Genomic DNA, 72089 nt, shown 5'->3' with positions numbered 1-72089 from the left:
TTAGACTCCAGAAAACCAAACAACCCTATTAAAAAATGGGGTACAGAGTTAAACAAAGAATTCTCACCTGAAGAACTTCGGATGGCGGAGAAGCATCTTAAAAAATGCTCAACTTCATTAGTCATTAGGGAAATGCAAATCAAAACAACCCTAAGATTTCATCTTACACCAGTCAGAATGGCTAAGATTAAAAATTCAGGAGACAGCAGGTGTTGGAGAGGGTGTGGAGAAAGAGGAACACTCCTCCACTGCTGGTGGGGTTGCAAATTGGTACAACCACTCTGGAAATCAGTCTGGCGGTTCCTCCGAAAACTGGGCACCTTACTTCCAGAAGATCCTGCTATACCACTCCTGGGCATATACCCAGAAGACTCCCCACCATGTAATAAGGATACATGTTCTACTATGTTCATAGCAGCCCTATTTGTAATTGCCAGATGCTGGAAAGAACCCAGGTATCCCTCAACAGAAGAGTGGATGCAAAAAATGTAGTATATCTACACAATGGAGTACTATTCAGCCATTAGAAACAATGAATTCATGAAATTCTTAGGCAAATGGATGGAGCTAGAGAATATCATACTAAGTGAGGTAACCCAGACTCAAAAGGTGAATCATGGTATGCACTCACTAATAAGTGGATATTAACCTAGAAAACTGGAATACCCAAAACATAATCCACACATCAAATGAGGTACAAGAAGAAAGGAGGAGTGGCCCCTGGTTCTGGAAAGACTCAGTGAAACAGTATTCAGCAAAACCAGAACGGGGAAGTGGGAAGGGGTGGGTGGGAGGACAGGGGAAGAGAAGGGGGCTTGCGGGACTTTCGGGGAGTGGGGGGGCTAGAAAAGGGGAAATCATTTGAAATGTAAATAAATTATATGGAATAGAAAAAAAAAAGAGGGGAGAGGGGAAAGGGGAGTGAAGGGACAGAAGTTGGTCTGAGGAGAGACAGGAGATAGGATGAGAGGACCACAGGAATAAATGGAACTTTGCAGCTGCCAGGGGTGTGGGGTAGGTGTGGTAATCTCTATGAAGTCCCAGAGACCAGGGGCTGGAGAGGCAACCAGGACTAGATGCAGCAGACTTTAGCCAAGATGCCTAACAGTGGGGACATGGAACCTGAAGAGACTACCTCCTGTATACAGGCAAGACCCCCAGTGAATGGAAAAGGATATCATCCCACCTACAAAACTTTCAACCCCAAATTTATTCTTTCTTCAAAAACAAAAATGTAGAGACTAAGATGGAATAGAAACCGAAGGAATGGCCAACCAATAACTGATTCAACTTGAAACCCATCCCATGGGCAAGGACCAGTTCCTGACACTATTAATGATACTGTTATACTTACAGATTGAGTGTCTTAGTTAGTGTTTTGCTACTATAAACAGGCACCATGATCATGGCAAGTCTTATAAAGGGCATTTAATTGGGGCTGGCTTATAGGTTCATAGGTTCAGTCCATTATCATCAAGGCAAGAGCACGGCAACATCCAGGCAGGCATGGTGCACACAAACCAGAGAGTTCTACATCTTCATTTGAAGACTGCTAGTGGAAGACTAACTTCCAGGAATCTAGGAATAAGGTCATAAAGCCCATGCCCACAATGATACACCTACTCCAACAAGGCCACACCTCCAAATAGTGCCACTCCCTGGGCCAAGATATATAAACCATCACACTGGACCTACCATAACTATTTCCTGAGAGGCTCTACCCAGCATCTGACTATAACAGATGTAGATATGCACAGCCAGACACTGGATAGCGGTCAGGGACACTTACAGAAGAGTTAAAGGAAGGACTGAAGGCCCTAAAGCAGATATGAACTCCAGAGGAAGACCAACAGCATCAACTAAGTGGAACCCCTGTGACCTCTCAGAGACTGAGCACAGGCTGGATAGAAGCCCCACCTCAACCCATATGTAGCAGATGTGCAGCCCAGTCTCCATGTGTGTCCCCCAACAACCAGCTGAAGCAAGAGCTATCTTGCCCTTGTCTGGCCTCAGTGGGAGACAATGTGCCTAATCTTATAGAGAACTAATGTGCTGGGGAAAGGGGATATATAGGGGGGGGTACCTATCCTCTCAGAGGAGAAAGGAGGAGGGAGAAACAGATTTTGTGAGGGGAAATGGAGGGAACAGCATTTGGAATGTAAATAAATTAAATAAGCAAGGAAGTAAATAAAAAATAAATAAATAAGGGGCAAAAAGAGATACCACATGTCATTGTAGCAAAAGCATGATGGCAGTAGCTTTCTCATAACTGGGAGGATTAGAAAGCATAGTTTTAGAAACAATAGTAAGGAAACAAAGGAGGTAGATATTTTCTAGACATTTTAGGGTAAAAAAGTCAACAAAGTAATGTGACCAACTCCTTTCTTTTTTTATTGACTATATTCTTCATTTACACTTTAAATATTATACCCATGTCCAGCTTCACCCCTCCCTGAAAACCCCCAACCCCTCCTCCTACCCCCTGCCTCCAAGAATATGCCCTTCCACCTAACCCACTCCCAAGACCCCCCCCCCCCCCCGATTTCCCCACACTGGGGCATCTATGGAGCCTTCACAGGACCAAGGACCACTCCTCCCACTGTTGCCCTGCAAGGCATTCCTCTGCCACTCTTTTGACTGAACCATGTGTACCCCTTGGTTGATGGCTTAGTCCCCTGGAGCCCTGGGGCATATGGATGGCCAACATTGTTGTTCTTCCCATGGGGCTGCAAATCCTTCCCCCAGCTCCTCCAGTCCTCCTTCCAACTCCTTCATTGGGAACTCTGTGCTCAGTCCAATGGTTGGCTGCTAGCATTTGCTTCTGTATCTGTAAAGCTCTGGCAGACAACCATAACAGGAGCCTTTGGTAAGCACTTCTTGTCTTCCATAGTTTCAGGGTTTGTTGACTGTTTATAGGATGAATCCCCAGGTAGGACAGTCTCTGCTTCACACTTTGTCTCCATAATTGTTCCTGTGAGTATTTTGTTCCCTTTCTCAGAGGAACCAAAGCACCCCCACTTTGGTCTTCCTTCTTCTTGAGCTTCCTGTGGTCTGTGAATTGTAACTTGTTTATTGTGAGCTTTTAGACGAATAGCCACTTATCAGTGAGTACATATCATGTATGGGTGATTGGGTTACTTCACTCAGGATGACACTTTCTAGTTCCGTCCATTTGCCTAAGAGTTTCAGGAACTCAATTTTTTTAATAGATGAATAGCACTCCATTGTGTATATATACCACATTTTCTTGACTAAACACTGGGAATGACTTTTTTCAGACTTGTTGTTAAAAGGAACAGGATTTTGGGAAGTAATTAAATCTAAAGGCTTTGGGCATAGGCCAGAAGGGATATCTGGTTTTCCTATGTGTTTCCCCTAAAGGAATGCTGTTTTCCAGTAACTATACTGGGTGTGATCTAAATATCTCTAATGGATACTGGACTGATAAACTTAATCCTCTCTTCCTTACTCTGTCCAGTAAAAACCTTATGACTCCAAGGTAGGCGACAGAATGATACCCTGTGGCCAGAAATGACTGCTGCTTTCTAGAAGCTCTTTTCTTTTTCTCACATTCTCCTTAATGAAACATTTCTTTCTAAAACTCACATTCTATGGTCTGTAAGTTTCAGTCTTTGGATTTACAAAACAAAGATCTTAAAGCCACTGGCATAGGGTGGCTTTGGTGACCTAGAACGTTAAGGCACCCCAGATTTCTTAGCTGAAGCATGCAATAACAAAGAAGAGTCCTGCCACTCTCAAAGATACACAGGGATTTTTATATCCATAGGTCCTGGCTACAAATCTCTAGAATCAGCATGTAGTGGCCCACTTTCTCTGGCTATGCCTTATTTCCTGAAGGGTTCACAGCAAGTCATCTCTACCAGCTGGGAAATATTTCACATTCAAATCATGATACCTATGCAGTTTTCATGAGTCTCTCACAAACTGCCAAATCTTGGTTGCCCTGATTCTCAAAATGTGTAGGTCTTTGACAAACTAAGCCTCTGAAGTAATGACAGAAGAAACTCAGGACATCTCCAATAATTTTAAAGTGATTCATACTTTATGATTTGATTAACTGGAAATCAAGCAGGTATAGTATAAAATCATTCTCTCTCTTTTTTTTTTTTTTTAGAATTTAATGATTTTATTCACATTTTGAGGTTTTGAAGTCCAGTTTTTTAATCAATTATTTATTTGTTTGTTTATTTATTTATTTAAAACTCCAGACTTTATTCCCTTCCTGGTCCACCCTCCTACTGTTCTACATCCCATACCTCCTCCAACTCCGTTGTCTCCATGAGGATCAAAACCTCAGGTAACAGCACAAGTTGATGAGAAAGAGGAACATTCCTCCATTGCTGGTGCGATTGCAAACTGGAACAGCCACTTTGGAAATCAATCTGGAGGTTCCTCAAAACATTGGAAATAGATCTTCCTAAAGACCCAGCAATCTGACTCCTGGGAATATACCCAAAAGATGTCCCATCATGCCACAGGGGCATGTGTTCAACTATTCATAGCAGCCTCGTTTATGATAGCCAGAAGCAGGAAACAACCCAGAATTCCCACAAGAGGAGAATGGATACAGAAAATGTGGTTCATTTGCACAATGGAATACTATTCAGCTAAGAACAAGGGCATCCTGAGTGAGATAAATCAGACCCAAAAGGACATGCAGCTGAAAGAGTAAGATGCAGCTATTTGCACCCAAACAGTGGACAGAAGCTGCTGACCCCTGTGGTTGAATTAGGGGAAAGAGAGAAGTAGCTGAGCAGGACCAGCAGTTTCAATTAAACTTGGACCCCTGAGATTTCTCAGACACTGAACTACCAACCAGGCAGCATATACCAGTTGGTATGGTAGCAGAGGCCTGCCAGGTATGGGTTTAGTCAGAATTGCAACTAATCCTCAAGAGACTGTAGGCCCCAAAGAGTTTAGAGGTCTGATGAGGTGGAGGATGAGGGCTGGGAACATTCTCATGAAATCATTCATAAAGGCTGTAATCCAAATTAACCTTAGATTCAGAAACATTAAAATAAAATCGAATTTACCAGTATTTGAGAAAATGCCTGAAAAATATATTGAGAAGAAAATTGAAGAAGTGCTTAAAACAATTAAGGTCATAATTCATATTCACTTAAGAGGACCTTGTAATAAAAGAGAACATTTGCACAAAAATAATAAAATTGGAAAAAATTGAAATCAGTGGAAAATCATACACAAATTCAAAAATTTTTGAAAGCATGTTTTATAATTTAAGAGATGAAATACACTTAACCAGGTATGAAAGACAGAATTTGTCAGGAGAGTATTTGTTAATCTAGCAAGAAGAATGAAAAAAGAAAACACAAAGGAGAAAATGTTCTTATAAATATTATATTTTAAAAAAATCTTCCAAACATTGAAATGGTGGACCAGTGTCAGGAAAAATATAAAGAAGAAACCCAGATGAAGATGAGTGGAATCTCAGAAAACTAACAGAAAGTATTCTTAAATCCAACAGATTAACAAAAATTACAGTAGAAATTCAAAGTGGTAGTGAGATTTACTTTAGTTCACATGTAAAACAACAACAACAACAACAAACCTTTTGGAGGGTTTAGCATGGAAATTATTAGGCTAATTTGGAAGCAACTATCAGTAGCATTTCAAGAATTTCAGAGACATCCTAAGCAACTGTTACTAATATTCGGTAGCTGAATAGCTCTACAAAATCCTTGGCTGGTTGTCTCCGTGCCTTGCCTGCGGACTCAGGTCCAGGCTGGTTGCAAATAGAACATTGCGTGCTGTTTGCCATCCAGCTCCATCCCTTCGGACTTGGCATTTATTTCGGGTTATTTAGCAGGATCCTGGCTCCTCTCAAGGTCTTTGGCTCAGTCTTCCTTACTGACCTTCCCTACTGTGGATCACTTCTGAGAGCACATGGCCTCTCCTATCCTGCCAGCACAAGAACTAGCCAGGAAATTGAAGAAGAATAAAAATCTTATGTGTTTTGCTTAAAATGTCCATCCTTGTTTTACTATCTATTGAATGTCTTTTTTGTTTGTTGTTTGTTTGTTTGTTTGTTTTGGGGGTTGGGGAATAACTTATTGTATACAATTCTTGTTGGTTTGATTTTAGTGTATTCCTGTATGTATTAAACTGAAATATAACTCTCCCCATAGTATTTCTGTCGGCTTTTTTCCAAACATTCAAAGTTTGCACATTATTTAGTACATGTCTGAACTATCTGTAGCTACAATTCATAGCCCATTTATGTTCATATCAGCAAAACATATTTCAGTAGATATAAGTTGAATGACAATGGATTCCAAAGTGACATTAATGGAAATGCTCAAAATATGGGACTTGCTCCCTGTCATTTGGGCAAAAATTTACAGCCATATTGAAAATTAGATATGCACACTGTAGGAATTCACCAAGCCTAAGGAGATGATTTTTAATCCTTTGATATAGTTAAAAGAAAAGTGCCACAATTTCAAAATGCTGTAATTCAATTATCCAAGCAACAAGCTCACTGTGAAAAAGCATTTGGTGTGATTTGTGTGTTGCTATAGCACTCACATCTTGCCATAGGAAGGTGTCAGAATCCAATCCAAGATTAGTCCTGAATGGACCTGGAACTTAAAATCAATGTTTACCCATGTTTTTAATAACAGCTTGCTTTCAACATTAATTGCATCTATTGCAAACTCCCACTGGTCAGTTTTAAGCATTAGGCTACATGGAAACTTCCCAATGGTGTTATTGAAACCTACAACTAGCAGGCTCCCTCAGTTTTTCAGAACCAATGACCCTGACTATCATTGGCTACTTAAACTCTTGACAAGCAGCCACAGGACTGCTGAAATTAGTGCTCCTTTTCTGGAAGGTTTCCATGGAAGGTTTATGGTAAGCAAATACAATGTCTTTTTATGAATTCTACTAATCAATTGTGACTACAACTATTATTACTAAATAATTATTATTTATTTTATTATATGTATAATTTTATAAATAAAAATTTTATTATATTTATTTATTATATTTATAATATTGTAATTTCTGTAATTCTAGAATAAGGGAGACTATCACAAGATTTATGTCTAGTTGGGTCTGAATTATATTAATCAAATAAATGCAGAATTTACTAATATATTACAACTGAAAAATTAAAACTGATGATTTTTTATGTTTAAATTATTTTACTTATTTTTGTTCCAGTTGTTGACCCCTCTCAGTTCCCCCTCTCAAAGTTTCTCAACCCTTTCCTCCTCCCCTTTGCCTCTGAGAGGGTGTTCCCTCAGTACCAGGCATCCTCCTTCCCTGGACCTCAAGTCTCCCAAGAATTAGGCAAATCTTCTTCCACTAAGGATGAATATTAATATTTACTATTGTATTCAATCCATATTTTAGAAAAAAATAGCTAACAGGTATCTGTTCAACAACAGAAGTAGACTCTTGCCTTTGAGATCTAGTAGAAGCTGTAGGTTTGGGATAAAAGTCACAGAACATTCTTTCGTCGATCCAGAAGACTAGATATATAGATTGAACAGAAATGTTTTAGCATGATGGGAGGCACCTTTAAGTCTTTATTCAGAAGATGAAGATGCCCAAAGGAAAATTAGACTCTTGAGTTTGTGACTGATTTACGAACTGCCAATGTCTCTGGGAGTTCCCTGGAACCTGGGTTACTTGAGGCTGCTAGTCTTCCTCTGGGGACTCTTTCCCTTTCAGCTTCTTAATACTTGCCCTAATTTAATGATAGGGGTCCCCGACTTTATTCCAATGGCTGGGTGTAAGTATCTGGCTGTTTCAGGGAGCTGCTTGTTGGGCCTCTCAGAGGACAACCATGCCCGTTCCCAATCTGTAAGCACATCATCACATCAGTAATAGTGCCAAACCTTGGTGCTCCCCTCCCTACTCTATGAGATGGATCCCAAGTTAGGCTGGTCATTGGACCACCTTTCCTTCAGTCTCTTTTCAAGTTTTGCCCCTGCAGTTCTTTTAGATAGGATTTTTAAAGTTGTCAGACAGCAGTTAATTTGGTTAAATAATATTTGCATGGCAAATCAGCTTTCATAAATATGTTTGGAGCTACAGGAAATACTGGAAACATCAGGTGATGCATGTCTCTAATTCAAGATACTAGAGAGGCTATAAAAATATAGAAAAAGATCTAGGGATGTAATGTTCACTGGCAGAGTACTTACCTAGCATGGGTAAAGTTATGTTAAGTTCTCAGTACAATATAAGAGGAAAATAAAGCAGGTAATACACAGTCAATATCAAGCCAGCTTGGGATTGTCACATTTTTAAAATATGAACTCTTCTTTAACATGGACTGAAGAAGCATAACTCCCACAGCTACCGTTGCAAGGATAAGAAAGAAGCCAGAAAGTATGTGGTAGGATTATTGGGGCATTTTTAGATCAAAAGAGAGAGAGAGAGAAAAGAGAGAGAGAGAGAGAGAGAGAGAGAGAGAGAGAGAGAGAGAGAGAGAGAGAGAGAGAGGAGAGAGCATAATGAAATTCTGAGGTGTTCCAATTATCAATCAACAATCCAGTCATAGGGAATAACTTCAAAGATTTATTTTTTTGTGAAATTGAATAGTCTTATTTTTATGACTAATGTAATATTATAATAGACACATTGTATTACAAGATTAGTCACTTAGCCTAATCAGGGAGTCTGAATTCTAAAAATTCTAAGAATTCACAGTAAGTTCGTATAAGAAATGGGAAGTTGGGAGTAGCAACTAAAAGTATTTCTACTATCCATACTGAAAGTGATACCAATCATCTTTTCAAAGAGAATAATAAATCTCAGAAACATGTTTCGATTGGTGAAATTAATGACTTGTTAGTCATTATAAATGAACATTAGTGATGGGTACTTATTAAAATTTATAACTCTAGATTCAAGAAATGTAAATTGACTATAGGATGTAAGAATCACTCCTCATCTTTGCACAATCAGAGTGAAGATTCTTGCAAGTCTTTGTCATTACACAATCTTGTGTCCAGCTATTGGTTTCCTATGTACCTGACCTGACATTAGTCAAAAGGGGAAAAGAATCCTATATCCAAAATATAAGTGTCCTGTCTATATAAGATGAGGCTTCCTTTCAAGATTTAGTTGAGAGGGCAACAAGACACTGAGCTGCACAAATATCAAATTATTCTATGTCTGCTTGTGACTGTTTACCAAGTAAAATTTTCAATATATGGGGGATTTAGCCTAAAGTAATTGGACTTTAATGCTCATAGTAAGGCTTGAAGGTGTAGAACTAATCTTATCTAAAATGGTCTCTGGAGTTTATGATCATCCTATAATACTTTTGTTTGCCTATGGTCAAAATAATATAAATTATATTATACAACACATTTGCTGAAGCTATGTTTTTGAGTTTGACACTAGCTCATGTATACAATTAAGGATATAGGGTAAAATGTGGTGACATTGTTTTCCTCAAAACATGAATTATAATTCTCTGACAATTAAAAAAAATCTCATAATGGTTCTGTTCTGTTAGAGAAAGGAAATTAAGTGAACATTAGTCCAAAGACTGACTTTCCATTCCTCAAAGCTTTTCTTGCTTTTATAATATCTAATACATTTTTTTAAAAAAAATACTGTATCAATTTTACAAATTTATGTAATGAGTTTTACTGAGTTTTCCTCCATTCTCCTTCCTCATCCAGCTATCTTACTTGCTAAAATCCTCCTTTTCAATGAGTCTCTCTCTTCTAGTTTTCCAAGTGCAAGGGTGTGTTTGTGTGTGCATGTGTGTGTGTATGTGTGTGTGTTTGTGTGTGTGTGTTCCACTGAGTTTAGTTAGATTTTTCTTTCAGGACAAGTTTGGAAGTTTATTGAGAAATTGTAGCTTACTATTGACTAAATCACTAATACTTTTTATCTACAAGCACTCTCTATAGCCAATATTCTGTAAGGAAGGGATGGTGCATTATGGATCTCACTTTATCCATCCAATATTGGGCAAGTTATACAAGTAATTCAGTTGCACTGAGGTCACAAATGAAAATGTTGAGCCACATCATTTGATGAACACCCCCTACCCCTAGTTGTTATGCCTTTTTGTCTTTTCTTCCATGATGCTCCCTGGGGTTCAGCTGGGTTGTGTCGCTATCACATTCAGAGCTGAGCATTTTACCATCCCTTATTCATGGCACCTATTACCATTTCTGTGTTTTCTTCAATAAACAATCTTTTGCTACAGTAAGACACTTAATACATTTGGATTAAGAAAATTAATAATCAACCTATTGATATCAATGTGAATATTTAGAACACAGCATGGGAGAAAGAGCTTGTAATAAGTGCTCTAATCGATTCCTTCTAAGGGTCTGTGACTTCCTTCAATGTAGTGGTACAATGTGTGCCGTGGGGATAGCACTTGAGAATATACTAGCAGTACATTCTTGTCATTAATACAATTCACATTTGGGTAAGACTAAGACTATTGGTGGTTTTCTCTCCATCCTAGATTCTGAAAAGCACCTTCTGGCACTGTTGGAGTATTCTCAAGTGGGGAAGCTACCAGTTCAACTCCACTTAATTTCTCCTTGTCGAGTGACCAGTGTGTGCTGTCATTGGTATTCTGGATTTTTAGCCACATTCTCAACTGCTTCCAGATCTTCTCAACCTCTTCACCCACCCAGCCATCATGTCCTTTTTTTTCCCCCTTTCTTTTCAAAAATACAAATGGAAAAAGAAAAAAAAAACAGAAAAAAACCAAAAAATTCAAAAAGACTAATAAAACAAAAAGAAAAACAAAACAAAACACCTCAGTGTTAACAAAAACATTACTGAGTTCATTTTGTGGTGACATACTACGCATTGGCTGGCATTATGGTAGACGCATAGGCTACCCTAAAGTGTGGATGATGTATGCAGTGATACTGTGTTAGGTTGGAGAAAACTTAAAACTTATTCTCACCTTATCAGAGAGTACCAATTGCATTGGCTTCTTGGTTAACAGTGGAACACTGTGCCTACTTCTCTTAAAGCTGGGATTCTGTATTCCTTGGTCTAGTACAGGTCTTGTTCATGCTGACACAGTCTCTGAGACTTCCTCTGTGATTATCCTAAAAGTTAATATTTTAGGGACTTAATATTTGAACAATTCCCCCAGAAAAATGAAGTTTTACTTGAAAAAGGACATTATAATTATTGATTTCAATTATTTCTATGTCTTGGTCTCTTTTCTATCTTCTTAATATTGTATATGTTCTAGGTGGCCTGCAACTTTACAAATTCTGTGTGTGTGTCTGTTTGTGTCTATTTTCAGAAGTACATAACACTGGCAGAGAGGAAGAGACATAATAAAAGCAAACTATGTTTTCTAAGTAGTACTTACTTAACAAAGTGATGTACCTTATTCCAGTTTGCTGGTTTTAATTTTATTATTTTGAATGATATTTTTCTGCCATATTGCTTTACAGCGGTAATGATGATTAGAGCCTTGATGAAGCTTCTTACTGTTTTAACTTAGGAATATTTCTCCTACTGGAAACTTGAAGTTCAGGTCTTGTAAATTCTACTTGTAAAATCACAATACACTTTGTCACATTGTCCTAGAAGTTTGTCTTCCATCTTTTAGATTGAGAAGCTTGTTTGGTGTACTGACTTTCCTGCTGTTAGTACTTATAGTAACATGTTTGATTGTTTGTTAATCTTATGAATGTAATCAGTATCCTATTAATGTATTAATTGAAATTCCTATGGTTTAAAGTGTTTCATAAATATGCTAGTGATTGGAATTTCCTCTTCTGTGAACTTCCTGTGCATACTTTTAAATATGCAATATGTTCATAGATATTTATAATCACAGCTACAGGCATTTATAATTAGTAATGATTTCCAATTTCTTTGGTGTTTTGACATATTAATGCTTCAACTGTGTCACACAACAAAATAGTCTGCTTCTACACGTTATACTGGATTTAAGGTAAATTTTAAAGCATGAGTATTTGTGAATATTAATAAGTACTTTAAAATACACAGTGTATAAAGTAGGAACCACAACAAAAAAACCACTAGTATTCTTTTGTTTCTTAGCTTCTTTGTTTGATATTTGTAGTCCCACAAAGCAACATAAGTAACAAGGCATGGTATTACTCAGGGAATTAGAGATAAAATAGTTAAATATTTGAGTCCCAATTATTTATTATTGTGTGTTTGTTTATCTGCCTTTTAAATAAATGGCTTAACCTCTCTGGTCCTCATTAATTTCTTATGAAAAATGAGATAATATTTATTTCTGCTATTGTTGTTTTTTTCAATAACTTTTTAAAGGTTATCAAGATCTATACTTAGAGTGAGGGCAATGTAGACTCAAAACAAATAGTAATTTCATGGCTGAATATGTATGTAACAGCAATCAATCAGAGAAGGAGCCATAAATTTAGAAAACAGATGAGAGAGGTATATTGAAGTGTTGGGAAGGTGGGAGAGAAGGTGGAAAATAGTTTAACTATATTATAATCTCAAAATGATACAAAAATAATTTCAGTATACATGTTGCTCATGGTATCAAAATCCAAAGCATATTTCAAGTTATATTACAAATTTATAGAGATAAATACAACACAGTATATGTACAGTAAATACATAAATATGGACACATTGTACAGTCAGGATAATTCAAGATCCCCATGTAAGTGATAGCCTTACAACCATTTGAATTTTGAGAAAGAATATAAAAATATATACTAAAGCGAACATCATCAATAATGGTGAAGATCAAACTGAATTAAATGTATCTAACACAAAAATAGGCGTATTGAATCTATTACCATTTCAGTTTCCCAAAGGATTGCTTTCCTGTTTGCATTTACATTTACAATTTAAATATAAAAGAATAGGTGATTTCCTTGCTTGATTTAGTTTAGTTATGTTACTAATGTTAGTGTTAGTTTCATCTTTGCCATCACTAAATTTTTAGCAATTCTATAAATTTATGATTGTTAGAAGAAATGGTATCAATGAAGTTTTTGCGCACTTCATATACTCATAAATCACATAAGCATTTTATGATAATAAGGAAATTGATGAATAAGAGTGATATCCAATGAAGTACATTGTTGATAACTAAAATAAAATACTATCTATAAGTGAATATAACAAACTAATATTATCACTTGTTTGCAAAAAGGCCAGGTAATTGGTGAAAGTAATCAAAGCTATGCTTTTTTTCTCCATGAATTTTAGTTTATCTCTCAGTTCTATAAATGCATGAAATACTCTTGACATCTTGATTAAATGAGATAATAAGATATCAAGTATGGCCAGCCTTGATTAATATCAGATATCTTTTTTCATTCATGGTATACATCTTTAGATGACCTAAATATACTTTACATTAAATTATCAGTTATGATGGTATCTTATGAAAATTTCTTTTTTGTAATGTGTTTCATATTCCAGAAAGGATGACCCATAAAGTTTGGAGGCATGCATTATTGGCAGCTGAGCATTTGTAGATGATATATTATTCCGTCAAAACCTCTAGCTTCTTAGCAGGATATTTGTAGCATCCTTTCTGAGGCTCAGTTAACATTGGAAAATGAGATATAAAGACTGTAATATCCAGTTGACAAGGAGAAGAAATGTGAAATGTTATATATACAGCCATTGCTGTTAGGATCTAACTTTATAGGTTGCTACCACTGGGCCTAAGTATGGCTCTATTATTAATCAATCACAAACTGGGGAAGGAATCACAGAGCCATGTCTGCCTCAGTTAGACTATATGCTACTATATGCTACATTGTAAGGGAAGGTCAGTCATTGTCCATAAATGTAACTTTTATTTGTCAGATATAACTGTCTCATGGGATTACAGCTGAGTAAACTCACTCTTTCTAGCTTTTTCTCAATCTCTGGTTAACTGGTTCAATTCAGCTGTTTTGGCTGAAACTCCTCTCCTAGATGACTGATTCAACCTGGTCCTCTCAGTTTCTGACTCAATTGTTCTTGGCTACAAACTCTGAAAACCTGTTCTAATCATCATCTTCTTCTTCTTCTTCTTCTTCTTCTTCTTCTTCTTCTTCTTCTTCTTCTTCTTCTTCTTCTTCTTCTTCTTCTTCTTCTTCTTCTTCCCCTTCCCCTTCTTCTTCTTCTTCTTCTTCTTCTTCTTCTTCTTCTTCTTCTTCTTCTTCTTCTTCTTCTTCTTCTTCTTCTTCTTCTTCTTCTTCTTCTTCCTTCTTCTTCTTCTCTAGTTTCTTCTGTCTTCACCTGTGTCTAGCATGTTCTCTCTATTAAACTTTTCCAGTAAATAACTCTGTCTTTCTCTCTCTCCCTCTCCCCACCTCTCTCTCCCCTTCTCTGTTTCTCTCTCTCTCTCTCTCTCTCTCTCTCTCTCTCTCTCTCTCTCTCTCTCTCTCTCTCTCTCTCTCTCTCCATGGCTATACTGAATATTTACATGCATATATTATTTGAAATTACAGGGATTGGTACAAATGATATAATTAAGAATTATTTCTTTTGTTTGAATGCAGAAAGGTGATAATACAATTAAGACAGAGTAAGTCTAGAGCTAGAAGGGATTAACAAATCCAATTTTAAATGACACCTCTGTGATTGTAGTCAAATGATCCATCCATTAGCCCCTTAATGGTTATTTATGGAATGCCTAAGAGCTTTCATTTTATAACTATAATTTGTGGAATGCTACTGAAAAACTCAATATTTTTTTCTACAATACTTTCCTCTGCATTCCCTGGATTTAAGAAAAGTAAAAGATGCTTGAGCAAAAAAATATAATTCATTCCTCTACTAACTGTGTGACAGAAGTCCTAATTCAGATTTAAGGAAATAAGCCATGGTAATCTAATCAGAAACATACCAACAATTCAGTCCTTCAGATTGTAAGCATTCATGTATCCATCTTGCAAAAAATTAGCAGTAGTGGAATCAGAAAATGGTTGTCATTAGGACTATACTAAAATGATATCACCAGGAACTGATAAAAATGCAAAAATACAATTATCTTCAGATCGAAAATGAGTTCAGAGGCATTTATTTACAGTAACTTACAGGACTTAGACCATAGATTTATAGGGACAAAGAGATATAGTGAAAAGTCATGGTTGCATAAGGTTTGTATTTCTTGGTTTTCCTATTTTTCATTATAGATATTCTTTATTTACATTTCAAATGTTATCCCTTGTTATTCCTTGTTTTCCTACCAAAAACCCTCTATCCCATCTCCCATCCCTCTGCTCACTAACCCACCCACTCCCACTTCCCTGCCCTGGCATTCCCCTAAACCATGGCATCAAGCCTTCTCAGGAACAAGGGCCTCTCTTCTCATTGATGTACAACAAGGCCATCCTCTGCTACATATGCAGCTGGAGCCATGGGTCCTTCTATGTGTACTCTTTGGTTGGTGGTTAAGTCACTGGGAGGTCTGGGGGACCAAATGGTTCATATTGTTGTTCAAACCCCTTCAGTTCCTTCAGTTCTTTCTCTAGCTCCTCCATTGAGGACCCTGTGCTCAGTCCAATGGTTGGTTGGCTGAGAGAACCCACCTCTGTATTTCTCAGGCACTCTCAGGAGACAGCTTCATCAGGCATCTGTCAGAATGCACTTTTTGGCATCCACAATAGTATCTCCGTTTGATAGGATGGATCCCCGGGTAGGGCAGTCTCTGCATGGCATCTCCTTCCATCTCTGCTCCACACTTTGTCTCTGTATCTCTTCCTATGGGTATTTTGATAACCCTTCTAAGAAGGACCAAAGTATCCACGTTTTCCATCTTCTTGAGTTTCATATGATCTGTGAATTATATCTTGGGTATTCCAAGCTTCTGGGCTAATATCGACTTATCAATGAGTGCATACCATGTGTGTTCTTTTGTGATTGTGTTACATCACTCGGAATGATATTTTCTAGTCCCATCCATTTGCCTAAGAATTTCATGAATTCATGGTTTTTAATAGCTGAGTAGAACTCCATTATGTAAATGTAGGAAGTGCATGAATTATCATAGCCAAAGTACCAGTTCCAGAAATAGTGACCCTAGCAGTGAGAAGAAAACAGCACTCAGTTCATCTGTGCTGAATGTGAAGGTGGAGCCGCCCAGGTTAAGTCGAGAATATGAATCTGGAACTGACAAAATTATTTCCAAAAGAACCTTCGGATTACTGATTTAAATAACACTCGAAATGGATTAAAATTAAGCATGTAGGCTGAAATCTTAGAAAGTGACCAAAAGCCTGATCTCTTCCCTTCAGACACCAGATGTTCCCACAGCCCCAGCAGAGGAAACTGAAGATCTGTACCTCAATTATCTCATCTTTATAGCTACTCAGTGCTTGGATCTTCTGAGTTCTGCATCCCAATATGCACTATCCTTAAAGTACTGACTACCTAGATTTTCTTTTTATTCATTTCTCTGAAATGTCAGATGTATGAAACTCTGCTTCTTCTTATAATCCCACATATCCATTCATAGGGAGAGTCTTCTGAAGGAATCACATCATCAGGGAGTCACGGGTAGGATACTGAACTTATTCTTCATTTTCATGCACTTCAGTGACTTGCAATATTCACTTAGAAAAATATTATATTCTGACTCTATTTTTGCAGTGGTGGGAGAATTAGTCTCACACAAGTGCATCACAGGCAAATGTGAATGCCCCAGTAGTATCTTCAGTGTGCTTCCATTAAGGCACTAGTTTACTATGCCTTCATTAGTTATATATCTTCTTCCTCAATTAGATTTATGAACAGGGAAAATTTTTTATTTTCTTTTTTTGATCCTTAGGGCCTAGTATCTGCATCAGTAGTTGGTGTTTGGCTATGTAATGAGACATTAAAGGCTATGTGATTTTCTTCTGAGGCTATAAGAGAAAAAAATCATTTGTCCCTGAAGGGAAAAATAAATGTTCTTTATACTCCCCTTTCTGTAATATGTCTCAGTCCCTTGTACTCTACCTGCTCATCATTTTGCACTATTGATGGCTCTTAATATCTAATCCCAAGCTATTTTCTCCCTCCTTATTTTCTTTCTATTATTCATCAGCACACAATTATCTGTTTTCTGTTCTTTTATCGGTTTACTAAGAAATATCTAACCATTATTCAAAGCAGTTTCTCCTGCCTATACTACTTAAATATTTTGAATTTCCCATTGCACTTACCTGTTTATATTGGTCCTCATTGGGAAATAACTAAATATTTACTTCATAAGAAAACAATTTAAAACATATTGCAAAACACTGTAGTCATTTGATAAAGTCCAAAGAGGACTTCTAGGCTGGAGATAAGAGCTTTGCTTGAATTTCTGCCCATTAAACATTGCATACATTATATATATATATATATATATATATATATATATATATATATATGTGTGTGTGTGTGTGTGTGTGTGTGTGTGCGTTCACATGTGTTAAAATGTATATATGTATATTATATATGAAATATATATAATTTAATATATGTATGTAATAGAGATTATATGTGATGCTTAATTGATAAACTATACATGTATAATGCTTAATGAACATCAGAGAATTGTTGATATCCAGAAAGGTAAGATTTGATCCTAAGCTTCCCAGACTCAAAAATTATGAAACATATATTTCTATGGGATGTGTGTTTCATCTCTGGTATATAAATATGATTTCCTGCATTACTAAATCAAAAATAATAGAAAACAACTCAGTGGACCAATGTATTCTGAATGTCAATCTAAAATCTTGCTCTTAATTTCTCCTGATGTCACTGACATAGTAGTTACAGTATATTTTATAAAGTGCACTACATCATATTATTGTATTATGCTAGATTATGTTTTAAGAATATATGAGACATAATTATTTTATCATCAATTTTTTTCTGTATTAAATCATCATCCTGTAAATATCAGTCATCTTTAAATACTTTTGACACAATAGCAAAGAATGAGAAATGATTCTTCAAGAAAAATCAACCAGGACAGGATATGGAGGTCAAACATAGTTTGTGTGTGGCCGGATACTGTGATGCTCTGGGTTTGATTCCCAGCCTTCCTGCCCCCAACATGCCCAAATTCATACTTGTTAAAAGCTAAAATATTTTCACATGAAAGAGTTGATCTAGTAAGAGCATGTATTACTTAGTAAAATATTTTTGTTCCGCGATACGACAATCTCTAGAAAGGAAAGTTATTAAAAGACAGAATTTGCATTTCAGTTGAATAGTAATTATAAAGTAACAAAGGAGATGGATATTTTTGAAAGTGTATTTGTAGTTGAGAGACTGATGCCTTAACATTTCAAAAGATCAGCTGACTATTGCTGGACTTCAAGTCTGTAACAACTTACTAGTACATTACATTATGATCACTAAAGAAAATATTCAGTTGGGAATTCGATGATAATTTTGTTACTGGAAATCAGGCATCTAATTTAGGGTTTCTATAGTTGGGGCAAAACACCGTGGCCAAGAAAAACTTAGGGAAGAAAGTGCTAATTTTATATTCTGTCATTGATGAAGTCACAGAAAGAACTCAGGTCGGAACCTGGAAGCAGGAACTGGAACAGAAGCCATGAAGAAGCTCTAATTACTGAGTAGTTTCTCCTGGCTGGCTTGTCTTGTTTCTTAACCATTCAGCAACACGGGCTCAAGATGGCATTGCCACTAGTGCCTTAAGTCATTACACAAGAATTGCTAACCAAGAAAATGCCTCACAGGCTTATCCACAAGTCAATTTTGTGGACATATATTCTCAACGAAAATTTTTCTGTTTGAAAATGACTATGTCTTTTGTCAACTAGGAAAACAATACTAATCAGAACACTTAAACACTTATTGACATCACACACAGTTACAATACAAAAAATATAAAAAAAATCATTTCTTGTTATACCCAAGATATCATATTAATATAACTAACCCAATATAAAATATTCTAACTTTTAAAAGTCTCATAGATTTTAAAAGTTCATCTTTAACATGCCCACTTCTCTTTCTAAAGTTTAAAGCCTCTTAAAATACCTAATATGAGTCTTAAAAACACAAAATCTTTACAAAATTAATAAAAAACCTTCTTGAATACTCCTGCAAAATCACTAAATTAAACAGGTCCTTATTCCAAGAGGGAAAAACTAGGGTACAGTTACACTTTAAACAAATCCAAAATTCAATGGTATAAGAAGTTCAGAGCTTGATATCTGGAACTCACGGAGAGCCACAGTGTCTTTGTAGGCACATTCTCGGGCCGTTGAATTGATACTACTTGCAAACTGCCTCCCAGGCTCTGACTGCCTCCATTCCAAAAGCATTTCTGTTCTTGCTTTTCATCCCATGTTCCTGGATGCTCCTTCACGTTGAGGTTTTCACTACACATATCTTATTAGATTATTAGATTAACAATCTTCACCATTAGCCCTTCCTGTGCTCTGTTCAGGATTACTGGCACTTCTACTTCAACTAAGACTGCATATCCAAAAATGGACTTCCCTGGCCGTTCAAGATGCCCAGTCTCAGTTGTTCTCCACAACTCAATCCTGCCTTCAAAACCAGTACCACCTGGAAAACTGCTACACATTACCAAATTCAATTGTCAGCATGAGGTAGAATCAGCATTTCCATGTGCTGACTCTGAGGTAACACTTCCCAGGAGAATTCCACATAATGATGCTGGTCTCTTGTTTACAACAGCCAGTTCATTAGCCCTAGCTGACCAGTATCAATTGCCACGGAACAGCAGAAGTTTTAAATTACTGGATCTAAATTCAAAACATCACACAGATGCCATTATAGACTATTAAATGGATTCTCAACCCCCTCCTCTGAAATTTTACAAAAGTTCTCCTTCATCTGCTTTGCTCTAAGCATTATTGTACAAGGTCTAATAAATCATCAGATTGAGCTCTGAGCACACAACCTTTCAAGTTCAAGTTTCACATGACACTACAATCATCCTTAAACAAAAGGTAAGATCACAGCAATATTCCATAATCTGGTACCAAACTCTGCCGATTTACATCTTTTATTGCTGTGAGGCTTACAATCCTCAAGTTATACTTGAAGGATTCATGGTTGTTGACTTGGACACTGGCTTTAATTTCTTTTTGAACTTTGGATCTTCTGGATTGCTTTTAAAATAAAGGTATATACTTTCAATCTCAAAGAAAAAAAAAAGATGTCTTAAGTTTCCTTTGGCCATGCTGCTTCTTATAGCAACAGAAATCCTTATTATAGTACAATCCTTAAAAGCACTAACTAAACAGAAGCCATAGATGGGTGTTGCTTACTGTCTCAGTCTTCATGTCATGCTTACCTCTTTTATAACATCTACGAATGTTAGCCTATGCTTAGCCTATGTTAATCATTTAAAGAGACACCTTTGAGTGTCTCTTTAAATGATTAATATAGGCTAAAAAGCAGGCTTGCATCATAAAAAGGTAAGAAAATACAACTGTTTTAGAGATATTACGTACTACGCTGTCTGTGCCTTATAGCAGAATTATATACAGTGAAATTCCTTATGATAGGATTTTCAGCTGAGTTCAATAATTGATAGGCACACTGACAAAACCATAACCCAAAATTTAAGTAGAAAGAATCCCAAGTTAAATGTCAGTAGATTTTACTCTCCTGAATTATTAAAAATGGATTGTGTTGTGTAGAAATACTATTGTGTGGAAGAATTATGTTCAAATGAGTTGCATATATTTAGTGACAATAGCTAAAATGATTGTCCTAGAAGGTTAATATCATTATAAAATATAAAAGGGAAATAGTAGTACAAAAAGACCTCTATGCTGTTTGATAATTAAACACCTGGAGATAGAAAGAATAAAGTTATTTATAACATATTCATTAGACATTAAAATTACAGACTAGAAAAAGTGTTCAAGTTTAAAAATAAAGTAACAAAGCAAAGTAGATAGAAATTAAAGCTTCATGCAGTTTTTCTCCTTAGTTGCCAAACCTCCCTGTCTTAAAGAAAATTTAGGAAAATATAGATCTAATGCAACCTAGTAAGATTGGTAACAGTGTATGGAAAAAGTCCATATGCACAATACATACATACAATTTTATAATGGTTATTTCACAGTTCTGCATTAAATAGACTCTTAGACAGTACTTTATTTTGGAAGATTTATGTTTAAAATTCAGGTTCCCTTCATCATTTCTCAAAATCAAGACCATAAACAAGTTCCCTGAGTATCATTTTACAATTCATGAAAGATAATAAACATTTTAACAAGTGTACACAATTAGTGTAGTTTGATTTCTGTTGCTATAAGAAGCAGCATGGCCAAAGGAAACTTAAGACATCTTTTTTTTTCTTTGAGATTGAAAGTATATACCTTTATTTTAAAAGCAATCCAGAAGATCCAAAGTTCAAAAAGAAATTAAAGCCAGTGTCCAAGTCAACAACCATGAATCCTTCAAGTATAACTTCTCCATAGACCTCTCTTTTAAACAAACTTATACTGTCTTTTACTTATAAAATACTGTCTATAATACAATGATCTATGGAAAAATAAAGATTAAAAATTGAAAGACACTGTTTCACTGAATTATAAAAAGCATGTCCACACCTATGACTGAGACAATATTTTTTCTTTTTCTATTAGATATTTTCTTTATTTACAATTCAAATGTTATCCCCTTTCCCAGATTTTCCCCAGAAACCCCCTATCTCATCGCCCTCTTCCTGCTTCTATGATGGTGTCCCTTCCTCTCTCCTGACTCCATGCACTTGCATTCTCCTACACTGGGGCATCAAGACTTCACAGGAACAAGCACCTCTTCACCCATTGATGCTCAGTAAGGCCATCCTCTGCTACATATGTAACTGGAGCCGTGGGTTCCTCCATGTGTACTACTTGGTTGATGGTTTAGACCCTGGGAGCTCTGGTTGGTTGATATTGTTCTTCCTATGGGGTTGTAAACCCCTTCAGATCCTTCAGTCCTTTCTCTAACTCCTCCATTGGGTACCCATGCTCAGTCCAATGGTTGACTGGGAGCATCTGCCTTTGTATTTGTATAACTTAGGAGGCAGCTATATCAGGCTACTGTTTTCAAGCACTTTTTGGCATCCACAATAGTGTCTGGGTTTGGTGTCTATAAGCGCGATGGTTCCCCAGGTGGGGCAGTCTCTGGATGGGCTTTCCCTCAGTCTCTGCTCCACTCTTTGTCTCTGTATTTCCTCCCATGAGTATTTTGTTCCCCCTCCTAAGAAGGACCAGGAGTTTTATCATTTTATCACCTGAATCAAATCTTAAAAGCAAAGTTAAAATTCAATTTAATGTACTGTGATGATGAATAAATTAATTTTCTTCAACATTGATGTCATTAAAATAATTAAAATGTATAACTTTAAATCATGAAACAACTTACTTTCATTTAATTTAAAAGAGCATGACATAAACAATTCGTTGATTTCATTTCCTGAAGAATTTTGACTATATTTGAAATTCATATAATTAAAAAGTTCGTAGGACACTTTAATAACTTATACTGTGGTCAGGGTGGGATACAATAATAATTAAGGATTTAAAAAAGATATTAGTTTAAATAGGAAAAATCAACTAATCCTTACACAGAATAGAGTGACTACAAATAGAATTTGTAAACTTTGATAACAAGATTTACATTCTCAAACTTTTGAAATCTAAATTTATATTTTGAAATATAAATTTATATTTTCAGATTTAAAATTTTAGGTTTTTTTACTTTTTATACATTATTAGACATTCATATGCCAAGAAACCCTTTACAAGTTATGTGTACAATTTTTGTATTTATGTGTTATGAAAGCAAACATTGTAACTCCATATATATGTATACTCATGCTGTAGTTTGAAAATTACACATTAATTATATATGCAAGATATATGGAAAAACATCTCTGTTTTCAAGTTCAGGTGATCAAAGTACATCATACATATTTCATAAAAATGAACATAACTATGAATCCTGCATCCTCTACATCAATTACTGTGGAAAATTATTCTTTCTAACATACTATATTCAAAATATTAAACTGTCTGATCTATAAGTGATTGACTTTTCATTTTAGTATTACTTGTATTTTAAAATAATAAAATAATTATTCATATTGAAACATGCATTGTAACCTGGGTGGTTTCCTTTAATGATTAGAGATTGCTATTTTCCTAAATAAAATATGAGCTCCATGGCATATTTGAAGAATGCTATTTTCCCACCATGCTTCAAGCTGTTCTTTGAAAATAAATTGAATTTGAAAATGCCTTACAATTACATTCTAAAGTCAACATCAAGAATTCTGTCACCTTAACTTACACCTTTTGTTTACTCTAGGATTGCTGCACACTTGTATATAATAGCCTAAAAGATAGTATAAAACTTAATATTGTCCTCTTTCACATAAAACCCTTTGTTGGTTAAATTAAAATCTAAATGTGTTTAATGCAAAGTTTTAGCAGTTTTGTTATAATTTCATATAATTTGATTTATTGTTTTCATTGGGTATCATTTTAACTACTCTATAATTAAATTTTTAGCTGACTAAATGACATTAAAATGGTACCTTTTTCTAAGAAAATGAGAAATTATATGACCAGTGAATGCTTTTTATAATTTTTCTAAAGCTTTTTACTTCAGTAAGTTGACAGAATAAAACAAGTTCTATTATTCCTTTTCAATTAAAATTCCATTAGTATAAAGATATTTTCAATTGTGAGTATATTCATAAGGAATTATTTTAACAAAAAATTATAAATAAGATATGAGAATGCATAAGTGGATATTAGCAAAAATTGTGCAGAATACCCAGGATACAACCCACAGAACTCAAGGTTAACAAACAGAAGGGCCAACAGGAGAATGCTTTAATCCCTTTTGGCAGGAAGAAGAAAATAATCACAGGAGGCAGAGGGAGGGCGGAAGAGGAGAGGGCAACAAGGAAAGGGGAACATGATCAGGAATGGAAGGGACAGGAGAGAAATCCTGAGGGCCAGCAGAATGAATGAAAACATGCAAACTTGGAGCACAGGGGTACGGAGTGAGAAGTAGGGGGACCCTCTAGAATTATCAGAGACCTGGGGGGTGAAAAATCTCAGGACTCAAAGAGGAGAACCTTGGATCAAATGACCAACAGTAGGGAGAGGAAACTCATAGAGTTCACCTCCAGCAAAAAGACAGGGCATCACGTGGAGAGATGGGATTGCCCTCCTACAGTCAGATCCAGAATTGTTCCTGTCTGAAAGAACTGCAGAGACAAAAATGGAGAAGAGACTGAGGGAAAGGGAGTCCAGTGACTGGCCCAACGTGGGATCCATCTCAAGGGGAGGCTCCAAGATCTGACACTATTATTGATGCTGTGGTGTGCTTACAGACAGGAGTCTATCACAGCTGTCCTCTGAGAGGCCTAACAAGCAGCTGAGCGAGACAGATGCAGATACTTACACTCAATCATTGGACTGAAGTAGGGACCCCTGTGGTTCAATTAGAGAAAGGCTGGAAGAAGCTGAGGAGGAGGGTGACGCCATAGAAAGACCAGCAGTCTCAAGTAATCCAGACCCCTGAGATCTATCAGACACTGAACCACCAACCAGGCAGTATACACAAGCTGGTCCAAGGCCCCCAAAACATATACAACAAAGGACTGCCTAATCTGGCCTCAGTGGGACAAGACCTGCCTAAACCTCAAGAGACCAGAGGCTTCCGGGAGTAGGGAGGCCTGGTGTGGGTGGAGACAGGAGGGAGGTAGAGTGGGATGAGGAACTGTGGAAGGGGTAACTGGGAGTGGAGCAATGGCTAGACTGTAAAAAATAAAAGTATAAAAATTGATAAGAGAATATTTAATCTTTATGATTTGCCAGTAGTATTTAATTTTACCTATTTATTTTTATGATACTTCTTTTTTCCAGTACAACTGCTCAATAGTATGCCTTCCACAGCTCAGTCTTTGAACTGAATGATATGTGTGCTTTAAAATATGGAAAAGTATTGTGCTATTTTGTTCCCTGAACATCCCTATGGAGAACATCTTGTTCTTAAATTTAGTAGTATGTAGAAGCTGATGAGCTTCCCAAGTTCTGTGCTGAAATTTGTAAGAAATATCTTTTGCTTCTTGCTAAATAATAACATAACATACCTCTTATTTTTTAAACTACTGCTCATTCTTATACATATTGCATGTGGAGGAACTATGTGGACAAACAGCTACATTTCAAATAAATTTCTAGACAGTAAATAGTAGTTAGAAAATGAATTTCTTTAAATAACTGTGTCATTGCGACCAAAATTTCAAAATCTAGTGATTCAAATTCCAAAATGATGTAAGCCAGAGAAAAGCACCAGAACGACCAAGTCCAAATAGAAAATAGCATGCCAAGTTGCTCAGACTACAGCCAATGCAGATATTTCCCAGATTCCAAACCCTCCTCACTCCTAATCCTAAAATTTTGGAAAAAAATAAAGCTGGAAATTTATGTTCTTTACTTCTCTATTAATTATGATGGACTTATCTGATGCATGTATCAAAGAGCAGTCATTTCAAATACTTTGTAGAAAAGAATATTTCTTTAAAGGTACAATAGTACATAACGCTATGAAAGAGTCAGGAATCTCAGTTTATCTCTATGTTCCCATTGTTCTCTAAAGGATGAAGGGAAAACAGCCACTGGTATAATCAAAGGTTTTTCTGTTCACTTGAGTACTGAGGCTATTTGCTTTATTTTGTAAGCCATGTTTCACTAACGAAACTTTCAGTAAATGACTTTAAGCACTTGGGCAGTCCCCACCAAAAAAGGAATGTTCAAGCATTCCATAGTGAATTTAACAAATTGAAGGTGGCTATTGCTATTTAGAAGTATGGCAAAGATGCCCATTTCCAATACATCACACATAATATAATAAAAAGACATTAACTCTCCTCTGATTCTCTAGAGATTCAGGGTACATTTGCTACATCATTTTGGAATGATGTAGGGTGACACACATCCTGACAATCAACTAGTCAATGCCACAAAACACATAACTTCATCTTTGCATGATATTTTATTCTTTATAAAAATACTCAGATGAATTTGCCAGTCGGTATCACTAAGGAAGGGTGAAATTTTGGTCAGTGAGTTAGCTCAGTGGGTAAAAATATTTGTCCAAATCCACCTGTGTTCATTTCCCTAGAGCTATATGTTGGAAGGGTAAAACCACCTCTCATAAGTTGTCCTCTGATTTCCAAAAGGATACCATCATATGCATCCATTTATATACATACATGTACATGCATGCACATACACAATATGCAAAAAAGTCAATAATAATGGGGAAACTTAAAGTGAACATTAAGAGATAAATAATTAACCAGGCAAGGATTTCACAGAGCCAACTATTAATCAAAGATAAGAGAAGAATCTAATGGTAAATTAGGAACCATTGTTTTCGTCCATCAGCAACAGATAGGTAGATCAATAGAGTAGAATCAAAGACTTAGAAATAAAACATCTACACCTATGGACAATTAATATTTGACTAAGAAGCTAAATCCATACAGTTGAAAAAATAAAGCATCTTCAGCAAATGATATTGGTCAAACTGGCTGTCTGCATGTAGAAGAATGCAAATTGATTCTTATTAACACCTTTCACAAAGCTAATGTACAAGTGGATGAAAGAACTCAACATAAAAGCAGATACAGTAAATCTCATAGAAGAGAAAGTGGGAACAATCCTCGAACACATTGGCACAGGGGAAATTTTCCTGAACAGGACACCAATGGCTAAGGCTTTAAGATCAATAATTGACAAATGGGACCTCATGAAACTGAAAACCTTCAGTAAGGCAAAGGACACTGTCAATAGGACAAAATGGCAACATAATATCATTAGAATTAGGATATCTTCAGCTTATGTTCCAGTAAAAGAGTTGACTACTTCATTACCATATTTATATAAACTGGTTATCAACTCACTATCGACTTAAATTTTACCAAATCCTTTCCTCTTTCTTTCATGTTCATTATTCTAGAATGTTCACAATGTTTAGTATGCTAGCCTCATCCTTAGTTAAAAGTGCATTTTTTCCATGTTGTTATCTAGGTCATGAATGAGAATGTTAACTAGAAGTAGGCCAAGTCTCTATAGATCACATCTTATTATGTCTTCTCTTCTCACCCTGAACTACTGATAATGATGTTTCAGATAAGCCACTTAACATGTTCATTCTTCAATTAGTTTCAAATATTCAGTTGAACAGTTCACATTTTCTGAATGCATTAATAAATGTGTTATTGAGGGATAAACAAGCTGAATTTCTGGATAATATAGAGTGATTATATTTCTTACCTTATTGCATATTTCAAATACGTTGTTTAGTATCGTCTCAAACTTTTATCTTTTCAAAATTTCTCTACTAGAAGATATTTTATTGTTGTTTTTTAAATGAAAGCAAATTTATGAATATGGAATATTAAATAGTATTTTCGTGGGTTTCTCTCTTAGCCACAAAGGCCTTTTTTTGTATTATTTTTGACATTCTCAACCAAATATAAAAAAATGGGATGTACATAGTATATGTGAGAATTTAAATGTATTTTATAAACTATTTATTTACTATTTTAGATATTCCCTGAAATCATTAGTGCCAAGCAAGTTCAACAAATTCAGCATTGTTACATTTATAACCTCCTCTTTTCCTTGAATTTCCCTATTCCTGTTGCTTTGCAGTTGCTGTTGGCAGAATTGGAGCATTAGAGCAAGCTAGCAAACAGAATTCCTCCATCAACTCTGTTTCAGCTGGTGCCTCAAGATTCTTGATTCAAGTTTCTGGTCCAAATTCCTTAGAAGATGGCCTCTAATCTGTTTGTTAAATAAAACCATTTTCCTAATGTTGTTTTAGGTAAGTGTTTCATCATAGCTAAAAAGCAAAGTTCAGAGTGACTGGGTTACCTTGATTCCAAAGAAATAATCAACTTCGGGATTTTTGAGTATTATTAGAAACACTTGACTTCAGAGGAATTCTGAAGATAAAATAAATCATCCTGAATTTGAAATAGTCATGAATATTTTGGTGGGCTAGAGGTAGGATGTTTGGGATTTAAATGCTATAGATGGATGTCAAGTTTTCAATGTGAGACTTTTGATATTATATTCACTGGGAAATAGACTTGATTTCAAACTATGTGGCAGACTTTTGGAGATGTCTAAGTTATGTGTTTCTAGAGATTTTATCTAAAGAGAATACTCACACAGAATGTAGGTGGTATCTTCCCATCAGTGGATAACCCAGACTGAATACAAGAGGACAAAAATCATGACAATCCTTATTGTGCAAGGAATTTGCTTAACCATTACAGCTCTTTTTACCATGTCTACAGGTTAGTAGACTGTAATCATTTCTAAAATCACATGTCATGTGCCTAAACACAATATATTCCTTAAGTTTTAGGGGGAAGAAAAAAACAAATTCCTTTCAAAGAAAAGGGATAATGACAAATTTAGTAATAAGCATGAATTTTTGTTTGTTCAATATGGTATTCTCCATGAAATTGAATACTTATAAGATGGAAAAATAATACATTTCCTGCTATATAAAATTTCTTATAAATATAAACAATTTGATAAAAATATGTCTCATGACTTGTCTTTGACTAAGAGCACAGAGATTTCATGTATATTTTCAAAACTATCTACTAAAATCATAAATGTTAAAAGATGTTTAAAGATTACTATATATGTATGTATAAAACAGAAGTAATAATAAAGAATCATCATAAGTAATTATACAGAAGTAAATTAAACAATATACTTTAAATAGGTATATTTATAGAAGCATTCAAGTTAAAACTGGGTCATAAAAAGATAGATCAATATAAACAAATTAATGACAAACACTGACATGAGATGAAGTCATTAATAAGTAACTTAATTAATAGAAATTTGGGACCCCATGGCTTTAGACTAATTCTATAAAAGAAAATGAAGGGATTAGTAATATCTTTAAGGTTTCTAAAAATAGGCCAGAACTCCATTTGTAAGAATGTGTCTAGTTCATGATTGAAATTTACCCTTGAAATTGTGTTTGCATTTTTATTTCCTTAGAACATTAAACTGACAATCATTTAAGAAAAGAATTGTCTCCATTTTATAACAAACCTAGTTAGAGCCCCATAAGTAAAAGTAAAACATTTTTCTTCAGTAAATGTTCAATAGGATTATGTCTAACAAAATAATGTTCAAAACTTCATCAAAATTGTTTCATTGATAAAAGTGTCTACCACTCATCTCAGTCTTCATTAAGTCTTCATTAATCCTTTCTCCAATATAGGTTTTGCCTCAATATGATGGTATAAGGTGTTGATAAAGACAAATCCATTAGACAAAAACCATTAAATTGTGCTTTGTTGGTAAAGGAATGGTCAAAAATATGAGTCAATTAGTAAATGGGTGAATGAATAGATTCTAGATCACCTTTTCAAATCTATAATATTCAAAGATTAAATATTCATTTTTAATCATAGCAATAGTGAAGAGACACTATCACTTTTGAGACTGTATAAAATAAATTCTAAAATCTTTTAAGAGTAGTGCATGATGAATACAAATTAGAGAACAAATTTTTTGATGTGACATTAATATACAATGCACAAATAATATAAATAAATGAAAAATGAAATCAAAATCACTGAACACTGGCATAATAATAAAACAAAACAGCCTTAGTATTGATGTGGAATAGGTATTTGACCGGATAACAAAATTATTTTAGCCAAAACATTATTGTTTTAAGTTTTAGACAGATTGTAGGCAAGGTCCCAATCTAATCAATTCTATGACAATTAGAAGGAGTGAGGACAATACAGAAGAAAAGCCTGAAGCTAGCAGTGATTGGGTCAGGAGGTTCAATGTTTAAAAGTATATCCTGAAGCAATAATTGTTAATGAAGAAGTTAGATAAAATTCTGTAAAATACGTACCTAAGGTAATTAATGTGCCTGCCAATATACAACAGAGATATTGATGGAGAAGAGGAAGAAGGTGACACTGAGGACTTATACGTCTAGAGAATAATCAACATCTGCCTTCACACTTCTATAGGATAAAACTCTGTGTGTGTGTGTGTGTGTGTGTGTGTGTGTGTGTGTGTGCGTAATTTTTGAATTGGCATCTAGCTATTTTAACTATGAAGCCAGTTCTCATTTAGCATTCCTTAAATTGTGTAAATGTGGTATAAGAACTATATAAATCTACTCTGCCTATGTTCCATCTGTAATAAAATCTAACGTGAAACAGGTTTATTACATGGATGTAATATCTCCCCTCACCAAAAGTCCCATAAGCCCTCTTCCCTCCCCCTATTCCCCAATCCACCCCTTTCCATTTCCCTGTCTTGGTATTCCCCCAAAATGCTGCACTGAGCCTTTCCAGGACCAGGGGCCACTCCTTCCTTCTTCTTGGGCATCATTTGATTTGTGCATTGTATCTTGGGTATTCCAAGCTTCTAGGCTAATATCCATTTATCAGTGAGTGCATACCATGAGTGTTCTTTTGAGACTGGGTTTCCTCACTTAGGATGATGTTCTCCAGTTCCATCTATTTGTGTAAGAATTTTATGAATTCATTGTTTCTAATGGCTGAATTGTACTACATTGTGTATATATACCACATTTTCTGTATCCATTCCTCCGTTGAGGGACATCTGGGTTCTTTCCAGCTTCTGGCTATTATAAATAGGGTTACTATGAACATAGAGGAGCATGTTTCCATATTACATGCTGGAGAATCCTCTGGGTTTATGCCCAGCAGTAGTATAGCGGGAGCCTCCAGAAGTATCATTCCCAGTTTTCTGAGGAACCTCCAGAATGACTTCCAGAGTGCTAGTACCAGCTTGCAACCCCACCAGCAGTGGAGGAGTATTCCTCTTTCTCCACATCCTCGCCAGCACCTGTTTTCTCCTGAGTTTTTGATCATAGTCATTCTGACTGTTGTGAGGTAAAATCTCAGGGTTGTATTGATTTGCATTTCCCTGATAAATAAGGATGTTGAACATTTCTTTAGGTGCTTCTCAGCCATTCCATATTCCCCAGGTGAAAATTCTTTGTTTAGCTCTGTACCCCATTTTTAAGGGGGGATATTTGGCACTCTGGAGTCTACCTTCTTGAGTTCTTTGTATATCAACTATATAAGCCCTCTGTTGGATGTAGTGTTGGTAAAGATCTTTTCTCAATTTGTTAGTTGCAGACTTTTGACAATGTCCTTTGCCTTACAGAAGCTTTGTAGTTTTATGAGGTCCCATTTGTCAATTCGTGATCTTAGAGCATAAGCTATTGGTGTTCTGTTGAGGAAAATTTCCCCGGTGCCCATGTTCTCAAGGGTCTTCCCAGTTTCTTTTCTATTAGTTCCAGTGTGTCGGGTTTTATGTGGAGGTTCTTGATCTACTTGGACTTGAGCTTAGTACAAGGAGATAAGAATGGATCAATTTGCATTCTTCTGCATGCTGACCTCCAGTTGAACCAGCACCATTTGTTGAAGAGGCTATCTTTTTTCCACTGGATGCTTGTAGCTCCTTTGTCAAAGATCAAGTGACCATAATTCTGTGGGTCCATTTCCAGATCTTCAATTCTATTCCATTTATTTACTTGCCTGTCACTGTACCAATACCATGCAGTTTTTAACACAATTGCTCTGTAGTACTGCTTGAAGTCAGGGATACAGATTCCCCCAGAAGTTCTTTTACAGTTGAGAATAGTTTTAGCTATCCTGGGTTTTTTGTTATTCCAGATGAATTTGAGAATTTCTCTAAGGAAGTCTATGAAGAAATGAGATGGGAGTTTGATAGGGATTACATTGAATCTGTAGATTGCTTTAGGAAAGATGGCCATTTTTACTATATTAATCCTGCCAATCCAAGAGCAAGGAAAAATTTTCCATCTTCTGAGGTCTTCTTTGACTTCTTTCTTCGAAGACTTGAAGTTCCTGTCATACAGATATTTCACTTGTTTGGTTAGAGTCACACTAATACTTTATATTGTTTGTGACTATTGTAAAGGGTGTCATTTCCCTAATTTCTTTCTCAGCCTGTTTATCCTTTGAGTATAGGAAGACTACTGATTTGCTTGAGTTAATTTTATAACCAGCCACCTTGCTGAAATTGTTTATCAGCTGTAGGAGTTATCTTGTGGAGTTTTGGGGTCATTTACGTATACTATCATATAATCTGCAAATAGTGATAGTTGACTTCTTCCTTTCCAACTTGTATCCCTTTGAACACCTTTTCTTGTATAATTGCTCTGACTAGAACTTCAAGTACTATATTGAATAAATATGGAGAGAGAAGACAGCCTTGTCTAGTCTCTGATTTTAGTGGGATCGCTTCAAGTTTCTCTCCATTTAGTTTGATGTTTGCTACTGCTTTGCTGTATATTGCTTTTATTATGTTTAGGTATGGGCCTTGAATTCCTATTCTTTCCAAGACATTTAACATGAAAGGATGCTGAAATGTGTCAAATGCTTTTTAAGCATCTAATGAAATTACCATGTGGTTTTTTTTCTTTGAGTTTTTTTTTTTGTTTTGTTTTGTTTTGTTTTGTTTGTAGTGGATTACATTGATGGATTTCCTTATATTGAACCATCCCTGCATCCCTGGGATGAAGCCTACTTGATCATAGTGAATGACTGTTTTGATGTGTTCTTGGATTCAGTTGGCAAGAATTTTATTGAGTATTTTTGCCTCAATATTCATAAGGGAAATTCGTCTAAGGTTGTCTTTTTTGTTGGATCTTTGTGTGGTTTTGGTATCAGTGAAATTGTGGCTTCATAGAACGAGTTGGGTAATGTTCCTTCTGATTCTTTTTTGTGGAATAGTTTTAAGAGAATTGACATTAGGTCTCCTTTGAATGTCTAATAGAATTCTGAACTAAAGCCATCTGGTCCTGTCCTTTTTTTTTTGGTTGGGAGATTGTCAATGGCACTTCTGTTTTCTTAGGGGTTATGGGAACGTTTAGATGGTCTATCTGATGCTGATTAAATTTTGGTAATTGGTATCTGTCTAAGAAATTGTCCATTTCATCCAGAGTTTTCAGTTTTGTTGAGTATAAGCTTTTGTAGTAGGATATGATAATTTTTTGGATTTCCTCAGTTTCTGTTATTATTTCACCTTTTTCATTTCTGATTTTGTTAATGTGGGTACTATTTCTGTGCCCTTTAATTAGTCTTGCTAAAGGTTTATCTATCTTGTTGATTTTCTCAAAGAACCAGCTCCTGCTTTTCTTGATTCTTCGTATAGTTATTTTGTTTCAACTTGGTTGATTTCAGCCCTGAGTTTCATGATTTCTTGCCTTCTACTTCTCTTGGGTGTATTATCTTCTTTTTGTTCTAAAGCTTTCAGGTGTTCTGAACTGCGAGTGTATGCTCTCTCCAGCTTCTTTTTGTAGGTACTCAGAGCTATGAGTTTTCCTCTTAGCACTGCTTTCATTGTGTCCCATAAATTTTGGTATGCTGTGCCTCCATTTTCATTAAATTCTAAAAAGTTTTTGATTTCACTCCTTATTTCTTCTTGTTCGAAGGTATCATTGAGTAGAGAATTGTTCAGCTTCCATGTGTATGTCGGCTTTTTGTTGTATTTGTTGCTATTGAAGACCACCTTTATTCCATAGTGACCTGATAGGAAGCATGGAATTAGTTCAATCATCTTATATTTGTTGATGTCTGTTTTGTGACCAATTATATGGTCAATTTTGGCGAAGGTGCCATGAGGTACTGAGAAGAAGCTATATTCTTTTGATTTAGGATGAAATATTCTATAGATATCTATTAGGTCCATTTGGTCCAAAACTTCTGTTAGTTTCACTGTGACTCCCTGTAGTTTGTTTTTCCCTGATCTGTCCATTGAACAGAGTGGGGTGTTTAAGTCCCCCACAATTATTGTTTGGGGTGCGATGTGTGATATAAGGTTTAGTAAGGTTTCCTTTACGAATGCAGGTACCCTTGTATTTGGGCCATAGATGTTCAAAATTGAGAGTTCTTACTGGTAGATTCTTCCTTTGATGATTATAAAGTGGCCTTCTGTATCTTTGTTGATGACTTTTGGTTAAAAGTCTATTTTATCTGATATTAGAATGGCTACTCCAGCTTGTTTCCTGGGACCATTTGCTTGGATCATTAGAACTGTTTTCTAGCCTTTTACTCTCAGGTATTGTTTGTCTTTGACACTGAGTTGCATTTTTTGTATGCAGGAAAATGTTGGGTCTTATTTAAGAATCTAGTCTGTTAATCTATGTCTTTTTATTGGGAATTGAGTCCATTGATGTTAAGAGATATTAAGGAATAGTGATTGTTGCTGCCTGCTGTTTTTGATGTAATTTTTGTGTTTGCGTGGTTATCTTCTTTTGTGTTTGTTGAAAGATTACTTTCTTGCTTTTTCTTCTGTGTAGTTTCCCTCCCTTTGTTGGTGTTTTCCTTTCATTATCCTTTGAAGGTCTGGATTTGTGGAAAGATACTGTGTTAATTTGTTTTTGTCATGAAAAACCTCAGTTTCTCCATTTCTGGTAATTGAGAGATTTGCTGAATATAGCAGTTTGGGTTGGCTTTTGTGTTCCCATAGGGTCTGCATGACGTCTTCTGGCTTTCATAATCTCTAGTGAGAAATCCAGTGTAATTCTGATAGTTCTACTTTTATATGTTACTTGACATTTTTCCCTTACTGCTTTTAATATTCTTTCTTTGTTTAGTACATTTGGTGTTTTAATTATTATGTGATGTGATGAATTTCTTTTCTGGTCAAATCTATTTGAAGTTTTGTAGGCTTCTTGTATGTTTATGGGCATCTCTTTCTTTAGGTTAGGGAAGTTTTCTTCTATAATTTTGTTGAAGACGTTTACTGGCCCTTTAATTTGGAAATCTTCACTCTCTTCTATGACTATAATCCTTAGGTTTGGTCTTCTCATTTTGTCCTGGATTTCCTGGATATTTTGGGTCAGGAGATTTTTGCATTTTTCATTTTCTTTGACTATTGTATCAATGCTTTCTATGGTATCTTCTGCATCTGAGACTCTCTCTTCTATCTCTTGTATTCTGTTGTTGATGCTTAGATCCATGACTCCTACTTCGTTCCTAGGTTTTCTATGTCCTGAGTTGTCTACCTTTGTGATTTCTTTATTGTTTCTACCTCCTTCTTTAGATCCTGGATGGTTTTGTTTAATTCCTTCACCTGTTTTGTTGTGTTTTCCCTTAGTTCTTCAAGGGATTCTCCCTGTTTATTTGTGTTCTCTTGTATTTCTTTAAGGGAGTTATTTATGTCCTTCTTGAAGCTCTCCATGATGCCCTCCATCAGCATCATGACCTGTAATTTTAAATCGAAATCTTGCTTTCCTGGTGTGTTGGTGTATCCAGGACTTGCTGTTGAGGGAGAATTGGGTTGAGATCATATTGCCTTGATTTCTGTTAACACTGTTCCCACGTTTGCCTTTTGCCATCTGGTTATCTCTGGTGTTAGTTGGGCCTGCTCTCACTGGCTGGTATGTGCCCCTCCTGTGTGTGTGTCTGTAGGTTTATCTCAGCAACCCTGGGAGAACTGCTTTCTCCTCGCACAATTGCTGTGGTGCTGCAGAGTTCCTAGGTGCAGGTGGAGTCCTGGTGGGGTATGTCCCAAGTGATCCTCTACTCTGGTGAAACCTGCCTAGCAATCTGTTGCACAGTCACAGAAGCAAAGATGGCATCCAAGACCCCCTCTCTTGTAGTTGTATTTGGGTATATACCTCTGTGCCCCTGATCAGCTCTGGATGAAGGCTGTGCTCGCTGTCTCTTCCTCACTGGCTGCTGGGTGTATAGCTGGCTTCCTGCACTGCTTGGAGATGGTGAATTGTGGCTGAGGGTGTTCCTGATCCAGAGGCAGAGACTGGAAGGCTCTTGCCAGCATCCTTCAGACTGCATCCTCTTCTCTGCAGGGCCGGACTCACCTGTGCAGGCTGCCTCTTCCTAGCTGGCTGCTGGGTGTATAGCTGTCTTCCTGCACTGCTTGGAGATGGCGCACTGTGGCTGAGGATCTCTGTGACTCTTATTTTATTTCATTTTATTCTATTCGATATATTTTTTATTTACATTTCAATTAAGTTTCCCTTTCCTGGGTCCCCCCTCCCCAAAAGTCTCATAAGCCCTCTTCCCTCCCCCTGTTCCCCAATCCACCCCTTCCCATGTCCCTGTCCTAGTATTCCCCAACACTGCTTCACTGAGCTTTTCCAGGACGAGGGGCCACTCCTTCCTTCTTCTTGGGCATCATTTGAGATGTGCATTGGGTCTTGGGTATTCCAAGCTTCTAGGCTAGTATCTGTTTATCAGTGAGTGCATACAATTCTTTTGAGACTGGGTTTCCTCACTTAGGATGATGTTCTCCAGTTCCATCTATTTGTGTAAGAATTTTATGAATTCATTGTTTCTAATGGCTGAATTGTACTACATTGTGTATATATACCACATTTTCTGCATCCATTCCTCCATTGAGGGACATCTGGTTTCTTTCCAGCTTCTGGCTATTATAAATAGAGCTGCTATGAACATATTGGAGCATGTATCCATGTAGTACCAGCTTGCAACCCCACCAGCAGTGGAGGAGTACTCCTCTTTCTCCACATCCTCACCAGCACCCGTTTTCTCCTGAGTTTTTGATCTTTGCCATTCTGACTGGTGTGTGGTGAAATCTCAGGGGTTTTTTTTTTTTTGATTTGCATTTCCCTGATGACTAAGGATGTGACTCTTTTAAATGCATGGTATTCCATTAAATTCCTTCATTTTTATTTTTCCAAAGATGAAAATTTATTAATTCATTGATAATTTCTGGTAATATCTCAGATCCTATTACCTTCCCACTACTTCTCCAATACCCTCTAAATCCATCTCTGTCTCACTAAACCTATCCAAACTTCATATCTGTATTTATTTGTTAATATGTGTTCCATTGCTCCTGATTCATTTGTATTTTTTCACTATAATTAATTATTAAAAACTTCTTTTAGAAATGTCACTGGATCTACAGCTCATAAACTAGGTCAATGGAAATTTATCATACATTTGGATACTATATAATTCTTTTTGCTATTTTCATTTTATTTTATTATCCTTTTATTATTTAAAACAATTTAACATTAAATGTATTATGATCTACCCATCCTTACATACCTCTAAGGAAAAAAAAACTGAGAATAAGAGCAAAGTCCACCAAATGACCACACACACACACACACACACATACACACACACACACACACTGGAACTAAACTATAACCAAATAAAAGCACATACAGGAAAAAAGCTATGGTGTCCTTTATGTGTTTGTAAATACACTTGAACCTGAGCTCTTGTCCTGGAATGGTTGATATACCCAGTGTGACTCTATTGATAAAACTGATTTTCTTAATCCCATCAGGTATAAATAGTATTTACCCTAATAACTAGGTATTCATCATTCATTTATTCATTTATTCACTCATTCATTTACAAATATATCAAAATAAAATATAACAAGATAAAACAAAACCTATCACATTGAAGTTGGACAAGCCAAGCCAAGGGAAATGTTTAAAAGTCAAAAGAGAAAGCACAGGAATCAGAGCCCCACTTATTTGCACACACAGGAATACCATAAAGGCATGAACTAGAAACCATAATTTAGCTGGGTCTTCTGGTAGTACAATGTCCAATTTTCTGAGGAACTGCCAAACTGATTTCCAGAGTGGTGCACCAGCTTTCAATCCTACCAGCAGTGGATGAGTGTTCCTCTTTCTCCACATCCTCGCCAACACCTGCTACCAGATGACCCTGTATATACCACTCCTGGGCATATACCTAGAAGATTCTCCAATGTGTAATAAAGACACATGCTCCACTATGTTCATAGCAGCCTTATTTATAATAGCCATACACTGGAAAGAATCCAGATGTCCCTCAACATAGAAATGGATATGGAAAATTATACATTTATACAATGGAATAATACTCAGCTATTAAAAACAATATACTCATGAAATTGTTAGGCAAATGGATGGAACTAGAAAATATCATCCAGAGTGAGGTAATCACAAAAGAACACACATGGTATAAACTCACTGATAAGTGGATATTAGCCCAGACCTAACAAAGCTCAAGCAGAGAGGATGGCCTTGTTGGTCATCAAAGGGTCTTCTCAGAGCCTTTGGTCCTGAGAAAGCTGGATGCCCCATCATAGGAGAATGCCAAGACAGTGGGTGGGTAGGTGAGTAGGGGGAGGGGGGATTGTATAGGGTGTTTTTGTAGAGGAAACCAGGATAGGGGATAGCATTTGAAATGTAAATAAATAAATACCTAATTTTAAAAAAGAAAGAAAAAGAAACTATAATTTGAGCACAGATAGCCTGGTACAGACTGGTAAAGGCACTGTGCATGCTGCTTCAACTCTTTGAGTTTGTATGAGCTTTACTCAGTTGATTTGAAGAACTTTATTTTCTTTGTATCCTCCATTCCCTCTAGCTCTTACATTCTTTTCCCTTCCTCTTCTCTGGGATGTCCTGAGCTCTGTATGGAGGAATTTGATAGAGACATCCCATTTACTACTGTGTGTTTCTTTTTTTCTTTCTTTTTTTTAAGGGTTTCATATACATGTATATATATATATACACATATGTATATATCTCTATATATAGATAGATATAAATTATTATATTATATTCTTTGTTTACATTCTAAATGATTTCCCCTTTCCCAGTTCCCCCCCTCCCCATCTGTCCCAAAATCCGTCTTCTCTCCACCCATTGTCCAATCACCTCCCTCCTTTTTCTCTGTCCTGGTACTCCCCTACAATGCTAGATCAAGCCTTTCCAAGATCAAGACCACTCATTCTGGCCATGAAATAGTGTATAATTCTGATATGATCTATTATTCAGTTTTGTGACTTTTTGAAATTTTGGTGTAATTGTTGAGTTTTAATATTCATGTTTTAGTTTTATATGTGAATTTTGTGTGACTGTGTATGATGAATACTTCATTTTTTCATGTAGGCATATGTATGCTACAACTCTTTTCTGGAATCCACTTGACATCTTTTCAGCCAGTATTTTCCCCCTTTAAACCAGGTCTCTCTTGTTTCTGTCATAAAGAGTACTGCTGGTGAATAGTCCCATGAGCCTCTGGGCTATTCTTACTCTCTTTCCTGACTCACAAATAAAAGGACTGTTGATATTACTGAGGCATGCCACTGGTCTGACTTTCCTCCTCTTTCTTCTCCTCTCCTCTTTCTCCTCCATCTCCTTCATCTTCTTTGTATTGCTTGAGAGTATCAATAGGCATGAAGTATGTTTTAATTAAATCTTCATCTATCTTTCCCCTTCATTCCCTGCCCTTCCTAACACCACCACTTTCCTTCTGAATTTCATATGTACTTTTATTTTCAAATGTTCACAAAGTCCACTGGTACCCAGTAATTTGTGGATATAGAGTCATCTACTGAAGCACAAGAGCCACATCCCTGAATAAGCCTGATTCTCCTTTCCATGGCACTCATCATCAATAGCCTTTCAGGTAGAAGTACTATTTCCAGGTAGAAATGCTACTTCATGATGTTCTCATAAATTTCTGCTGCTTTTATTGTCAAGTATGATCTTGTACAGATTTTCTGCATGTAATCACATGTGAATCCATATGTCAGAATGCCCTATCATATGTGAACAATACTGCTTTTGCTATTGTGAAGATATATTATCATGTTCATATCTCATTATTTCATTCATTCTATCAAATGTATATAGATCTTTTGTTGAACAGCTTAGGAATTATATATGTCCAAAGAAGAAAGCACAAGTTTTAAGCCCTCAGAAATTAATAAAATATCCTTTATATCAAATAGATATACAGATAATATATATTATAGATATCCACATATTCATATCCATATATACAATGTGAATATAGATATCGATGATATGTAGGAAAACATAGATTATATATAGAGATAGATGATATAGATATATATACAGATATGGATATGGTACTGATATGCTTCTACATATAGATATGTGTATAGATTACATATATTTAGATAGAGATAGAGATAGGAATAGATAGATATATAGAGATAGATGATATATAGAATAGATGATAGATAGATAGATAGATAGATAGATAATGTATAGAGATAGGTAGACTGTAGATAAATAATAGATAAATGATATAAAGATAAAAAGAAAACAAATAAATATGGATAAATGATAGATAAAATGTACACACACATACACTCACATGTATATATTAAACAGGAAGGCAGGCAGGCAGATAGGTAGGTAGGTAGATAGAAAGATAGATAGATAGATAGATAGATAGATAGATAGATAGATCAAGTTAATTAGTAATGCATCAAGAGGATACTATAACTCAAAGTAAGGAAACTGAAAAATGACTATACATTCATTCATCTAAGATGGAAAAAATGATCATAGATTTCTAGGATGGTAATAGATGAAAAAGAATGGCAGACCAGGGGAAAGGCCCAGCAAATAACCTAAATTCTAATCCTCCTCCCTTTTTATGTAATTCATATCTGTGGATATGAGTTTACATACTGCTTTTAGATGTGCCTCTTCCTTCAGAAAGTGACTGTGGGATTTGTTGTTTCTGAAGACAATAAAGAAAAAGGAATATAAACTTGAGTTTTATGAACAATGATAAATATAGTTCTATTGACATTCTCCTACATGTATACTTCCAGTTAGACAAGCACCATTTATTAATGATACTTCCTTTTTTCAATTGGGTAGGTTGAATGTTTTGTCAAAATTCAAGTGTCCATAGGTGTGTGGGCTTAATTCTGGATCTTTGACTCAATTCCATTAATCAGCCTTTCTGGTTTTATGCCAATACCATGCAGTTTTTATTACTATTGCTCTGTAGTAGCACTGGAAATCATGGATGAAAATACCTCCAATTGTTCTTTCATTGTATAACATCCTTTTATCTATCCTGGTTTTATTGATTTTCCAGATAAATTTGATTATTGTACTTTAGAGTTCTGTAAAGAATTGCATTGGAATTTTGATAGGAATTGTATAGAATATGTAGATTGTTTTGGAGTAAGATGGCCATTTTTACTATGTTAATCCTACTATTTTGAGTATTTTCATTTTCTGATATCTTCTTCCAGTACTTTCTTCAAAGATTTGAAGTTGTCATACATGTCTTTTAGCTGCTTGGATAGAAGACAAAATCTGGAATTGTGTGTGTGTGTGTGTGTGTGTGTGTGTGTGTGTTTAGGGGGGTCATTTATGGAATGAATCTCCCAGGAATGCATGAAGGTGACCCTAGCTAAGGAACCTAGCAATAGGTAGGTATATGTACCTGAAACAGCCAACTCCTGTACCTGGCATGTCTTCCTTCCAACGGAGATACTGTGACACTAGCACCACCAAAAAACCTTTGGTGGACAAATTTTCCAACCTACAAGATGTGCAGAAATAAAGACAGCAGAAATTCAGGGAATTGCCAACCAATCACTGGACAAACGTAAGACCCATGTCATAAGAAAGAGCCTACCCCTCACATTATTAATGATATTTTGTTACACTTGAAGACAACATAACTGTCATCTGAGAACCTTCATCAACAGCTGATGGAAAACAGATGCAGTGACTCACAGGCAAAGATTAGGTGGAGATAGGGCAATCTTGTGGAAGGGAGGATGGGGAGGATTGAATGGACCAGAGGGGTCAAGGCCACCATAAGAAAACCTACAAAATCAGTTAGTGTGGACCCATAGGAGCACATTGAGATTGAATATCCAACCAGAGTCCATGCATGGGACAGGCCTAGAGGCCTACACATATGTGGCAGATGTACGGGTCTTCATGTATGATCCCTAACAGCCAAAGAATATGTTGTCTATGGTTCTGTTGTCTGCTTTTGGATCCCTCTGTCCTCCTAACTGAGATGCCTTGTGTAGACTAAATATAGGAAAATCTATCTAGTCCTACTGTCACTTGAAATCCCAAGGTGTGCTTATATCCATGGGAGACCTCGCCTTCTATGAGGAGAAAGGAATGGAGGGTTGGAGGAGGGGACATGAAAGGAAAGGTCTGGGAAAAGAGGAGAGAGGAGAAGCTGAAATCAGAATATAAAGTAAATAAATGAATGAAAAAGATAAAATAAACAGTTATAGCTTTAGAAAACTATTAAGCTAAGTAATGGCTGTAATATATGCACAGGTGGCATGGCACACACCTGTTTTGTCCCTGCATTTCCAGCTTCAAATGGCTGTGAGCTCATGGGCACCTTGCTCAGTTGATTCAAGGGGCTGTGTTCTCCTGGTATCCTCTTATGATCTTTCCACCTCTTCTTCCAAGGGATACCCTGAACTCTTAGGGGAACGATTTCATGGAGACCTTCAAATTAGACTCCCTTTCCCACTTAATAAATACCAGTTTCTTTTGGCATCAGTTTCAGTCTGCTGCTTGGGAGAGCTACTCTGATGAGGTTAAGCTCTGATCTATGCGTGGGCAGAATATGATTAGCAATTATTTTATTGATATATTTTTAGTTGTGTTTGGTTTTCTCCTAGATTTCTAGGCTAACTTGTCCCTGGTTCTTGTTTACCCAAGGAGTATTAGATGAGGGCTCTTTTTCTTAAAGTGGGCCTTAAGCCAAATAAAGCATTGGTTGGCAGCTCCCACAAATTTTGTGCCACTACTCCCCTAGCATATTTTGGAGTAGACCAAAAGTTTTGTGGCTGCCTTGACGTCCACATGCCCATGTCCCACTTAATACCCTGCAGAATACCTTCCTGCACCAAAAAGACTAGAACAAAGAGAAGAAGGTTCCGTGGAGTCACAGTCTTGACTTCTCCAGATTCAATGAGTTGTGTGGTTGTTTTCTTTAACAATGAGCTCCCATTTTCAGTTTGGACAGAGCCACCTGATGTCTTATCAGTCTGGGTTGTTTGGGGATTTCCATTGGTACAGGTCCTTGGCGAACAACACAACTCCCTGCCTAAAAGAGATGGTCATTTGAGACTCCATATTACCCATTACTAGGAGTCCTCCTTAGGGTCACCTTTATAGGTTCCAGGAAATTTCCAGTACATTAGGTATTCACATCGTCACCACATGCAATCTAATTACAACTGTCCCTCCCCTCACTCTTTTCCCATCCCACCTTGCCCCTTCTCACCCCAGTGGGTCCCGTCTACTCTTGTCCTTACCTACAATCATTTCAAGTGTAAAAGCTATTCTATTTTCCCTTCCCAGGAAGATCCTCTAGACCCCACCTCTTTACCTAACCTTCTGGACCTTTGATTTGGGATTCTTCTCCTTCATTTATTTCTATTACTTTTAGGTTTGGTCATTTTATAGTAACGCAGATTTCCTGGATGTTTTGTCAGAGTTTTTTTTTGTTGTTGTTGTTGTTTAAGATCTAACATTTTCTTTGATCTATGTATCTATTTTTCCATCGTATCTTCAAGGCCTGAGATTCTCTCTTCCATCTATTTTATTCTTTTGGTGAAGCCTGCTTTTATAATTTCAGTTCAAATTCCCAAACTTTTCATTAGCAGAATTCCCAAAACTTGTGTTTTCTTTATTGATTCTTTTTCAGATCTTGAACAATTTAACTCATTGAATTTCCTTCAAGTGTTTGTATATTCTTGCCATTCTTTGGGGATTTATTAATTTCCTCCAGTTGTTTGTGTTTTCCTGTGTTTGTTTAAGGAATTTATGTGTTTTCCCTATAAGGAAATCATATCCCCATCTTTTTCTAGTTTTCCAATTATAATGTAACACTTAAGGCCTGCTGAGGAAGGATAGCTAGGCTCTAATGGAGATTTATTACCTTGGCTGTTATTGACCCCATTTTTTCATTGTTTGCTAGTTAGCTAGGTTTGTGGTGATTATAGGTCTTGGCGCAATTTTCTTGGGGTTTTTTTTTAATTGAGTGGGTGATTTTTTTTGTTTGTTTTTGTTGTTCCTTTATTTCCTTTTCCTCACTGAATTTTCTCAGAATGTGTTGGTTGTGTGTTACCTGATTTACTGGCCTGCTCAACTGGTGTATTCACAAGGAATGCCTCCTAAGTGGCAGAGCCTGGGATATAGTGATAATTGTGGTTAGAAAATTTAGAAGAGGATGTTCTGTGGGATCCACAAGAGGTATGGGCAAAGGAAGTTCTATCTGGTTATTTGTTGCAGAACTAGGTATGAGACTAAGGGATTGGAGAGAAAGAGAGAGAGAGAGAGAGAGAGAGAGAGAGAGAGAGAGAGAGAGAGAGAGAGAGAGAGAGAGAGAGAGAGAGAGAGAGTCTGCAGGAAGCCTATCTAGTTTTCTGGCTTGTGTGTCCTGTGAGTGAGGAGGAGGCATCTTCTGGAGATGGGAACTGGGACACAGTAATGAGGAGGGATCTGAGGCTAGGAGGGGATGGTCTGTGGGATTGACAGGAGAGAGTAGCAGAGGGCAAGAGAGGCTGCAGCTGCTGATCTATTGCATCACTAGGGACAAGCCTGATGGATTGGGTCTGGGGAAACAGAGAGTGAGGAAAAGAACTCTGGGCAGACAACTGGGTTTTTTTTTAGCCATATATCCACAATTTAAAAAAAAAAAAGGTTCTTCACAGAGATGCTCTATAGAAGGTTGGGAGTCGCAGGTGCCTTGAGACCTTTCATATTAACAAAATCAAATGAGTACTGAACTGGACCAGGCTCTTCTACCATCAGTGAGGGCTTTGTGAAATTCTAATTGAGATGGGCAGTGTCAGTGAGTTGCACTAACATGTCAGAACACTTTCATATTAATCGAAATAAGGTCCGTGGAAATCAGCAGTCGTAGTGCTTTTAGCAGGAACAGCTGTCTTTGCTTTAGCAGCTGTTTCACATAGGTGACAGGCTGACAGGAGAACAATCAGGGGTTTATTTCTGGTTGAATTTTAGTTTCTTCTTTCATTTGGAGGTTATTGTTTGAAAAGAAGTGTACTCATAGTCTCTGCTTTGTCAGCATTCTTCCCTTTCAAGCTCTTGAAGCTTGTCATAGATAGCTTGGAAACAAGCAAACTTTCTTGAGCTAGTTTTTATATGTGCATGGTGCCCTCTATGACTTTGAATTTAAAATACGTAAAATGAAGTTATCCATGCTTAAAAACTGGGTTTTGGCATATATGTACAAAACTAGTTTTGCCTGCCTAATTGCTGGTATTGCTGAAGAACTGTGAGATATTAGCTTGTCTAGTGTGCTGCTGGCAGTCAGCAACTTGAAATACATTTTAAAAATGGCCATTTAACTCTGACTGGATCTCATAGGTCCACTTCCTTTGAAAAAGTGTGTTACTTAAAGTGTAAGAATATTAACTCAGTCCCGAGATCTCTCAGACACTGAGCCACCAACCAGGTAGCATACACTAGCTGATATGAGGATCTGACACATGTATAGCAGAGGACTGCTGGGTCTGAACTCAGTCAGAAAAGATGCACCTAAATCTCAAGAGACTGGAGGACCCAGGGAGTGCGGAAGTCTGGTGGAGCGGGGGTGGGGGAGATGACAACCTCAAGGAGACATGAAGATGAGGCAGGCGAGGGTAGTTATGGAATGGGGAACCAACAGAGGGTGGACCTGGAGGAGGCAGATAAAGTCTGGATTGTAAAAATAAATAAATAAATAAATAAATAAATAAATAAATAAATAAATAAATAAATAAATAAATAAATAACAAAAAGTAAAAAAAAATTTCAAATAAAAAAATACAGTTGTTCCTATTTTGAAAAAACAGAAAGAATATTAACTCACATCAACTTTATTGCTATGAATTGCTTCCAAGGAGCAGAGTAAGAAAATTTTTGAGACAGTTGATAAACAGAGTCTGCATGCAGAAGATTTTACTGCAGAGATACTTTCCCAAATAGTACCTTAGTGAACCAAAAGAAGAAATGCTAATTACATCTTTAAGGAAACCCATAGATGCAACACTCGTCTTCTTATTGCTGATCCGTAAAATGGCTCCATGAAATAAGAAGTTAAGGCTTCACCTTTTACTTAATAATACTTCGCAAATTACTAATGAGAGTGACTCTTCATATGCAAAAGCACATAACAGATTGTATGATTCTAAGTAATTGGCTGAAAAGGACTGCAATGCAATGCAAAACCTAAATTATTATATACAGCATATAATGATAACATTTTTTCAAATTTATAACCTAATTTAAAAATTATAAGAAAACAAGGCAAGAAATTATTACTTTTATTTCACTGGTAAATAAGTCAATCTCTAGAGATATTAATTTAAGAAGGGTCACTAATATTGTTAAGACTGTATATTACACTATTATAAAGGCAAACCTATTCTGAACATATGGTTGCTATTTGCATATAAATTCACTTATTTTGTGACTAAATATACTTATAGTATTTTTCTTAATGGTTGGTTACTAGAACAAATGTAGGACACAATTAAAATCAAAATTAAATAATATCTTATCTGATTCCAAAATAAGTAATATAAAGAGAAAATAACTGTGACAAATGTTTTCAGTCATCTTGTAGATGTTTCAGTTCATGTTGTAGATAGAAGCTAAGAAAAAAGTTTAAATATTTTCTCAGTAGTAAATTTATGGTTCATAATTTCATGTTATTCTTGGAAGAATAAGCTTAATTGATATAAATATTTCTTCTATTTTGAAACAATAGAAAATTAAATTATTAAAAGAATATGCTACTTTCAATATATATGTAAACTTCTCTATTTTAAGTGAGAGTAAGAATAGTCTTAGATATTTAGTTTGGTTGAAAGTAAAATTAGCAAATGTTTTTTAAAACAGCACGTAATAAAATAGTATATAGGGTAATCTATTTTTAAAAATACTATTCAGAATAATCTATTTTAAAGAGATGTATCATATTATTAAAATACTTAGTTAAATATTAAAATATATGCTGTATATTACAAACTTATTAATAAGATTAAACAATAATCTTAGTTAATACTTTGTTGTAAATAACTAACCATCCATCCAGTCATTCCAACTATTCACAGGATATGTATAATGAACAAAAATATTCTGGCATCATGAACAGCAACAGTTTTCTGAGAAAGCCAGGCTCAATAGTTTTATGATTCCCACAAGGAACAGCATCAACACTTGGACATATATAAAGTGAGACCCTAACCATCATTTCTGATCATAAAGAGCTTCTCAGATCAAGAGATGCCAAGACTCAAGACCTGGGGATGCTAACACAGGGAATTTTGAGACTGAAGACAGGAAATGGTAGAAATGCTTCTCAGGCAAAGAGAATAACATGTGCACAAGTCTAGATTTGAGTGAAAGTATAGACTATATGCCCCAGAAAATTTAAAAGAAAGTTCAAGTTTTGTAACAGAAATTTTATAAAGTTTCAAAAAGCAAGTGGAAGATAAACCAGAGTAGTGAAATAAATATGAAAAAGTGCACAAAAGACTTTTCCAGCTATAGAAACTGCAAGTTTTACCCTAAAATCAATGGGAATGTAGAAAGAATAGGCAAGTGACTGGTCAGATTTTCAATTCATAGACATGTTTTGAAGGATACAAAGAACGAGCCATCAAGAAAACTGAAATAGAAACTCAAATAAGAGACTGGACTCTTTTGAACTGCATGGATGCCAGTGGGGATGAAGAGCAGTGGACATATTTGATACTTCTATTCATGGTAGAGAAAGAACTTGTTACTAAAATACATAAAGAGAAAAATAGAGTTATAGCACTGCTTTGAGGAAATAAATAAACTCATCATTTCAGGAGATAGATAATGTTGCACAGTATTTGATAACACTGGCACCCTCCGAGATTGTGTTATTTACTGAAAATAACCTCTTTCTAGTTATGGTGCAGCCACCATTAGCACATGCCTTTAATCACTCTGGTTGGAATGCGTACGTGCCCTTAATCTTTAATCCCAAAAGATAAAGGTAAATTTAGTTTCTAGAAAGAAGCACCAATGTTTGAAAGTGATGTCTAATTGAGTGGCAGACAAAGGGGAGAATCAGAGAAAGATTTGACAGAATAGGATAAGTTCAACACTCAGAAGAGAGGAAAGGGAAGTGACTTAAGGAGGAAGGCAAAGAAAAAAGAAAAGAGAATGAGGCAGGTTTACCAGGACAGTTGCTCAGAGATGGGTAGTAGAAAGATATAATGCTTGACACAGGTAAGGAGAAAAGGACCAGAGTATGGAAGGAGCCAGATTAGAACAGACTGCTAGAGTTAGTTTGACAAAAAACAGCAATTCAGCAGATAGAGGTAGAAAGAAGCCAGATTCAATCAGTCAGCCTGGAGCGGAGTTTGAGCCAGAATAGCTGGTTGAATCAGCCAGCCAGAGATCAGAAAGAACAAGAAAGGATGAGGTTATTTAACAGTAACTCTGAAAGGCTAAAAATATTCTAGGCCTAGATAAGTTTTTACAGAGGCTAGAAGTTTCCAGGACTAGGTCTAGATTAGCAGAGAGATACAAAAATTCCTGGAGATGCCAATTCCTACAGGAGAAAAAAAAAGTTACATTTACAAGGTGATCAAAAAGGAAAATTCAGCATGGTATGGAGATATCAAAAGGTATTGAGATATCAAATCTTCAGACTCTAGTTTAGAGAATCTGACCTAAGTTTGAACTCAGGTAAACTAACAGGCTGATACCTAGCATTAGTTTACAAGTTGACTCCCCCACAAAACAAAACCTGAGCCTAGTTCCAGTCTCTAAGCTAATTCCCAACAAGACTGGTGTTTCCAGGTTACACCCTCAACAAGACCAGTTCTTCAGGTTGTTTCCCCAACAAACTTGCACCCCCAGGTTATAAGCCCACCCCTGCCTTACTACCACCAATGAAGAGGAGAACAGAAAGTAAGTTTATGATATGACTCCCAACAGCAGCCAATTATGTTAAAGGCTATAGTATCTTTGCAAAGTAGCTTTGCACACATAATCCCTGCTTGCTGCTTACTATAAAGCCTTGCCTGGGTAGACATTCGGGACTCCCCCATGACCAAAACCATCCTGCAGGATGGAAGTGTGTTGAAAGGGCCTAAGCTAGCTCGAATAGAATAAAGACCCTTTTGTGAGTTACATCAGATTGGAGATCGCTAGCATTTCCTTGGCACAACAGTATCTTAGATATTTTTTCAGTTGATGGGTTGATGTAATGCTTTAAATGGGTTTTCGAGCTGCCATAAAAGATTCACGTATGAGATGATTTAAATAAATTAATTTTCCCACAATGTGGAGACTACATGTCTAATATTTTGATGTTGGTAGTGTTTGTTTTGTTTTTCTGGAAGCATTAATGTTGACTTAAAAATAATTATTTACAAACAAACAAACAAAAAAAACTATTTCCTTGTGTCTTCCTGTGGTATTCTGTATTTTTTGTTGATACTATAATCTGAATTCCTGAACACTCACAAATCATAATAACTACAGGAATTCACAATTATCTTATTTAATCCTGAAACTCTTTTTTAAAAATTTTATTCGATATATTTTTTATTTACATTTCAAATTATTTCCCCTTTTCTGGACCCCCACTCCCCGAAAGTCACATAAGCCCCCTTCTCTCCCTCTGTTCTCCCACCTATCCCTTCCCACTTCCCTGTTCTGGTTTTGTCTTATACTGCTAAACTGGGTCTTTCCAGAACTAAGGGCCACCCCTCCGTTCTTCTTTTACCTCATTTGAAGTGTGGATTATGTTTTGAATATTCCAGTTGTCCAAGCTAATATCCACTTATTAGTGAGTGCATACCATGATTGATCTTTTGAGACTGGGTTACCTCACGTAGTATGATGTTCTCCAGCTCCATCCATTTGCCTAAGAATTTCATGAATTCATTGTTTCTAATGGCTGAATAGTACTCCATTGTGTAGATATACCACATTTTTTGCATCCATTCTTCTGTTGAGGGATACCTGGGTTCTTTCGAGCTTCTGGCCATTATAAATAGGGCTGCTATGAACATAGTGGAGCATATATCCTTATTACATGCTAGGGAATCCTCTGGGTATATGCACAGGAGTGGTATAGCAGGATATTTCAGAAGTGACATGCCCAGTTTTCTGAGGGACTGCCAGACTGATTTCCAGAGTGGTTGTACTAATTTGCAACCCCACCAGCAGTGGAGGAGTGTTCTTCTTTCTCCACATCCTAGCCACCATCTGCTGTCTCCTCAGTTTTTAATCTTAGCCATTCTGACTGGTGTAAGGTGAAATCTCAGGGTTGTTTTGATTTGCATTTCCCTGATGACTAGTGAAGTTGAGCATTTTTTAAGATGTTTCTGCACCATCCGAAGTTCTACAGGTGAGAATTCTTTGATTAACTCTGTACCCCATTTTTAATAGGGTTATTTGGTTGTCTGGAGTCTAACTTCTTAAGTTCTTTGTATATATTGGATATTAGCCCTCTATCTGATGTAGGGTTGGTGAAGGTCTTTTCCCAATTTGTTGGTTGCCAATTTGTCCTTTTGATGGTGTCCTTTGCTTTACAGAAACTTTGTAATTTTATGAGGTCCCATTTGTCAATTCTTGATCTTAGAGAATAAGCTATTGGTGTTCTGTTCAGCAACTTTCCCCCTGTACCAATGTCCTCAAGGGTCTTCCCCAGTTTCTTTTCTATTAGCTTCAGAGTGTCTGGCTTTATGTGGAGGTCCTTGATCCGATTGGAGTTGGCTTAGTACAAGGAGATAAGGATGGATCAATTCCCATTCTTCTGCATGCTGACCTCCAGTTGAAGCAGCACCATTTGTTGAAAAGGCTATCTTTTTTCCATTAGATGTTTTCAGCCCCTTTGTGGAGGATCAAGTGGCCATAGGTGTGTGGGTTCATTTCTGGATCTTTAAGCCTGTTCCATTGATCTGCCTGCTTGTCACTGTACCAATACCATGCAATTTTAACACTATTACTCGGTAATATTGCTTGAAGTCAGGGATACTGATTCCCCCAGAATTTCTTTTGTTGCTGAGAATAGTTTTAGCTATCCTGGGTTTTTTGTTATTCCAGATGAATTTGATAATTGCTCTTTCTAACTCTATGAAGAATTGAGTTGGGATTTTGATGGGTATTGCATTGAATCTGTATATTGCTTTTGGCAAAATGGCCATTTTAACTATATTAATCCTGCCGATCCATGAGCATGGGAGGTTTTTCCAATTTTTGAGGTTTCCTCTATTTTCTTCTTCAGAGTCATGAAGTTCTTGTCATATAGATCTTTCACATGTTTGGTAAGAGTCACCCCAAGATACTTTATACTGTTTGTGGCTATTGTGAATGGTGTCATTTCCCTAATTTCTTTCTCAACCTGCTTATCCTTTGAGTATAGGAAGGCTACTGATTTGTTTGAGTTGATTTTATTACCTGCCACATTGCTGAAGTTGTTTATCAGCTGTAGGAGTTCTCTAGTGGAGTTTTTTGGGTCACTTAGGTAGACTATCATATCATCTGCAAATAATGTAAGTTTAACTTCTTCCTTTCCAATTTGTATCCCTTCGTCCTCCTTATGTTGTCTAATAGCCCGAGCTAGTACCTCAAGTACAATATTGAAAAGATAAGGAGAACGTGGCAGCCCTGTCTAGTCCCTGATTTTAGTGGGATTGCTTCAAGTTTCTATCCATTTAGTTTGATTTTGTCTACCGGTTTGCTGTGTATTGCTTTTACTATGTTTAGGTATAGGCCTTGAATTCCTGTTCTTTCCAAGACTTTAAGCATGAAAGGATGCTGAATTTTGTCAAATGCTTTTTCAGCATCCAATGAAATGACCATGTGGTTTTTTTCTTTGAGTTTGTTTATGTAGTGGATTACATTGATAGATTTCCGTATATTGAAACAACCCTGCATTCCTGAGATAAATCCTACTTGATCATGGTGGATGATCCTTTTGATGTGTTCTTGGATTCAGTTGGCAAGAATTTTATTGAGTATTTTTGCATCGATGTTCATAAGGGAAATTGGTCTGAAGTTCTCTTTCTTTGTTGGACCTTTGTGTGGCTTTGGTATCAGCGTAATTGTGGCTTCATAGAAGGAATTGGGTAGTGTTCCTTCTGTTTCTATTTTGTGGAATAATTTGAAGAGTATTGGTGTTAACTCTTCTTTGAAGGTCTGATAGAATTCTGCACTGAAGCCATCTGGTCCTGTGCTTTTTTTGGTTGGAAGACTTTCTATGACTCCTTCAATTTCTTTAGGCATTATGGGACTGTTTAGATGATCTATTTGGTCCTGATTTAATTTTGGTATTTGGTATCTGTCAAGGAAATTGTCCATTTCCTCCAGATTCTCCAGTTGTGTTGAGTACAGGCTCTTGAAGTAGGATCTGATGATTTTTTGGATTTCCTCAGTTTCCGTTGTTATATCTCCCTTTTCATTTCTAAGTTTGTTAATTTGGATATTTTCTCTGTGCCCTTTGGTCAGTCTGGCTAAGGGTTTATCTATCTTGTTGATTTTCTCAAAGAACCAGCTCCTGCTTTTGTTGATTCTTTGTATGGTTCTCTTTGTTTCTACTTGATTGATTTCAGCCCTGAGTTTGATGATTTCCTGCCTTCTACTCCTCCTGGGTGAAATAGCTTCTTTTTGTTCCAGGGCTTTCAGGTGTGTCATTAAGCTGGTAATGTGTGCTCTCTCCATTTTCTTTTTGGAGGCACTCAGGGCTATGAGGTTTCCTCTTAGCACTGCTTTCATTGTGTCCCATAGATTTGGGTATGTTGTGTCTTCATTTTCATTGTGTTCTAAAAAGTCTTTAATTTCTTTCTTTATTTCTTCCTTGACCAAGGTATCATTGAGTAGAATATTGTTCAATTTCCACGTGTATGTGGGTTTTCTGTTGTTTTTGTTGCTATTGAAGACCACTTTTACTCCATAGTGATCGGATAGGAGACATGGGATTAGTTCGATCTTCTTATATTTGTTGAGGTCTGTCTTGTGACCAATTATATGGTTGATTTTGGAGAAGGTACCATGAGGTTCTGAGAAAAAGGTATATTCTTTTGCTTTAGGATAGAATGTTCTATATATATCTGTTAAATCTAATTGGTCCAAAGCTTCAATTAGTTTCATTATGTTCCTGTTTAGTTTCTGTTTTCCTGATCGGTCCATTGAGGAAAGTGCAGTGTTGAAGTCACCCACAATTATTGTGTTAGGTGCAATGTGTGCTTTGAGCTTTAATAAAGTTTCTTTTACGAAAGAGGGTACCCTTGCATTTGAAGCATAGATGTTCAGGATTGAGAGTTCTTCTTGCTGTATTTTTCCTTTGACCAGCAAGAAGTGTCCCTCCGAGTCACTTTTGATGACTTTGGGTTGAAAGTCAACTTTGTCTGATATTAAAATGGCTACTCCAGCTTGTTTCCTGAGACCATTTGCTTGTAAAATTGTCTTCCAGCCTTTTACTCTAACGTAGTGTTTGTCTTTGACCCTTAGGTGTGTTTCCTGTAAGCAGCAAAATATAGGGTCCTGTTTACGTATCCAGTCAGTTAGTCTATGTCTTTTTATTGGGGCATTGAGTCCATTGATGTTAAGAGATATTAAGGAATAGTGATTGTTATCTATCTCTGTCATTTTTGACGTTATTTTTTTAAATTTGATTGGTTAACTTCTTTTGGGTTTGGTGAAAGGTTACTATCTTGCTTTTTCCAGGGTGATGTTTCCCTCCTTGTATTGGTGTTTTCCTCCTATTATCCTTTGTAGGGCTGGGTTTGTGGATAGATATTGGGTAAACTTGGTTTTGTCATGGAATATCTTAGTTTCTCCATCTATGGTGATTGAGAGTTTTGCTGGATATAGTAGTTTTGGCTGGCATTTGTGTTCTCTTAGAGTCTGCATGAGATCAGCCCAGGTTCTTCTAGCCTTCATAGTCTCAAGTGAAAAGTCTGCTGTGATTCTAATAGGTCTTCCTTTATATGTTACTTGGCCTTTTTCTTTTACTGCCTTTAATATTCTTTGTTTAGAACATTTGGTGTTTTGATTATTATGTGACGGGAAGTATTTCTGTTCTGGTCCAGTCTGTTTGAAGTTCTGTAGGCTTCTTGTATATTCATGGGCATCTCTCTCTTTAGTTTAGGGAAGTTTTCTTCCATAATTTTATTGAAGATATTTGCTGGCCCTTTAATTGTAAATCTGCACTCTCATCTTTGCCTATAATCCTTAGGTTTGGTCTTCTCATTGTGTCCTGGATTTCCTGGATATTTTGGGTTACAAGCTTTTTGCATTTTGCATTTTCTTTAACTGTTGTGTCCATGGTTTCTATGGAATCTTCAGCATCTGAGATTCTTTCTTCTATCTCTTGTATTCTGTTGTTGATATTTGCATCTCTGTCCCCTGATTTCTTCCCAAGGCTTTCTATCTCCAAAGTTGTCTCCCTTTGAGTTTTCTTAGTTGTTTCTACTTCTGATTTTAGATCCTGGATGGTTTTGCTTAGCTCTTTCACTTGCTTGTTTGTGCTTTCCTGTAATTCTTTAAGAGATTTTTGTGTTTCCTCTTTCATGACCTCAGCCTGTTGGCCAAAGTTCTCCTGTATTTCTTTAAGTGATTTTTGCGTTTCCTCATTGTTGGCTTTTGTATTCTGGATTTCTTTCAATGATTTTTGTGTTTCCCTTGCAAGGGCTTCTAACTTTTGATCCATTTTCTCCTGAATTTCTTTAAGTATGTCCTTCATGTGTTCCTGTACCAGCATCATGACCAGTGATTTTAAAGCCAAGTCTTGTTTTACTGGTGTGATGGGGTATCCAGGACATGCTGGTAAAGGAGAATTGGGTTCAGATGTTGCCATATTGCCTTGATTTCTGTTAGTGACGTTCCTGCGTTTGCCTTTTGCCATCTAGTTCTCACTGGTGTTAGTTGGTCTTGTCAATGCTGGACTCACCAGTGCAAGCTGCCCCTTCCCAGGTGGCCTCAGGTGCACAGCTTACCTCCTGCACTGCTTGGAGACAGGGTGCTGTTGCCCAGGTTGTTCAGACCCCGAAGCAGACACCTGACGTCTCCTGCTGGGGCCCGCTGGATTCACAGGAGCACACCGACTTCTCCCCGCTGGCTGCCGGGAAGCCCTTCTTGCCTCTTTCTAGACCTGGAGTTGTGGTGTTGCTGCCCAGGCTGATCTGGATCTGGAAGTGGAGAGGTCTGAGGGCTACCGCCAGAGTCCTCAGGACTGAAGCCTAAGCTCTGTCCAATCCTGTCTCAGCTTGAATCCCAGGTTGTTATAATATCAACCTCTGACAGTGTAAGTAGGAATGCAACTCAGTCCTTCATGTTCAGGTAAAAAATGGAAAAGAGGACTGATATTCAGAGAATCCAGGCATGGATACAATGATTATCAGACTTTTATCATTATATTTTTTTGTTTCTCATATTAGAGCTCATGTTTTAAAGGTATATTTAAAAGTAGAGCCATGGAGTTCTTCCAACTTTGGATCGTCCTTCCTCTACCAGGTAAGTAACCCTAGAATAAGTAGAGGGCCAGCACAGCAGTTTATGTGGTGCTAAGGCCATGTTTTTTATCATCTGAACATCATTCCTCAGTCTAATTACTGGCATTCTTGTTAGCATCAATCAAGGAGAATGAATAAGGAGCAAGAATACAAAAATATTTTGTGTATTCCCTGAGTTTAAGATGTCAGGGTACAATAACTAAAATTCTAATCTTGTAAGCCTTATTAAATTTGAAGCCTGAAGGATCTGCCATAGAAACCAGGAGACACTGGTAATTACATCATGTCCTAATACTATTCGCTTGCAAAAACCCCAAACACCCTCTCTCTTGCTTCCTCTCTTCCCCCACCTAACCTGCAAGTCCCGCGTACTTGTCCAGTTATTGGCTCTTTATTCACGAAGGGATGGTTCACAAGAAGTCACCTTAGTACATGACTCATTCCTCCTTCACAGGCCTTCCCAAGAAAGCAGAATTAACATTAAAATACAAGCAACCCCAGCACTATCTACTTGGGAAGGTCATAACATATATGGAGTTTCTCAATGACAAGTTCTAGGAAGTTTTAGACAGGGGATGCAAATTCTAGTCCTCTAAAAGAGCAGCTGAGTCTCTGAGCTGGTCTTCAGTCAACCTAAGTCCCTTTTTATAAAGATCGGCTTGCCTATTCTATATTTATAAAAGATTTTCTAATACAACCATGCTTTTTGATAGTATTTCACTATTTCATATCTACTTTGTAGTATTTAATTATCAAAAATTTAACACTTTTGTATTTATTTGTATTCTTGTTTTTAATGTGATTTCTAACTCCCATGAGAAAACACCCAAATATTCCTTTGTTCACTACTCTATAGTATTGTGAATAATAATATTTGACTCATAGAAGTACTCAATAAATATCGTTTAAGTCATCAAAATAATTTAATATAGTTAAATGTCTCAAATATACATGAGGTCTTCTGAAACTAAGAGTAATATTCACTCAACCAGTTTTTAAAATCTGTTTTAAAATCTGTTTGGAACATTAACCATGATAGAAGTAGAAAAAAATATCTTATGAAGTCCTCTATGAAAGGAAATTGTGACAGGTTTTGATTAGACAGAAACCATTCCATCTCCAAGGGAGAATATGGAATGTTACTGTGGCTTCATAGAATGAATTGGGTAGTGTTCCTTCTCTTTCTGCTTTGTGTAATAGTTTGAAGAATATTGGTATTAGGTCTTCTTTGAAGGTCTGATAGAATTCTGCACTAAAATGATCTGGTCCTGGTCTTTCTTTGGTTGAAAGACTTTTAATGATTGCTTCTATTTCTTTAGGGATTCTGAGACTGTTTAGATGGTATATCTGATGTTGACTTAAATTAGGTATTTGGTATCTGTTTAGAAAATTGTCCATTTCAACTAGATTTTCCAGTTTTGTTGACTATAGGCTTTTGTAGTAGGATCTGATGATTTTCTGAATTTCCTCAGTTTCTGTTGTTAAATCTCCCTTTTTATTTCTGATTTTGTTAACTTGGCTACTGTCTCTGTGCCCTCTGGTAAGTCTGGCTAATGGTTCATCTTGTTAATTTTCTCAATGAACCAGTTGTGGTTTTGTCGATTCTTTGGATAGTTCTTTTGTTTCTACTTGGTTGATTTCAACCCTGAGTTTGATTATTTCCTGCTGTCTACTCCTCTTGGATATATGCTTCATTTTGTTCTAGAGCTTTCAGGTGCGCAGTTAAGCTGGTAGTGTGCGCCCTATCCAGTTTCTCTTTGTAGGCACTTAGAGTTATGAATTTTCCTCTTAGCACTGCTTTCATTGAGTTCCATAAGTTTGGAAACTTAAACTAAATTCTAAAAATTCTTTAATTTCTTTCCTTATATCTTCCTTTTCCACGGTATTATTGAGTAGGGCCTTGTTCAACTTTCATGTGTATGTGGGCTTTCTGTTGTTATCATTACTATTGAAGAGCAGCCTTAGTCTGTGGGGATCTGATAGGTTGCATGGGCTTATTTCAATCTTCTTGTATCTGTTGAGGCCTGTTTTGTGACTGGTTATATGGTCAGTTTTGGAGAAGGTACCACGAGGTGCTGAGAAGAAGGTATATTCTTTTGTTTTAGGATGAAATGTTCTAGAGATACCTGTTAAATTCATTTAGTCCACAACTTTCATTATTTTCAGCGTGTCTCCATTTAGTTTATGTTTCCATGATCAGTGGAGTGTTGAATTCTACCACATTTATTGTGTGGTGCAATGTGTGGTTTGAACTTTAGTAAACTTTCTTTTATGAATGTGGGTGCCTTTGTATTTGGAGCATGTTCAGAATAGAGACTTCTTCTTGGTAGACTGTTTCCTTTGATGAGAATGAGGTGTCCTTCATAATCCCTTTTGATATCTTCTGATTGAAAGTTCATTTTGTTCAATATTAGAATGGCTACTCCTCCTAGTTTCTTGGAACTATTTGCTTGTAAAATTATTTTTTAGCCCTTTACTCTGAGATAGTGACAGTCTTTGACACTGAGGTGCATCTCTTGTATGCAGCAAAATGCTGGTTCCTCTTTGTGTATCCAGTCTGTTAGTATATGTCTTTTTAATGGGGATCATTTCTCACTGATGTTGAGAAATATTAAGGAATAGTGATTGTTGCTTCCTGTTATTTTGGGTGCTATTTTTATGTTTGTGTGGCTATGTTCTTTTGGGTTTGTTGAAAGAAGATTGCTTTCTTGCTTTTTCTTTTTTTTTTTTTTAATATTTTTTATTCGATATAATTTACATTTCAAATGATTTCCCCTTTTCTAGCCCCCCCACTCCCCGAAAGTCCCGTAAGCCCCCTTCTCTTCCCCTGTCCTCCCTCCCACCCCTTCCCACTTCCCCGTTCTGGTTTTGCCGAATACTGTTTCACTGAGTCTTTCCAGAACCAGGGGCCACTCCTCCTTTCTTCTTGTATCTCATTTGATGTGTGGATTATGTTTTGGGTATTCCAGTTTTCTAGGTTAATAACCACTTGTTAGTGAGTGCATACCATGATTCACCTTTTGAGTCTGGGTTACCTCACTTAGTATGATGTTCTTTAGCTCCATCCATTTGCCTAAGAATTTCATGAATTCATTGTTTCTAATGGCTGAATATAAGATATAGTTTCCCTCCTTGTTTTGGTGATTTCCATCTATTATCCCTTGTAGTGCTGGATTTGTGGAAAGATATTGTGTAAATTTGGGCTTATCATGGAATATCTTGATTTCTCTAGCTAAGATAATTGAGAGTTTTACTGGGTATAGTAGCCTGGGCTGACATTTTTGTTCTCTTAGCATCTGTATAACATCTTCCCAGGATCTTCTAGCTTTCAGTTTCTCTGGTGAGAAATCTGGTGTAATTCTGATATGTCTGACTTTATATGTTACTAGACCTTTTTCCCTTACTGCTTTTAAAACTCTTTTTTTGTTCCTTGGTCCTGATGGCTCTCAGCAGGACCTTTTTGTGGCAGGAATTTGAGCAGAATTTGTGGGCTTGCCTGTGCTCACTGTGTAGGCACTCCTGGGAGACCATCTGTCTCCCAAAGGTATTTGGGTATGGAGCACTGTTTCACAGGACCATCTCTGGGTGCTGTGGCACAGGATCAGCCCTCAATAAATATTTTTTAAGGAATACATAAATAAGACACAATAATTGGATTGGTGATACCATAAAATGCTGTTGATTAAATAAAAATAAGATTAGATAAATGTGGATGTATATGAGTATTTTCCAATATTTGACTGGACAATATACATAATTTGCTATTCTGAAAATGGTAGAATATAGTATTTGTTACAAAGTAATTTTCTAAACCTATATACCCTGAAAAAATAAGCCTAACCCCACTGCTAAATCATTTTGTGTTCACTCATTATCTTGTGAGATTTTATTTCTAATTTCTCAGCTGTGTTTCATGTATTTCCTCTCTGCAAGAAACTCCAAGGTCGGTTCCTATTTATTTATTCAGATTTTATGCATAGGGATAAGTTATAACTCCTTGAGACAGAGTATCTCATTTTCCACGACACCCCACAGATAACAGCAATTACGCTGCTATACAAAAGGTTTCCATCCAAGCAAATAATTTGTTTTTTAGTGAAAAATAAAAGATAGATCACCTCTGAAGGGATATTTTTTGTTTCTTTCATAACTGTGAATGACCTATGAGACCCTTCTGGTCTTCCCATAAATGAAAGAAAGAAAAATCCTTCAAGAGTAAAATATTACTTATTCTATGTGCAAACAATTTTAAATTAATAAAATAAAAGTAAAGAATGAAAGTGTTTGGCTTCTAGCACAGCATGTGTCTGATTTGAATCACTTTTTCTGAGTACTATTTTGTCCACTTAAAATGTTTTTGGTATATCCTACTGTAGAAGGAAGAAAATATTTTCAGAATAATCATTTACAGTACCTATGAAAAACATTTTCACATTATCAAAATAAATTAAATATGGTACACAGTAACTTTATAGTTTACTAGCAAGTCAGGCAATGTCTTTACATTCACATACATTTTACTGAAAAATATTCCAAAATTATAGTGAAATGTACCTTTTTTATAGAATGTGAAAACAATACAATATTTTTTCATTATAAAACTAAATAAAATACTATTCACTGGTAAATGTTGAAAGCATATAAAAATACTTTTCATTATCTTACTTTGGGTTGGTTTTCACCATTAGATACAGATGTATTGGATATAGGTAACAATAGTTTTAAGTATTGTTTCAGTTAACTACTGAAAATCAAACTTCATTATATACACTTGAGATTAGATGATAATCCACCCAATGTTTATTACATGGAGAATTTTTTCTAATATTTATGGCAACTTCTTCAGCTCATGCTTTTCTTAATATTCTGTGTATTCTTAGTCTCCTAATCTATCTTGAAACTACCCATTTTAGCTCAAATCACATGCTGATCAATATTGCTTTGATATAAGTTCCAAATCCAATGGAAGGTAAAATAGTACACAAAAATATTAACTCTTGGTTTTGCAAGAGGTTGTTACTTGATAAGTCAGTTAAATTTTGTAAACCACTGTTATTATTCGTACATTAAAACTAATCCTATCTTAGAGTATCTGTATTAAAATAGTAAAAATAAATAGAAATTTGTTAATTAGCATAAGGGGTGGACCTTTTCAAGAACTGATTGAATCTTTACCAGTGAATTCATTGATGCCTTCTTATCTCCATAGAAGAAAATATGAAGTCACTAAGACATACATACTTTACATGATGTGCATAAATTTCTACAGTTTCTTTCACATAGTCATCGCTAAATTAAGCTCATGATAAAACAACAGCAATATTCCGTTACCAGATAAAATGTTCATTGATTTTTAAAGCTCTGCATGCAAACATACTGCATTTTCCTGTATGCAGCATTTCTTTGGGTACTATTTACTGTCATGGTTAACTATCCAGGTCCAGGAATCTAATGCTTCCCCTCTAATGCTAATCCCTTCAAATGTCTTCATGTATCTGTAATATATTCTCAATTCACTTGAGGGAAATTGTCCTAAAGATGTGACATCAGGCCGGGCGGTGGTGGCACATGCCTTTAATCCCAGCCCATGGGAGACAGAGGCAGGCGGATTTCTGAGCTTGAGGCCAGCCTGGTCTATAAAATGAGTTCAGGACAGCCAAGGCTACACAGAGAAACCCTGTCTCGAAAAATCAAAAAACAAAAAACAAAAAACAACAACAAAAAAAATGTGACAGCAGTATTTTCTGCCTCAATGATAAGGATTTGTTCAACGTTCAAATAATACTTATAAAATATCAAAAGGTCATGGTCATAAACTTCGGAGGGTCAGAATAAGCTATGAAATTAAAATAAGTTATTGCTAGTTTTCTCCACAGAAGACATAAGCCAAATTGTGAGATTTTCTTACGTACACAGTAACAAATTGACTATAAAATTTTACCCTTTAAGTGAGTTTGTTTGCTTTATGTGCAAGCATGTGGATATGAGTTCAGAATTCCTACTTAAAAGTCATGTTGAAGTACATGACTCTTCCCAAACATTAAAAGGAAATTACTGGTGTAATTTCAAACATTACATCAGTAGACGGAATATTTTTTCTTTTCCCTAAATATGCCAAAGGTTACAGCTTTCTGGCCAATAAAGGGTATGGAATTCTGAACAGGGATCTCCAAATTTGTGTGTATTTTCACTGAGAATTTAGTTATTGGCAGGTTAAGAAGCTCAGGTGTGTATATTAGAGGATAAAAGTAGGTCAGAGGAGTCTCATTGTTACAAACAGGAGCAATTGCTGATTTACCTAAATATACTTGTGTTTCAACACTGTAGTGTTGCTACATAAATTAATAAAAATATATTTCATATACACAGTTGACCATAAAACCGGTGTTTTCTTCTAAAATTAGTAAGATTATAGTTCCATACAATAAATCAGCTCCAGGGTCATAGATTTCTTTTGACAATTGAATGAAGAGATAGCAGGAAAATATGTAATACTGTACCTGGATTATAGGAAATATTATAAAACACTTGATGTTTTGAAAATATTACTTTTATAACTAAAAATTCAATTGCATGTTCTACTGGGAAAACAGTGATTGAGAGGTTTGAAGCTACTCTAAGAGTAAGACCCTAAGACTAAGTGGCTAAGCTGGATGATGAGACTTTTTTTTTTTTTATTCGATATAATTTATTTACATTTCAAATGATTTCCCCTTTTCTAGCCCCCCCCCCACTCCCCGAAAGTCCCGTAAGCCCCCTTCTCTTCCCCTGTCCTCCCTCCCACCCCTTCCCAGTTCCCCGTTCTGGTTTTGCCAAATACTGTTTCACTGAGTCTTTCCAGAACCAGGGACCACTCCTGCTTTCTTCTTGTATCTCATTTGATGTGTGGATTATGTTTTGGGTATTCCAGTTTTCTAGGTTAATAACCACTTATTAGTGAGTGCATACCATGATTCACCTTTTGAGTCTGGGTTACCTCACTTAGTATGATGTTCTCTAGCTCCATCCATTTGCCTAAGAATTTCATGAATTCATTGTTTCTAATGGCTGAATAGTACTCCATTGTGTAGATATACCACATTTTTTGTATCCACTCTTCTGTTGAGGGATACCTGGGTTCTTTCCAGCATCTGGCAATTATAAATAGGGCTGCTATGAACATAGTAGAGCATGTATCCTTATTACATGGTGGGGAATCCTCTGGGTATATGCCCAGGAGTGGTATAGCAGGATCTTCTGGAAGTGAGGTGCCCAGTTTTCGGAGGAACCACCAGACTGCTTTCCAGAGTGGTTGTACCAATTTGCAACCCCACCAGCAGTGGAGGAGTGTTCCTCTTTCTCCGCACCCTCTCCAACACCTGCTGTCTCCTGAATTTTTAATCTTAGCCATTCTGACTGGTGTAAGATGAAATCTTAGGGTTGTTTTGATTTGCATTTCCCTAATGACTAATGAAGTTGAGCATTTTTTAAGATGCTTCTCTGCCATCCGAAGTTCTTCAGGTGAGAATTCTTTGTTTAACTCTGTACCCCATTTTTTAATAGGGTTGTTCGGTTTTCTGGAGTCTAACTTCTTGAGTTCTTTATATATATTGGATATTAGCCCTCTATCTGATGTAGGATTGGTGAAGATCTTTTCCCAATTTGTTGGTTGCCGATCTGTCCTCTTGATGGTGTCCTTTGCCTTACAGAAACTCTGTAACCTTATGAGGTCCCATTTGTCAATTCTTGCTCTTAGAGCATACGCTATTGGTGTTCTGTTCAGAAACTTTCTCCCTGTACCGATGTCCTCAAGGGTCTTCCCCAGTTTCTTTTCTATTAGCTTCAGAGTGTCTGGCTTTATGTGGAGGTCCTTGATCCATTTGGATTTGAGCTTAGTACAAGGAGACAAGGATGGATCAATTCGCATTCTTCTGCATGCTGACCTCCAGTTGAACCAGCACCATTTGTTGAAAAGGCTATCTTTTTTCCATTGGATGTTTTCAGCCTCTTTGTCGAGGATCAAGTGGCCATAGGTGTGTGGGTTCATTTCTGGATCTTCAATCCTGTTCCATTGATCCTCCTGCCTGTCACTGTACCAATACCATGCAGTTTTTAACACTATTGCTCTGTAGTATTGCTTGAGGTCAGGGATACTGATTCCCCCAGATTTTCTTTTGTTGCTGAGAATAGTTTTAGCTATCCTGGGTTTTTTGTTGTTCCAGATGAATTTGATAATTGCTTTTTCTAACTCTGTGAAGAATTGAGTTGGGATTTTGATGGGTATTGCATTGAATCTGTATAGTGCTTTAGGCAAAATGGCCATTTTAACTATATTGATTCTACCGATCCATGAGCATGGGAGGTTTTCCCATTTTTTGAGGTCTTCTTCCATTTCCTTCTTCAGAGTCTTGAAGTTCTTGTCATACAGATCATTCGCATGTTTGGTAAGAGTCACCCCAAGATACTTTATACTGTTCGTGGCTATTGTGAAGGGGGTCATTTCCCTAATTTCTTTCTCAGCCTGCTTATCCTTTGAGTATAGGAAGGCCACTGATTTGCTTGAGTTGATTTTGTAACCTGCCACTTTGCTGAAGTTGTTTATCAGCTGTAGGAGCTCTCTAGTGGAGTTCTTTGGGTCACTTAGGTAGACGATCATGTCGTCTGCAAATAATGATAGTTTGACTTCCTCCTTTCCAATTTGTATCCCTTTGACCTCCTTATGTTGTCGAATTGCCCGAGCTAGTACCTCAAGTACAATATTGAAAAGATAAGGAGAAAGGGGGCAGCCTTGTCTGGTCCCTGATTTCAGTGGGATTGCTTCAAGTTTCTCTCCGTTTAGTTTGATGCTGGCTACCGGTTTGCTGTATATTGCTTTTACTATGTTTAGGTATGGGCCTTGAATTCCTGTTCTCTCCAAGACTTTAAGCATGAAAGGATGCTGAATTTTGTCAAATGCTTTTTCAGCATCCAATGAAATGACCATGTGGTTTTGTTCTTTGAGTTTGTTTATGTAGTGGATTGTATTGATGGATTTCCGTATATTGAACCAACCCTGCATTCCCGGGATAAAGCCTACTTGATCATGGTGGATGATCGTTTTGATGTGTTCTTGGATTCGGTTGGCAAGAATTTTATTGAGTATTTTTGCATCGATGTTCATAAGGGAAATTGGTCTGAAGTTCTCTTTCTTTGTTGGATCTTTGTGTGGCTTTGGTATCAGCGTAATTGTGGCTTCGTAGAAGGAATTGGGTAGTGTTCCTTCTGTTTCTATTTTGTGGAATAGTTTGAAGAGTATTGGTGTTAACTCTTCTTTGAAGGTCTGGTAGAATTCTGCACTGAAACCATCTGGTCCTGTGCTTTTTTTGGTTGGAAGACTTTCTATGACTCCTTCTATTTCTTTAGGCTTTATGGGACTGTTTAGATGGTCTAGTTGGTCCTGATTTAATTTTGGTATTTGGTATCTGTCAAGGAAATTGTCCATTTCCTCCAGATTTTCCAGTTGTGTTGAGTACAGGCTCTTGTAGTAGGATCTGATGATTTTTTGGATTTCCTCAGTTTCCGTTGTTATGTCTCCCTTTTCATTTCTAAGTTTGTTAATTTGGATACTTTCTCTGTGCCCTTTGGTCAGTCTGGCTAAGGGTTTATCTATCTTGTTGATTTTCTCAAAGAACCAGCTCCTGGTTTTGTTGATTTTTTGTATGGTTCTCTTTGTTTCTACTTGATTGATTTCGGACCTGAGTTTGATGATTTCCTGCCTTCTACTCCTCCTGGGTGAAATAGCTTCTTTTTGTTCTAGGGCTTTCAGGTGTGTCATTAAGTTGGTAATGTATGCTCTCTCCATTTTCTTTTTGGAGGCACTCAGGGCTATGAGTTTTCCTCTTAGCACTGCTTTCATTGTGTCCCATAGATTTGGGTATGTTGTGTTTTCATTTTCATTGTGTTCTAAAAAGTCTTTAATTTCTTTCTTTATTTCTTCCTTGACCAAGGTGTCATTGAGTAGAGTATTGTTCAATTTCCACGTGTATGTGGGTTTTCTGTTGTTTCTGTTGCTATTGAAGACCACTTTTATTCCATAGTGATCAGATAGGAGGCATGGGATTAGTTCTATCTTCTTATATTTGTTGAGGTCTGTCTTGTGACCAATTATATGGTCGATTTTGGAGAAGGTACCATGAGGTGCTGAAAAAAAGGTATATTCTTTTGTTTTAGGATAGAATGTTCTATATATATCAGTTAAATCTAATTGGTCCAAAGCTTCAATTAGTTTCATTGTGTCCTTGTTTAGTTTCTGTTTTCCTGATCGGTCCATTGAGGAAAGTGCAGTGTTGAAGTCACCCACAATTATTGTGTTAGGTGCAATGTGTGCTTTGAGTTTTAATAAAGTTTCTTTTATGAAAGAGGGTGCCCTTGCATTTGGAGCATAGATGTTCAGGATTGAGAGTTCTTCTTGTTGTATTTTTCCTTTGACCAGCAAGAAGTGTCCCTCAGAGTCTCTTTTGATGACTTTGGGTTGAAAGTCAATTTTATCTGATATTAAAATGGCTACTCCAGCTTGTTTCCTGAGACCATTTGCTTGTAAAATTGTCTTCCAGCCTTTTACTCTAAGGTAGTGTTTGTCTTTGACCCTGAGGTGTGTTTCCTGTAAGCAGCAAAATGTAGGGTCCTGTTTACGTATCCAGTCAGTTAGTCTGTGTCTTTTTATTGGAGCATTGAGTCCATTGATGTTAAGAGATATTAAGGAATAGTGATTGTTACTTCCTATCATTTTTGACGTTATTTTTTAAATTTGATTGCTTAACTTCTTTTGGGTTTGATGAAAGGTTACTATCTTGCTTTTTTCAGGGTGAAGTTTCCCTCCTTGTATTGGTGTTGTCCTCCTATTATCCTTTTTAGGGCTGGGTTTGTGGATAGATATTGGGTGAACTTGGTTTTGTCGTGAAATATCTTAGTTTCTCCATCTATGGTGATTGAGAGTTTTGCTGGATATAGTAGTTTTGGTTGGCATTTGTGTTCTCTTAGAGTCTGCATGAGATCTGCCCAGGACCTTCTAGCCTTCATAGTCTCAGGTGAAAAGTCTGCTGTGATTCTGATAGGTCTTCCTTTATATGTTACTTGGTCTTTTTCTCTTACTGCCTTTAATATTCTTTCTTTGTTTAGAACATTAGGTGTTTTGATTATTATGTGACGGGAAGTATTTCTGTTCTGGTCCAGTCTGTTTGGAGTTCTGTAGGCTTCTTGTATATTCATGGGCATCTCTCTCTTTAGGTTAGGGAAGTTTTCTTCCATAATTTTATTGAAGATATTTGCTGGCCCTTTAAGTTGTAAATCTTCACTCTCATCTATGCCTATAATCCTTAGGTTTGGTCTTCTCATTGTGTCCTGGATTTCCTGGATATTTTGGGTTACAAGCTTTTTGCATTTTGCATTTTCTTTAACTGTTGAGTCCATGGTTTCTATGGAATCTTCAGCATCTGAGATTCTTTCTTCTATTTCTTGTATTCTGTTGTTGATATTTGCATCTCTGTCCCCTGATTTCTTCCCAATGCTTTCTATCTCCAAAGTTGTCTCCTTTTGAGTTTTCTTAGTTGTTTCTACTTCTGTTTTTAGATCCTGGATGGTTTTGCTTAGCTCCTTCACTTGCTTGTTTGTGCTTTCCTGTAATTCTTTAAGAGATTTTTGTGTTTTTTCTTTCATGACCTCAGCCTGTTGACCAAAGTTCTCCTGTATTTCTTTAAGAGATTTTTGTGTTTCGTCTTTCATGACCTCAGCCTGTTGACCAAAGTTCTCCTGTATTTCTTTAAGTGTTTTTTGCATTTCCTCCTTGTTGGCTTTTGTATTCTCCTGGATTTCTTTCAATGATTTTTGTGTTTCCCTTGCAAGGGCTTCTAACTTTTGATCCATTTTCTCCTGAATGTCCTTCATGTGTTCCTGTACCAGCATCATGACCAGTGATTTTAAATCCAAATCTTGTTTTACTGGTGTGATGGGGTATCCAGGACTTGCTGGTAGAGGAGAATTGGGTTCAGATGTTGCCATATTGCCTTGATTTCTGTTAGTGACGTTCCTGCGTTTGCCTTTTGCCATCTAGCTCTCACTGGTGTTACTTGGTCTTGTCAGTGCTGGACTCACCAGTGCAAGCTGCCCCTTCCCCGTTGGCCTCTGGTGCACAGCTTACACTCAGCACTGCCTGTAGACAGGGTGCTGTTGTCCAGGCTGTTCAGATCCCGAAGCAGGCACCTGAAGGCTCCCGCTGGGGCCCGCAGGATTTATTGGAGCACACCGACTTCTCCCAGCTGGCCGCCCGGAAGCCCCCACTAGCCTCTTGAGGGACCTGGAGATGTGGCGGCCACCCAGGCTGATCTGAAGCGGAGAGAGTTGAGCTGGGGGCTTCTGCCTGAGGCCTTGCCCCAGATTGTGTCTGTGGACCAGGTGGAACCCGTGTGCACCCCCAGGGAGCTCCGAAGGTGAATGTTGCTGTGACCTCCCCTGTGCTCCGCTCACTCCGCTGGGCAGCCGATTTCCCCAACCGGGCTGGCGCACACTAGGTTAGCCTTGTCGCCCGGGCCCTGAGTCCAGGCAAGCGCCTGGGAGGCCAAGGTCCGAGCAAAGTTCCCCTAGTGCTATGACTGTTATTTGGGTCCGCCAGGTGACCCGGATGGCGGGCGTGTGCGACCGCGCTCCCCGAAAGCACCGGGAGAGTCTGTTTTGCTAATAACCTCCTGGGCGGGTTGACACACAGATGGCCCACCAAGCCGCCCAGTTCTTGGGGTCAGTCCTGTGCCTTTTGGGGCCTAGACCCCCGTTTTGTTAGCCTCAGGCTACGCTTGTTAGCAGTCTCTGCCCTCCCGAGCACTCTGGCTCCTGTAGGCAAAATGGCGGCGCGTGCGCCGGCCGGGGCAAAAAAAAACTCCTGGCTGGGTTGGCGCCCCGATGGCCACTCGAACAGCCCAGGGCCTGGGTGCAGGCCAACGCCCGTCTGGCTCAGACCCCTGCGGTGTTGGGCCTAGGATTATGTTTGTGTACCTCAGTCTGACCGATCTCTGGAGCCCGGGATCAAGATGGAGGTGAGTCTCTCCTGACTGGCGGGAAGCCGAGTTCTCGGATGATGAGACTTTTAATTTGGAGTATTTGTTGTTGTTGTTGTTGCTGTTGATGTTGATGATGTTGATGAAGATGATGATGAAATTGCCAATCCTCCTTTTCTTTCCACCTGTTAGCATTAAATTAAATTAATCCAGAACTGGTTTAATATTGAAATCATAATTATAATAATATCAGGGGGAAAATCAAGTACTATTTCCCTGTTGATGTGAACCCAACTTGTTGGTTCTTGTACACTAACATCTAAAAACTAGAATTAAAGCCATCAATCTGAATCCAATATGTGTACCATTTATATTATGCTTTAGAAATCCATTTATATTTACAGTAAACACTAGTGTACTTCTCAGTGTAAAAAAACTTCTAAGTCTCTTTGGAATTCATTGCTTGCTATATCACTTTAAAATGATGTTCCATATTTTATTGTCTTTGTTTCTATACAGCTGTGTTTCTAAAAACCAAATGAAGTAGATTTTGAATTTTAAGGTTGTTAATATGTGTGTGTAAATTATATGCTATTATATAGTATATAATAAATTATTAAATTAATATGTATTAAATTATATACTATAATTAAATAATGGACAGCTCCTTGAATACAACTGCCTACTTTGGGATTCAGGCTATCTCCTTTTCTGTCTTTAAACTTTTCTATAAGCCAAATAAAAGTCTCTTAGAGCAAACACACTGACACTATTTGAAGGTGAAGAATTGTCTACTGATACCATTTCAATTCCTCCTTCCTCTTTTTTATTTTTTTTAAAATAATGGTGTGCTGGAGCCTCATGTCTTCCAGTGCTATTAAGATCAATACATTATGCACAACTATGACCTATCAGTTATGAGTGCTGAGAACTGACATTCCCATTTGAAGAGCAACAAGTGCTCTTAACATTAAGTCCTGTGTATAGAACCTCTTCCCTTCTTTCTTAAAGACAGAATATTCCGTGGAACCTTTTACGCCATTCCTCAGACCATCGCTAATGGTATTGAGCCTCAATTACCCACTATAGTAAACAGCTCAATATTGGCTTTTCTTCTTTCTCCCAGAATCACTTTTCTTTCCTCTTTCCATTACTTTCTACTTGTAACTGAAAAGAACACCTTATATAGGAGTCTTGTGTCAAGCACCATGTCAGGTATAGGAATGAAAGAATCAGAATCTAGAGAAATACTCCTTGAATTGTTCAGTTAGAAAAGTATCATAAAAGATATCACGATAATGCTCAAATAATATCAGTGTCTACTCTGAAATGCCTTCCATGTTTGAAAACACCTGTGTTCGTGACTTTCGATAAAATTTCTTTAATAAACAGAAAATATGAATGAGAGCGATCACTGCATAGTGCGTAAAGGATCTGCTATAGAAGAAAACTTACCTCTGTGATCATAATTTTATGTACAAGAAAACACGAGGAAATTATGACTACCTAAATATATTATAAGTATATTCCCATATAGGAAAAAACTCATTTAAAGAAGAAAGAAAAAAGTAAGAAAATGTAAGACCACATTCTATAAACTTTCTTCAATTTATTTGACTATTTTAAATAAGGAATTCACACAAAATAACATAATAGAAGTAATGGCATAGAATATTTTATTGCTGTCATTGTTTTGAGACTGAATATCACTTTAATGCATTTGTTGGCATGAAACTGATTATGTAGCTCAGATTGGCATCAAAATCATTACAATCCTCCTGCCTCAAGCTCCTAAAGGGCTAGGATTGTCTGTGTTACTAGAGAGCTCTGGATTTGGGCTGCAAGAGGATAATATTTGATATGCAACCTGAGTATAGTAAATGCATTCATTCCATCATTCTTAAGTAGAATTTAAGTGATTGTGACAATTCTGCCAATTGGTGTCATATTTTTGTACCATAGTTTAAAAATGCATTATGAATTCTAATAGAGTTTTATATTCCTTTAGATTTTGGGTACAGATTCTCTTCAATTTCTTTCTGGTTTTGTTTGTTTGTTGTTATTTTTGGAGACAAGTTTTATATTACATGAAAATTCCCTAACTTTAAAGACTCTACAGGATGATTAAAAAGATAAAAAACCTGAACTATATAAAAGAAAACCTATGAACATATACTATGTGATATAAAAATTAAGGAATGTTCAAAGGGCTTTAGAGTGATTAAAATAATTGGGAGAAGGAATTTTGTGATTGCTAAAGTTTTTTGAATCAAACAGATATATAGCAAGCTGAAAAATCCACTCAGAAAAACACCAAAAGATACTGGAAAAATTTTTATAAAATATCTAGAAGCAACAATTTGGATATGTTGTAGCCACTAATAGATTTATGTTTGCATGTTAGAACCACATGAGCAAATCCCGTGAAGAATTTGTTAAACCATTATGGGCTAGGTATTTAATGATTTTATAATTTTAGTAACAATAATATAAAAATTATACATAAACATATTTATATAAAACATCCAAATGAAATAAAATTAATTACCCAGTCTTAAATGTACCTTCATTAATATAAATGAAGGTAAATATATATATGTAAATGAAATAGGTTTATACTCAAATGTAAACCAATTAAACTATTATATATGTGTAAATGTATAATTTATAATGTATACTACAAATTAAAATGTTAAAATATAAAGCATTACATGATTCTATGACCAACTGTTGTTCTACTAAAAGTAAATCATTGTGGACAATACATATAGTTATCACATATATTTAATACATTTTTAGGATTATAATTTTGGTTTATATTCAGATGCTATTATATTTTTGATTAATTTACTCATTTTAGGGCTAGAGTGAATTATCTTTTAAAGATGCAACCTGGAACAAAGAAATGTTGAATAAAATTAAATACAATTGCAATCCATTTTCTATTTTTATAACAGATCCATATAGAAAACTCCTTTCAGGACATGATAAAGGTTTAATGACGAAAGTCTTACCTTAGATGGTTATAAGTTAATGCCCTTGGTTTTGAGTGAATAATGGGGTATGTGTCAACTGCATACTAATAGCAAGACTCATCCACTAATGGCCCCATATACCAGGTAAAAGCATAAGAAGTAAGTTGTTTCATAAATCACATAGCATCAAAAGTCCTCCCAGTACACCAGTTTTCACTGGGGCTGTTCTCCTTATCAAGTTGCTAATTGGAATATCCTGAAGCACGCTATCTTTTTATATCTCTATAGTATTTAAGTGGCACAATCCAGAGCATCTCACTGCATCCTATAATGAATATCTTTCAGATTGACTTTTGATTACACTTGGCTCTTCTGCAGCAGAGGCTGACTTACTACAGCAGAGGCTAGGATATTGCTGACATTACATCAGACCCAGGATGCTACCTAATCCTCACTACATCTTCACTATCCCTTTGACTTATACAGTAGTGTCTTAAGCAAACATAATTAGTTCAAAAGAAGTGCTGATTGAAATTTACGTTTTTTTAAACAAATCTGCCAATTCAGGCCATTATTATTCCACAAAATTCATTTAAAATATCATCTATTATTTTACGTTCATGCCACTATAATGATATAATATCAATTCAATTGCACCTAACTGGATACAAGTAAACATAATACATACGTACCTAAAATATTAATCTGAATTTATCGCTGGCAATTCTTCTTAGATATTGTATTTCTTTTTTTTTATTATTCTT

The sequence above is a fragment of the Apodemus sylvaticus genome, chromosome 15, assembly GCF_947179515.1.
Source record: "Apodemus sylvaticus chromosome 15, mApoSyl1.1, whole genome shotgun sequence".
NCBI classification, from domain to species: domain Eukaryota; kingdom Metazoa; phylum Chordata; class Mammalia; order Rodentia; family Muridae; genus Apodemus; species Apodemus sylvaticus.
The sequence above is the reverse complement of the archived record's forward strand: the minus strand, read 5'-3'. Positions refer to the sequence as shown.